This window comes from Macrobrachium nipponense, chromosome 10 (assembly GCF_015104395.2).
Source record: "Macrobrachium nipponense isolate FS-2020 chromosome 10, ASM1510439v2, whole genome shotgun sequence".
Classification (NCBI taxonomy): Eukaryota; Metazoa; Arthropoda; class Malacostraca; order Decapoda; family Palaemonidae; genus Macrobrachium; species Macrobrachium nipponense.
In genome coordinates this window covers 23,792,492-23,864,580 of record NC_087204.1, presented here as the reverse complement: position 1 = coordinate 23,864,580, position 72,089 = coordinate 23,792,492, and the positions used below count along the sequence as shown (strand labels likewise).

The 72,089-nt window shown below is 38.2% G+C and overlaps 2 protein-coding genes across 6 annotated transcripts in view; one reads left to right on the top strand and one right to left on the bottom strand.

Annotated features, from left to right (window-relative positions):
* LOC135223480 (glutathione S-transferase C-terminal domain-containing protein homolog) overlaps positions 1–9,234 on the top strand; it is a 16,093-nt gene extending 6,859 nt beyond the window's left edge. For all 3 annotated transcript variants that reach the window (XM_064261911.1, XM_064261910.1, XM_064261912.1), the window contains exons 2-5: positions 5,641–5,783; positions 5,904–5,997; positions 6,347–6,500; positions 6,919–9,234. In XM_064261911.1, the coding sequence (XP_064117981.1) occupies positions 6,932–8,746 (1,815 nt within the window). In that variant the 5' untranslated portion in view covers positions 5,641–5,783; positions 5,904–5,997; positions 6,347–6,500; positions 6,919–6,931 and the 3' untranslated portion in view covers positions 8,747–9,234. The remainder of the gene's footprint in view (positions 1–5,640; positions 5,784–5,903; positions 5,998–6,346; positions 6,501–6,918) is intronic.
* A 13,615-nt stretch (positions 9,235–22,849) lies between these two features.
* On the bottom strand, positions 22,850–49,210 carry LOC135223479 (organic cation transporter 1-like). 3 transcript variants are annotated; one of them, XM_064261907.1, is made up of 12 exons: positions 49,057–49,210; positions 39,275–39,444; positions 31,529–31,638; positions 30,682–30,779; positions 29,612–29,771; positions 29,233–29,387; positions 28,394–28,562; positions 27,545–27,617; positions 26,995–27,149; positions 25,156–25,370; positions 24,443–24,618; positions 22,850–24,035 (listed from the first exon to the last, which is right to left on the bottom strand). In XM_064261907.1, the coding sequence occupies exons 1-12, from the start codon at positions 49,121–49,123 to the stop codon at positions 23,775–23,777; spliced, it is 1,809 nt and encodes a 602-aa protein (XP_064117977.1). In that variant the 5' UTR covers positions 49,124–49,210; the 3' UTR covers positions 22,850–23,774. The 3 variants fall into 3 exon arrangements, with proteins under 3 accessions (XP_064117977.1, XP_064117978.1, XP_064117979.1); XM_064261908.1 differs by lacking the exon at positions 49,057–49,210 and adding an exon at positions 45,502–45,659; XM_064261909.1 differs by lacking the exon at positions 49,057–49,210 and adding an exon at positions 40,068–40,223.
* Between the last annotated feature and the right edge of the window lie 22,879 nt (positions 49,211–72,089).

Genomic DNA, 72,089 nt, shown 5'->3' with positions numbered 1-72,089 from the left:
CCCTTAAAGTCTACCAGTCGAAGTGGGACGTCTTTCGCCGGTGGTGCAGGAACCAGAAGTTTTCCTCTTCCAGTACCTCTGTGACTCAGATAGCAGATTTCCTAGTTTTCCTCAGAGAAAAATGCGGTTTGGCAGTATCTACTATCAAAGGATACCGAAGCATGCTGGCTGCTGTGTTCAGACATAGGAATTTAGATCTTTCGAATAACAAAGATCTTCATGATCTATTAAGATCTTTTGAAACTTCCAAGAAAACTTCGAACGAAGTTCCAAGTTGGAATCTGGACGTGGTTCTTCGTTTCCTGAGGTCCTCTAGGTTTGAACCACCACATTTAGCCTCCTTCAAAGATCTTACGAGGAAAGCTCTCTTTCTCATGGCTTTAGCATCCGCTAAAAGGGTTAGTGAGATCATGCCCTAGAAGGAAGGGTAGGTTTCAAAGGAGATTCCGTGGTTTGTTCCTTCCTTCCTTCGTTTTTAGCAAAGAATGAGAACCCCTCAAATCCTTGGCCAAGGAACTTTGAGGTTCGTGGTTTATCTGCCCTAGTAGGGGAAGAACCTGAAAGAACTCTTTGCCCTGTTAGGAGTTTAAAATACTACCTTCAGAAGAAGAAAACCCTTAAGGGCATTGAGGACAGACTATTGGTGCTCTGTAAAGGACCCCAGCAGACCATTGTCGAAAAATGCGCTGTCTTTCTTCATTAGAAGTGTTGTGAAAGAAGCACATAGATCTTGTAATGAAGAACATTTCAAGCTCCTAAAAGTCAAGGCTCATGAAGTGAGAGCAATTGCCACTTCCTTGGCCTTTAAGAAGAATATGTCTCTTCAGAATCTGATGAAAACTACATTCTGGAGATGTAATTCAGTATTCGCCAACCACTACCTAAAAGACGTCAGTATTACGTATGACGAGTGCTTCGCGTTAGGCCCGTACGTATCGGCGGATTCGGTGCTGGGGCAGGGAGCTGGAACATATCCTTAGTAGTTTTTTCCCTTGTTTTTGTTAATTGAGTTCTTATGGTTGTATGAAAAATGATGCAGGTAGGCATCTTTTTTCGTTTCGTAATACTAATAACTTTAGTTTGGTTAGGTGATCGGATTTGGTTTGAAGCTCCCTGCGTTGGTAGTGGACAGGTTCTGTCATAGAAGAGGGCGAACCCCCATTGACATGATCCGACTTGGATTCTACTAAGTAAGCGGATATCAAATCCCGTTAGTAGACCCAAAGAGTCTTTTCAGCTGTAGGTCACGCCCTCGCTGTAGCTCTTATGGCTATGCAGACTAATAGACAGTATCTATGAAGTCTTCAGCCTAAACAGGTAAGAACCAAGGTTATTTTTATCCTACAACAGGTGTTGTTTACCTTTTCTTTCGTTATTTTCTGTCTTGTACCCTCCACCACCAAGGGTGTCAATCAGCTAAGTATATGTCTGACAGGAAAGTTCATGTACAAAATGATATTGTTATTTTACAATAAAGTTTTGTACATACTTACCTGGCAGACATATACGATTGATGGCCCGCCCAGCCTCCCCTCAGGAGACTGGTATAAGAGAGAAAAAATCTGGCAAGAAAGGTATGTTGGTTCTTACACCCGCTTCCCAGCGGCGGGTAAGGTAGATCACCTGACCTACCTGTCGCGTTAGCCGCGAGTTTTGAATTCTGTCGTGACGTCAGAGACGTAAGCTAAGTATATGTCTGCCAGGTAAGTATGTACAAAACTTTATTGTAAAATAACAATATCATGTTTTCACCCTCCAAACTGGGTATAAGACTTACACAAAACGTGGAAATTTGTGAAATCAGCATATGTATTGAAAGTATATATACATAAATATTAAAGCAATTTTATCATTGTTGCATTACTATGACAACTAGAATTCATGGAAACAGTTTATAATAATGCATCGGCGTATGTGTGAAGCTCCACTAGTGTGCCAACGATGATTTTGCCATTCTTAGCATGCAAACATTAAAGGTTACATTTATTTCTGGCATACAGTTATTTTAAAAAATCAAAATACTAATATAGACTTAAATCAATGAATAGTGCTAGCAAAAAAAAAAAAAAAACATAATCCACTTATCCGTAGTCTGCTCCGCTATGGTTTTCGGCAGCCAGATGTACGGCAAGGTTAGAAACGTTGGATTGTATCTACTTTAGAAACAACTGTAATTTTTCGGGGTAATTTGGTTGCAAAAAAGGGGTAATAGACAGGAATTAAATAAACATTTTGAAATAACAAAGCAAAGTTGAACTTAATGAGTAAAGTAAACAATTAAGGGAATAAAACTTTGCAGTGTCGTCGTCTGCTTCTGGTAACTGTGTTTGTGGAGTGCGCGCTTAGGAACCAGGAACAGCAACGTGGTTCAAGTGCAATGTGGAGTGAATCAAGACCAAAATGTGTATAATATTCAATCAAATAAGCACACTGTGGAGTTTCAGTTGTGATGGCAGTAAGGATAAAAACCACCGATTACAAGGTAAAAATGAATTCAGTTCAAACCATGACCCCGGGAATAACAAGTTTCATACTTTCACTAATACGTATAAGCAACAAAATGTTGTTTTATTGTGCTGATTATAACTGCAATCTTGAGTAAGATCAAGAAACGCTACATATATATGCTAACATTGTTCTTATGAGTGCTGGGAAGGCTGGGAAAGATGGTGTCCATCTATGAACAGACCCGTCCATCCACACGATAGCCGCCATATTGGATTTCAAAACTGCCTTGAAAACATATTTTACGAAGAGCGTCACTTGCTTATTTTAGTTCGTATGGGGCTTTCATATATCACATTATGTTGACGAAACTTCAATCTTTTGAATGGTATGCTTAGAGTTATAATTGTATTCGTGTTTCACCAATTAAATATCGAGTGAATAAGACCCATCCAGCGTGACGATGGTGGATCGTCCGTGATTTTTTACCCTAGCTATTCCGCGGCGGCCTAGACTATGGCAGTTGCGGATTTCTATGCAGTTTTACCTCCTGAACAAGAATTTTAAGTAATATTTACTCGGACAACTGTAATTAGCCTAACCCCAGGGGGCCAGTACTAAACACAGCGAAATACATTGGACGCTCGTATCCAATGTATTTCGTATGGATGTCGTATCCGCGGTTATGTTCCTTGCAGTCCGTGCGGAACAATTCTGTAGAATTACCTAAATAATTAGGAATCTCTGTAAGATTGGATGATTGTGCTGAATATCAAGCTTTTAAACCAATCCAACAAAAACTAATCCTAGCTACTAGGTATCTACTACCTAGTATAGATACTCGTTGGCTATCTGGATAGCAAGGGTTCTCCCCATTGAAAATGCATAATAACAGGAAATGTTAATTAATAGGTAGTCTAGGACACCTTTGCTTTGTGGTAGCTAAGTAAAAGAAGTCATATCATACCTAGTTAGGATGTTGATCCAAGGGGTAGGCTAGGTAGCTAGTCTGAATCTAGTCTGTATGAATGATTTTTAGGTAAAACTGGAGACTATTATCACACCTCTCAGTTTTTTGGTAACTACGGTACCACTTTACATGCAAAACAGGCATCATGTTTAGTACTACGTAGTCCCATGGGGGTGATTGTAAAAATGCAAGCAAAACATGGTAAGGTAAATACCATAAAGGTAAACATGAACAAAAAAGGTGTTGGTAGATCTAGGGTACTTAACCGCGGCGGCCTAGACTATGGCAGTTGCGGTTTTTCTTTGCAGTTTTACGTACTGAACAAGAATTTTAAGTAATATTTATTCGGACGACTGTAATTAACCCCCCAGGGGCCAGTACTAAACACGGCGAAATACATTGGACGCCCCAATTCCGTGTGGACTGCTTCTGTAGAAATACCAAGGTGTTAAATGTTCTGGCCAGTGACTGGCAAGAGCCAGGCTGTAGTAGTAGTCTTCAGTTTTCTGAGTCTTTCGAAGGTTTTTAATTTATGTGAGGAACCATTGATAAATCAATGGTCTACATACTATGTATGGGTTGCTGTGTAGCCTTGCGAATGCCACCTCAGGCTGCAATCAGAGCAACTGTGACCAATTGAAAAGGGTAGATAGTATTCTGCCCTAGCCTAACCTGACTTAGAATGCAATGCCCTTATCGAGTGGGAGTTGTTATCTACCATTAGAATACCCAGAGTCATGTAACTTGAAGGATGCTGCAAACATAAGCTGCTCCATAATAGCAACTGGCAATTCCCATGTTTCTGTTTGGGTAAGCTATCCAGTTTATTTACCCTGTGCCTTAGCCTACTGGCGCAGAATTTTGTTGCTCATTTAGGAGGTTGGCTTTAAAGTTTTTTTCACTGAGTAGCATAGAACATATGAGTTATTTAACAGCAGTTCCAATCTAGTCTAACAAAACCATGGCTAATCGAACCTGTGTAGTCTAACTTTATTTTGTAATCTAGCCTGCTTTGACGCTTGTCACTTGTATGATAAGTTGCTTGCATAGATTGTAATAAGAGTTTGAACTTAGTTATTTTAGCATACGTTATTCAACAGCAACTAATTTACATTAGGCTAAGACCCGTCAACAAAGGGCTACTAATGCAAGACATAATTGCTTTGATCATTTGGTATAGATGTGAATTCACCTATTGAACAGTAATGCATAATTGGTCAATACATTTAAGGGATTATATCATTAATTATCAGGAATATTAGGTTCATATTATCCTTTAGTTCCTTGCACTTGTAATATTTGTTGACTCATAGACATCCCAGCATGTAAAATATATTTTCTGTAGTTTCTTACAAAAGTAAAGTTTCAAATGTGTCGTGTATTGTTAGCATTCTTTGCTTAGTTTAACAGAACTTCTACCAAGATTGCTTATGAAATCAGTAGCTATATACGCATAATCTGTTGGTGATCTGCTCTCCTACACACCATAAAATCGTAACCTATTCTTAGTTAGCCTTTCATTCATTTAGATCATCTTTTGGTAGTTTCGCACTGTTATTATATTATTAGAAAATGTTTTCTTTGTAATGCTTAAATCAAGCTCTGTTGCAGAATGAAAACAATGGTATTACTTTTTATCTCAATCGATTAAATACTTCTTAAGTTAGAAAATAATAGAAACAGTGGTAATTAGAGAGTTTGAAATTCTAAAAAAGCTCAACGTAGACATGTATGTATTATGGAAGTATTGTAGGCTTACAGCCACTAAGCTGTCTAGTACTGTGCCTTTTTCATATCCTTCTTCTAATGAAGTGCTCTTTCTGTAATGACTGATGTAGATTTTTTACATACATATTTTTAAAATGTAGTTTAGTAGTTGTGTAGAACTAGTTTTTAGCATAGATCAATATCTCAATTACGTAATTGTCACTTAGAGTAAGATTTATCCATTTACTTCCTAGCTTGAGAGAACGTAATTGGGTTAATAACATGTACATTTAATTTGCATGCATTTTTTGTTTCATTATACTACATGCTTCACAGTTGATCATTTACCATGTTCAAAAATATTTGCCAAGTTAAATTCTGTAAGCTCAAAATGATTCATCTGTTACAGTGATGTACTGTATTATTTTGATCTAACAATGTACAGCACTGTATTGGTACAGAATGTAAGCCAATGTTTTCATTGTTGTATTAATCAGCCACATTTTCTTCTCCTTCAGGATCACTCTTCTCCTCTTAATACTTGAGAATTCATTGACTCAGAAGGAAGACATAGAGGATATTCTGTCCCAGATTGACAGTCGTGACCTATGCTGGGTTGATGAAGATTATGAAATTTTGGACGACTGTCAGCTCTGTTCAGGTAAGTTAGAAAAAAAAAATTCATGATTATGCAGATATTTTTGTAAGTGTTATTTTGATTTTGTGCACAGCATACTATACTTAGTGTTTACCATCATTTTAATTTGATTTTTACTTGCAGTTCCTGAGAAAACTTATGTGGCACCAGCTGTATGTCAAATAACTGGATACAGACAGAAGTTGCGGTGTTATTTTACTGGTGAATCATATCAAAGGTAAGACTGCCCTCTAAGCCTAGCTCTCTTTCCTCTTGCTTATTTTCTCTTAGCGTAGCTGTCTTTCCTTTTTGGTAATATCTTTAAGAATTTGGAATTGGTCTTCTTAATAGTGATATTTTATCTCATCTTAAAGATTATTATTATAGGAAAGCAGTTAACCAGACTAATGAGTCAAACTATTTAATGAGAAAGGAAATAGTAATTGTAAAAGATTTTACCAAGAGAATTGATCAAGCATAAACTTCATTCATTCATCGAATGGGACTAGTTTGTATGGTACTGGGAAATTGACATTTATAGTGTAAAATGCTCAATGATTTATGTATATTTTTTCTCTTACCTTTAGCTGTGACTTGTTCGTTTGGCAGGAAGAGTTACATTTTTGGATATTTGAAAGTGTTTTTGCTACATTCGGAGTTATTGCTGGCCTCTCAAGAGCTCTGATTCATCAGAAGCTTCACTTTCAGTCATATAATCAAGAAATTGCACCTTAACTTCAAGTAAGTGGCATAAGAAACTTTTATCAAAGGAATCTGCCATAGGGAACCCCTGAAGCCTCAGGAGTGTATGTATGGATCACTCCTATATTCATCCTTTGGCATGCAAAATTAACTGTAAGATGTATGCATTTGTTTCTATAGTAATAAATAGTATTATTTCATGGAGGATTACAAACCTGGAATATAAAGAATGTATGAAAAAGAATTATTTATGTAGCTCTTGATTCTCTCCGTCTGTCTCTGTCTCAGCTACTCATGTGGTTTGACTAGCATAGGTGGAATAGTAGTATGTTCTTTTACATTAGTATTCGTACTAACATTTGTAATATATATTTGCTAATCAGTCACGCCATAGGTGGTTTTACTGCTAGATATAAGTTTTATGGGTCATATATGTAGGGTTGTTTTCACTTCACAGCTGAAGGCACAAAATGATGGACCAAGATATTCTCTACCTGGTAGGCAGTAAAGAAGATGGCAGTTTACTGGTGCCTGCAGAAACACTTGTTGCCCTCTTCACTTTACAGTACTGTCGCAACCCTGCTGTTAGTGTGGTAATAGTAGATAAGAAAGAGGCACATGTCTCCCAGTCTTCAGATGAGTGTAAAACAGAATCACAAGAAACAGTCAAGGAATTATGGTTCCCTGTTAATGCTGAATGCATTGCTTTTCCAATTAGTTATAAAGAATTAAGTGAATGTCCTACTGTGGTTCGTGATTGTGTTTTGCCTGTCATTCTAATGGCATCTGAGCCTTGGTGTGTTGCAGGTTTGTGTTCTTCTCTTAGAGTTATGTTAATCAAGACTGTTAAGAAATACCCCACACACTACTGCAAAAAGCTTCTTGGTTTTAGGGGTGGTTGTATGCAGGCTTGCGCTGAAGTAAGTGTTTGGACAAAGTTTTGTGAAATTGAAGTTGTAAATACTCTGAAAGAGGTATATAATAATAAAAGCATTGTACAAGGGAAACTATGCATACCAAAGGACATCCTTCGTTATGAGAACCATTTCCAGTTTCCTCCTATTTTACACAATGGTCTTAAAATAAAGCAGCAGTATATCAGGGATACTGTTAAGGACAGAGCAGAGAGGCAAAGGTTGCTCAGTCTGAAGCTCTCAGAATTACCTGAGATGGAGCATGAGTATGCTGAAGGTTTGAACATGACAATGGCAGATGTCATGCTCTTTACATGTTTTCACATAATTATATCAAAGTTGAAAAACCATGTTCACCTTGATGACATGTGTCCCTTGGTTATGAAATGGTATAGACTATTATGTGGGAATGAATACGTTAATCTTTCCCTCTCTTTACTCCAGAAGACAGTTGATATCCATAATACATTTCAAGAACATAACTTGGAAATTGTTGTCCCAGAAGTTCAAAGAGAAAGTCTGTATAATAGTGATCCAGAGAGATACAAGCCTAGGTGGAGGGCTTTCACTCACCAGGATGATATAGATAAAGTATTAGAGATTTTGGGTGTTTCATGTATTGAACCATCATATGACAATCATCCTCTTGGAGACAGCATTAAATTACCTTGGTCTGAATATCCTGGGGCTCTTAGCCCCCAAGAGGGCCAGTTACCACCATCTAGACTTGAAAGAAAATGTCAGCAATTAGATAATATTGTCTCTGCTGTCATGTCCTTGGTTAATGAGGGTGATGTAATTGTTGATTTTTGTGCTGGTGGAGGTCATGTTGGAATTATATTGGCATACCTTTTACCCTCATGCAAAATCCTTTTAGTTGAAAACAAAGACCATTCATTAAGACGGGCCAAACAAAGGGTTGATGCATTGAAGCTGAAGAATGTTGAATATCTTCAGTGTAATCTTGACTATTTCCAGGGAACATTTGACCTTGGGGTATGTCTTCATGCATGTGGAGTTGCAACAGACCTTGTTATGCAGAAGTGTTTTGAACAAAGAGCTAAATTTGTTTGCTGTCCTTGCTGTTATGGTGGGGTTCGACCTAATCACATTCTTGAGTACCCACGTAGCAAAACATACAGAGATATACCCTTGGCATTAGAAGAATATCTGATTCTTGGACATACTTCAGATCAAACTCATGATGAAAATAACCCTAAGACAGAACAAGGCCAGTTGTGTATGAGGTATATTGATAATGATAGACTGCTGTTGGCTCAGTCTCTGGGGTATTCCACAAAATTGGTGCTAATGGAGCCAAAGACTTGTTCACCAAAAAACCATCTACTCATAGGAGTATTAGAAAATTAATTAACTAACTGCTATACCAAATAGGAGTGAGAATTTACTTGCATTAGGTGAGGAATAAAAATTCATGAACATAATTTTAAACAAAAGTTAAATGAAGTAATTTAACTGACCACCAGAGCAGTTTGGAAAGAAATAAGAGATTGATTGATTTTGAAGCATTTATTTGTTTATACCATACATTTTGAAGTGATTATAGGTTTGAAATTCCTATGCTTACATATGCTTTACTGTACTGTATTCAGCACCAAAGATTTCATTTGAAACAATTTCATAATGCTGTAGTTGCCATGCATAATATGCACAGCTGTATTCAAAGTACATTTCCCAATACAATAATACTTTTATGTCTGTTGCCTTTTGTAAGTCTTTATCTCTATGCTGTATTCTGCAATAGAAAATTTTGTACATGAACTTCCCTGCCAGATATATACTTAGCTATAGTCTCCGACGTTCCGACAGAATTTCAAATCTCGCGGCACACGCGACAGGTAGGTCAGGTGGTCTACCTTACCCGCCGCTGGGTGGCGTGCGTATGAACCAATCTATCTCTCCAGCCAGATTTTTTTCTGTCGCTGAAGCGATAACAACTGTTGTCGGTTCATTCCGATATATTCTTCATTTCTCGCTTGCCTGGAGATTGATTTGGACATTTTGGTGACGTATTCGCTCTATGTTGGCTTGGCATACGCTGATTGTGGACCGTTATTGACTTTGCGCTGGATTTTCCTGTAGAATGTCTGATTTTGATTCTGTTTCCAAAACTCCGGTTTTGTTTAGAGTATGTTTGACCGATGGATGTAAGGTGAGGTTACCGAAAGCTGCGGTTGACCCTCACACTTTCTGTGTTAAATGTAGGGGGAATGAATGTTCGTTTAGTAACGCGTGTCAAGAGTGTGAGGTTTTGAACGAAGATGAATATAAGGCTCTTTCTTCTTATATTAGGAAACTTGAAAGGGATAGGGTACGTAAAGCTTCTTCAAGGAGTTTCGAGCAGGTCGAGAATGAGTGAGAATGAAACTAAACATTAATGTAGTTTTAGAACCTTCCTCCCAGGTCTCAGCTCCTTGCTCCCCGCCACCGAAGCCGTAGATTCGTCTTCGGAGGTGGCGGCCTCAAAAGCTTCCTTGTGTTCTAAGGAAGACAAGAATCTTCGTACTGATCAAGGTAAGAGTGTCAGTGATGATAAGTGCAGTGTACCCAGTGATGTGGAGGGTGCGTCTGACCGGCTCCTTAGTGCCTCCAGGCCTAGACCTCTTCCAGACTCCCAGTTCCAGTGGAGGAGGAAAGTCGAAAGCCGCAGGAGGGCTAGGGAGAGCCCCCACCGGTCAGGCGTCCCCTCGGCAGATCCTGAAGTTCGCTCCCAGGCTGCCTTGGATCGTAAGAAGAAGAATATTCTTCGCCAGTGTTTTTCGTCATCCTCTTCTCCTTCGCCGAAGCGTGGTTGGAGCTCTAAGGAGGCGTCACGCCCGTTGAAGAGGGCTGCGGAGGCTCCCTTCAGTACGTTAGCGTCCAGCCCAGAAGACTTTTCTGATGTAGCTTCCTTGCAAGCAAAGAAGCCTAGGAGATCCGGTGATCGCCCTCCTTCTCCCGCGCCTCGCGCTGAGCTTGCTTCGGAAGAAGATCCTGGGGACTCTCCTTCTCGAGTGCTAGCGGGCCTACAAGCTCAGATCACAGCCTTGGCGGACTCCTTGGCATCGAGATCGCGTAGAAGGAAGGATTTGTCTCTCCCGATCAAGAGATCGAGGCGCGTTTCGTCGGAAGAGCGCTCTCCTTGTAATCGGCGTTCTCCTTCTTTTGAGGATTCTTCTACACATCGTAACATTTCACGAGAGGAACACCACTCCCGCTCGGAGGTGTCGAGACGCCATTCGACGGATAGGCGCTCCTTGGACTATGAAGATATTTCCCCAAATCGGATTCCTGCCTCGGGTAGACGCTCAGCCCCTTCTGTTTCTCCTTCTTCTAGAGTTCGTGCAAGAAGAGAGAGTCGCTCAGGTCATAGAAAAAAGACTTAGTTCGTCGTCTCCGTCTCATCTTTCTTCTCCTCGTCTTCTCAGAGAACCTAGGGAATGCCCTTCTGAAAGTAGGCGCACTTCTCCTTCCGACTACTGTAGTCGGGCGTCGGATAACGTGACTGGTAGGCGCTCATCGCATGGAGTTCGCTCCTCCCCTGTAAGACATCAAGAGTCTAGTAGGAGCCCTGCTCCTGGTAAGCGTCATTCTTTTTAGTAGCTGTTCTCCTGGAGAAAGACACCTTGATCCTCGTTTGCTTCGTTTCTCCTAGTAGGCGCTCTTCGTTCTCGAGACTCCCTACTCCTGATCGGTCTCCTCTTGCTAGAAGTCAAGAACGCCTCAAGCGCCCTGATTCTGTTAGGCGCTCGGAGCCTTACAGACGTTCTCCCCTTGGTAAGGACCAAGATCTCGCCGAACGCCCTGTTCCGTTTAAGCGCTCGGAGCGTAGCAGCCGCTCTCCGCTTCGTAGGCATCAAGAGCCTCTCAAGCGCCCTGCTCCTGAAAGGCGCCCTATTTTTAGCAACGTTTCGCCGCTTGGTAGGCGCCAGGATTCCACTAAGCGCCCTGTGACAGATAGGCGCTCGGCGCCTAGTAGCCGCTCTCCTCACGATCGGCGCCAGGATCTTAGCAGGCGCTCTCCCTCTCGTAGTTTCCCTAGGGATAGACGTGGGTCTTTCTAGAGAAAGGAGTCCTTCCTCGTTTGCTGTTAAGAGTTTGTCTGCATTTAGGAAGGAATGCGAGTTTAGACAAGAATTTTCGGATAAGCGTCCTTCTTTTACAACTCGTCGTTCTCCTGTACGCCTCTCTACTTTGGAATCTTCTCCTCATTCAAGACGTTTGTCTCCTTCATCGCACTGTACCCCAGCTAGGAAATCATCTAAGGATTCTCATAAAGATCCTCATCCCCGTTCTCCTCCTCAAGAAGACCAGGAAGCCTCTGAGGAAGAACCTAATACATCGGCATCAGTTTCTTCGTACAAGAAGCTCACAGAGCTTCTCCTTCAGGAGTTCGGAGAGTCTTTGAGCCCTACTGCCTCCTCCTTCTCCACACTCGTTGTTCTCCACAGCGAAAGCAACGAAAGGATCTTCGTGTGTGAGAATGAAACCGACTCTTTCTATGAAGAAAGCGCTCAAGAGTTTCGGTTCATGGATGCGTACTAAAGAAGAAGCGGGGAGGGGAAAACAATGTTTGCCTTCCCTCCGTCGAAGCTTTCAGGACGGACAGGATTTTGGTATGAGACAGGAGAACCCTTGGGACTGGGCCTTCCGTCTTCAGCTGACGCAGATTTTTCGGCACTAGTAGACGCCACTAGAAGATCAGCTTTGAATTCGGCCAAAACTACGTGGGCAATGAATGAAATAGATCACATTCTAAAACGGCATTTTTAGAGTCTTGGAAGTTTTCAACTTTCTCGATTGGTCCCTCGGGAGTCCTAGCCAAGAAAACTCAAGGACCGGACACGTTTTCTCCGGAGGATTTGAATTGTGTCTTATCCTGTATGGATAAATCGGTGAGGGATGGGGCCAGCGAAATAGCTTCACTGTTTGGAGCAGGGGTCTTGAAGAAAAGATCAGTATTTTGCTCATTTTAACAAAGTCGGTCTCACATGCTCAGAGATCGTCTTTGCTTTTTGCCCCTCTCTCTACACAGCTGTTTCCTAAACACCTGGTTCAAGACATTTCGAAGGCTCTCTCTGCCAAAGCTACGCAGGACCTTCTAGCGCAGTCTGCAAGGAAGCCGCGCCCTACCTTCCAGACTAAGACAAAGAAAGCTAAGCCGACCTCTCAGGAAACCCTTTTCGAGGGGCATCTACCTCTAGATCCTCTTCGTTCAGAGGTCGGAAACCAAATAGAAGAGGGAGGACTTTTACGAAGTCAATCAAACCTCCCAAGTAAGACTCAAGTCCTTCAGACAACTGTAGGCGCCAGGCTTTTACAGTTTGCAGAAGTCTGGGCCCAGAAAGACGCAGATGCCTGGACCCTGTCAATTTTGAGGAAGGGCTATCTAATCCCGTTCTCTTCGAGGTGCCTCCCTTGACCGAATACCCCGAGGGAGTTGACGGCCAGATACAGGGACCCCATCATGAATCAAAGCCCTCCGACTAGCGGTAGATCAGATGCTGGAAAAGGAGGCGATCGAACTAGTGGCAGATCATCTTTCGGCAGGCTTTTACAACCGCCTGTTCCTAGTTCCGAAATCCTCAGGGGGATGGAGACCGGTGTTGGATGTAAGCGCCCTGAACTTCTTCGTCGAAAAGAAGAAGTTCACGATGGAGACCACTGCCTCGGTGTTAGCAGCACTCCGTCCAGGGGACTGGATGGTGTCCTTGGACTTACAGGACGCTTACTTCCACGTACCAATCCATCCTTCCTCGAGGAAGTTTCTAAGATTCATGATGGGGGGAAGAATCTTCCAATTCAGGGCCCCCCCTGTGTTTTGGCCTCTCCACGGCCCCCCAAGTCTTTACGGCCATCATGAGGAATGTGGCACAATGGCTTCACCTAGAAGGGGTGAGGATTTCGCTCTATCTCGACGATTGGCTTATAACGGGCCAATTCCAGAGATCGTTGTCTGAAGGGACTTGAAGAAAACCCTGGATTTGACTTATTCCTTAGGACTTCTGGTCAATCTGCAGAAGTCAAGTCTGATTCCCGCTCAAGAGTGCGTTTATCTGGGATCCAGATGAACTCTCTGAGTTTTCGGGCTTTTCCGTCTCAGGAGAGGATAGCCCGGGGACTCTCGAAAAAAGTAACAACCTTCTTAGGGAAAGAAGTATGCACAGTGAGGGAGTGATGAGTCTGCTGGGGACGCTCTCCTCACTGGAGCAATTTGTTTCCCTAGGAAGGTTGCACCTGAGACCGCTCCAATTCTTTCTTCATCGGAATTGGAGTCGTCCTTCTCAGGATTTGAAGTTCTCCCTGTCAATTACTCTTCAAATCAAGAAGGAGTTAGCATGGTGGGCGGATCCCGACAAGTTTCTCGCAGGGACTGCCGCTTCAATCCCAGAACCCCAGCCTGGTGTTGTTCTCCGATGCGTCGGAAACAGGTTGGGGGGCGACTCTGGCGGAACCAAGGAGGTGTCAGGAACCTGGATGGGGGACCAGTCTTCCTGGCACATCAACAGGAAAGAACTAATAGCCGTGTGGCTTGCTCTGAAGGAGTTCGAGTCAGATGTGACAGGAGCAGTTGTGCAAATAAACTCGGACAACACCACGGCTCTGGCATACATCAGGAAACAGGGGGGGACGCATTCCTTCTCTCTGTACGAAACAGCAAGAGATCTTCTTCTGTGGACAGAAGAAAGGGGGATAAAACTTCTCACCAGATTCGTACAGGGAGAAAGGAATGTGAGGGCAGATCTCCTCAGCAGGAAAGATCAGGTCCTTCCCACAGAGTGGGACTCTGCACCAAGATGTTTGCCAGAGCCTTTGGAAGTTGTGGGGCAGGCCTCTCTTAGACCTGTTTGCAACTTCAAAGAACAAAAGACTGGATCTGTATTGCTCGCCCATCTCGGATCCAGGAGCAATAGGGATAGACGCTCTCCTACTCGATTGGAAAGGACTCGATGTATACGCGTTTCCCCCCTTCAGATTCTGGGTTGACTTTAAAAAAAGTTCGCAGAGTCAGATTCCGCGAGGATGACTTTGATAGCTCCCTTTTGGCCAGCACAAGATTGGTTCACAGAGGTGCTGGAATGGCTAGTGGATTTTCCAAGATCGCTTCCTCTAAGGAGCGATCTACTCAGACAGCCCCACTTCGACAGGTACCACAAAAACCTCCCCGCTCTCAGTCTGACTGGCTTCAGACTGTCCAGAAACTGGTCAGAGCGAAAGGCTTTTCGTCAGCAGCTGCTAAGGCAATCGCTAGAGCGAGGAGGTCTTCCACCTTACGAGTGTACCAATCGAAGTGGGATGTCTTCAGAAGATGGTGCAAGAGGAATAACGTTTCCTCTTCCAGTACCTCTGTGAATCAAATTGCAGACTTCTTTTTATTCTTAAGACAAGAATGTGGCTTAGTCGTTTCGACGATTAAAGGCTATCGAGTATGTTGGCGAATGTCTTCAGGCACAGGGGCCTCAACTTATCGGAAGATAAGGACCTACAGGACCTTATTAGGATCTTTTAATACAACGAAAAATGCAGTATCCTAAGACCACCTAGCTGGGAATTTGGATGTAGTCCTTCAATTCCTTGGGTCCTCTGGGTTGAACCCCCTAATTCAGCCTCATTCAGAGACCTTACCAGGAAGACTCTGTTTTTGATGGCTCTAGCTTCCGCCAGAAGAGTGAGTGAGCTTCAGGCGATTGATGGTAATGTGGGTTTTAAGGAGGACTCTCTCATTTGCTCTTTCCTTCCTGGTTTTCTTGCAAAGAATGAGAACCCATCAAGTCCATGGCCAAGAACTTCGAGATTCGTGGGTTATCTTCTTTGGTGGAGGAGAAGAACCCGAGAGAACTCTTTGCCCAGTGAGAATGGTGAATACTACCTTAGAAGAAAGAGCAACTGAAAGCCAACCGAGAGGTCCTGTGGTGTTCAGTAAAAGAGCCTACTCGTCCATTGTCGAAGAACGCATTGTCCTTCTTCTTGAGAAGCCTCATCAAAGAAGCACACGGATCCTGCAGAGAAGAACATCTTAGGCTTCTTAAAGTGAAAGCACACGAAGTAAGAGCCCATAGCAACTTCTCTTGCTTTCAAAACAAGAATATGTCCGTGCGAAATCTGATGGAGACAACATTCTGGAGATGTCAGTCAGTGTTCGCGAACCACTACTTACGTGATGTGAGAATCACTTACGAAAAATGCCTTCGCCTTGGGCCCGTACGTATCTGCGGATTCAGTGCTGGGGCAGGGAGCTGGAACTCATCCTGTTTAGTAGTATAAATTTTTCCCCCTTGTATTTGTTGTTGTTGGTTGCCTTAAGAGGATGCATGAAGGCATCTCTTTAGGTCGTAATACTAATCTTTAGTAGTTTGGTTAGGTGGTCTGATGAGTGTGGCTCCTTGCAAGTAGTAGTTGGTTTAGGACCTGTTAAGATAGGGACGAACTCCCTTTAAACAGGATCCGACTTGGATTCTACCACACAAAGGGATCACATATCCCAGTGGTAGATCCGAGAGTCTTTCAGCATCAGTCAGTCCTAGCTGTAGCTCTCCAGGCAACGCAGACTCAGAGACAATATCAATGAAGTCTTCTGCCTGAACAGGTAAGAACCAAGGTTATTTATATCCTACAACATCAGTTGTTTCTTATCTCTCCTTATTACTTTAGCTGTCTCTTACCCTCCACCAAGGGTGCCAATCAGCTAAGTATATATCTGGCAGGGAAGTTCATGTACAAAAATGATATTGTTAAACTACAATAAAGTTTTGTACATACTTACCTGGCAGATATATACGTCTAATGGCCCACCCAGCCTCCCCTCAGGAGACAGGTGAAAGAGAAAAAAAAAAAAAAAAAAAAAAAAAATCTGGCTGGAGAGATAGATTGGTTTCATACGCCCGCCACCCAGCGGCGGTAAGGAGACCACCTGACCTACCTGTCGCGTGTGCCGCGAGATTTGAAATTCTGTCGGAACGTCGGAGGACTATAGCTAAGTATATATCTGCCAGGTAAGTATGTACAAAACTTTATTGTAGTTTAACAATATCATACTTTCTATAATACTGTATATCTAATTTGTTTTATGAATTATAATAACTTTTATTAATTAAACTTGGGATTATGTAGCAATTTTTGAAAGAAATTTTCTTGACACTTATCCATTTGAGATTCCAATACCACATAGGCTGTCCACATCATTTGCAATAAAGTACAAGATACTGAGGAGTCATATCTGTGACATATACAAATACTGTATAAAGATATTCATTATAAATTGCATCACTCCATCATAACAAAACAAAAACATTTGAGTAACATCACTAGATGCTTGCTATATGCACTGAACATATGACATTACACTTTATGTATAAGTGTACTTTTTTATACAGTACTGTGTACTATGTGTTGCTCTCTTGTATTTTTATAACATTTTCATTTATTAGTTTTACTGAATTTAATTTATTTACAGAATTTTATAAATTATGTATATCAAGAGGGTAATTTTATACAATCAAGTCAGTTTATGGTTTTGCATTTGTTTCCTGGGAACTATAGACATTTTAGCTATTGACTAATGGCAACTTGCCATTTGGATTTATTTTTTTGTAACCCTCTTATTGAACAAAAAGCAATATAGTAATGTCAAACTATTCAGTTTTGAAATGACTAAACCGGTTTATTTTCATGGAAAATATTATTACACTGACCAGGTAAAGAAAATGATCTCAAAGTCCTTTTCAGGCCCCAGATTCCAACTTCAAGTCAAGAATTCCCCAGTATTTTTTTCTTTTTGCATTTTCTTCAATACACCATAAGTAGCAAAAAATAGTTTATTGCAATTTTGCATGGCGCAGAAAATTTGTATGCATTATGTCTTTAATTTTGCTAAATATGAGTTTATTTCAGACTAGTTTTGGTTATCAATCAGTGTTTTTAAACTCTTCATTTGAACTTTTTATTTGTGGTTTTCCCTTTTTGAGCATTCTGTTATTAAGTTTGGCAAATAGATTATGATAAAGTAGAACTATTCCAATTCAAGTTACTAATAAAATCAGGTTCTTATTATGGAAAGTAAATTCAGTAATCAACCTGAAAGCAAGTGAATCTGAAACGGAAAAAATTTGACAGTGGAATGAAATCTCATGGGGTTAATTGTATTTCATATACTAAGCAGTATATCCTTATTACTAATGATACAACTAACAGTTTCAGTGTTAATCCAGTATTGAAGTTTTATCTTCTTAGAAGAGGTATAAAGTTTCGTAGTGGACTTAGTACTGTACTGTATTTAGAGGGTCACTTCAGTGTGTTAGTAGTATATATTTCTGTTTGCACATAAATGTCCACACAGGGCCGGTTTTAAGCTATTTGACCAACTTGATTTAAGCTATTTGACCAATTTGATCAAATTGAGCCCCGTGCCAGAAATACAGTGTCAATCTTTTTTTTTTTTTTAGTTTCAAGTTTGTATTCTAAGACAAATAAACCACTACCAAAAGTATGAAGCATGAGGAAGTATTATTCCTCACATTATTGTGAATACTATATTAACATAAGATTATCACTTGGAAAATAATTTTTATATTAGACATAATAAAAACATACATCTATTTTCATTTTTATAATTGGACCCCGCAGTTCCAAGCACCGGCCCTGGGTCCATGTAGAATCACAAGATATTGCATTATGATGTCTTGGAAATCTAAAGGCATTAGGTTTTGTAGAGTGTGTGCAAAGTGTAATGCTTTAGGTGTATAGTACAACGAACACATTGCAGTTATTTCTAGCAGACAAATGGGTAATTTTTTTTAATGCCAGTTTATTTAAGCCTGAATGATCACTTTCATCATTGTCCTTTACTGCTGTTGGTTATATAGTTTAGAATTTTCATTATTTTCATAAGTTCATGTATCATGCTTCTTTGTCATATTTTGTTATATTTTTTAATTGCAACTTAAACTATACTAAGGCAATACTATGTAGGTCAGCGGTAGTATGTACACTTGTGTTCCATAAATGTATGTCAGGTTACTGTAATACAGGAAATAAGTACTAAATGTTCTCAGTGATTTTGAGTGTTTAAAATTCTATCTTTTGAATGTATTATTTCTGTGTTCATTACCTTATACAAGGAATTTATAATTAAAGTTTTGTTAATCTTTAGAAAATTAATTACTTCTTTGAACTCTCTGAGGTAACTTAAAGAAGTGCAACCATGAGGAAATGGAAAAAATATTTTATTGGAGATTTAACAGGTATTCTGCCACCGCCAATGGTTATAAATTATCCCTGTCATCTGCTTCATTGCCAATCAGCATAATTTAGTGAAGACTCATACATGTTTGTAGTGATTTTTGTAAACAATTTTAGGAAGTGGAGTCACTGAATATATTATTTTGTAGTCATGATTTTACTGGAAATTTATTTTTTGCCTAAAGACTACTCTGAAATATTTTATTTAGAACTGAAGGTATAGTTGATCTTACATAGGAAATGTCAGCCTAGATGCGTAGTTGGTTCTACCAACTGAAGTGCAGACTGATCAAAGGATAGGTTTCAATAAAGTAAATTCCACATTCTTAGCTAAGAACACTTGAATTAAACATAGTGACATTTTAGCCTCTGATGAGTAAGGTTTAGCATAAGGGTGCTTCTTTTTATAGTTCTATGTCAGTGATTTTTTTGTCATTGCTTTTACACCAGTTTTTTGTTTTCATGGCTGATTTTGTTGTGAATATTTTTTTTACCTCTGTTTTTATTAACTGAGCTGTGCTAAACATTAATGTTTTAGAGTAGAGCTTGAAAAATTTGAATTTATACGGGAAAGTCTTTATCCAGTGAACCTTTATTATTGTGCTGCAACTGTGTTTAAAATTAACATAGGGTAGAAAACCCTTCACATAGGTAAAACATCCATTCTTAAGAAAATGTTGTTCTGAATGTATATTCTGCTGAACTGACTTGCATCTAAAAGGTACAATTAGTTATATAGTTGGATCAATCTTACATTTGCAATGGATGATTTCATGTTCATGTACAGGTAAAATACCTTTTTATATGTGTATAGGTGATATGCACTTGGATAGATTTCTTGCCATTTCAATACATCAAAGAGTTTACGCACTCAGATATGTTTTTGAGTTGCAGAATGTAAAATTTATTCCATTTTTTAAATCATTTATTTTGGAATAAAGTTTTCACAAATATTCAGGTCGTATATTTAACCTCACGATGTTATAATAATTTTTTGAAATCATTCATTAGTAATTTCTTTTTCATTATAAATCTTGCATTAGTAATATTTTTTAGATTTTATGTACTGAATTATGTAGAAGCTCAGGGCAGACTAAATGCTGCTGTTAATTTCCAGTTTATATAGACATTTCTTAAAGTTTTTACAGCAAGTAAAGTTATGGTAATCAGTTCCTCTCAAGGAAAAATTATAATGTGTCCGTCTGTAATTTTTACCCACTGTCAAGTTAATTATTACAATAATATAAAATCCAACCCTCCAAGCCTAAGTTCATTGATTCTCTCTCTCTCTCTGTAAAATCATATCCAGCATCTTGGACTGCATGCCTATAAATAAACCGCAGTACATACTACGTACTTTATAAGAGACAAGGAAACACGATTGATGATTTCACACTAAATATGAATTTGCAAAATATCCATGTTCAAAGTACAGAGTATACAAAACAAAACTGGAGGTAAACAATGAAAGGTAAGGTAATTTTCCATCCACTACTTATAAATTATCTGAAAATATATTTGCTATAAGGTAAATTCCTTTACGTACTTAGCACTTACAATGACTATATATAACGATTTCCTTGAAAAGACTGTATCTGAGAAGGACCAGGTTTCTTATATATGATTTCTGCAAATTGATTGGTCTAGTATGAGGACCTGAGTTACTGGCTCTTGGAATAACTCTTGTGCCCCATTAGATGTTGACCAAGTAACCAGCACTTTCAAACGTTGTAAAACTTGTTATGTGCCCTAGAGTCTTTTAACTCTTGATGAATTACAGTTATGCAATGCATCATTAGTATAATGTGCTGTATACTTTTAGTAGTGGGTGAATATCGATATCAAGAAAGGAATAAAATAAATGTGACTTAGCTCACACCTTGGATAGTGATTTCTATTTAATATAAGTTTGCCAGAATTGTAGAGCTATTAGTGCACCTTATATGGTGGACTATAGGCACTACTAAGGGTTGTTTGCAGCGAACCTTTAACCCATAGTTGCACCCACTTGTAGATTCCTACCCTACTTCCATTCTGCTTTCTTTGTTCAATCTTGCTGCTGAACCACTCCAACTTCCTCTTTTCACTTTCTAGAGCACTGAATGGCTGAAAGTCTCCCAGTAGTACTTGGCTTTAAAGCTGAATTTTAATAAATCAATAAGTTCGGAATTAGACTTTACACAGGTCATGGTCTTCTCAGATAGTGCTTGTAAATAATCAGATCTAATTTACTTAATTTTTCTTTTAACCAAAGCTTGAAATTAGCCATTTGTGTAAAACTTGGTTATTTAGCTGTGCCTATTAGATTATGATTAGTAGATATTTCTCTGGCAAAAGCTGTTCATCAATCAACTGTTTTTAGGTTGGGTGTTAAAGATGTGATAGCAGGTCCAGGACACTTCATTACTGTGGGTGCACTTATCAGGATATCACTTCTGTGATCTTCCCAATGCCTGTCAGGTCATCTAGGATGGTGATTCTGGTGTTAATGTTTACAATTCCTCACATTGTGAAGGTAAGGTATCGTAATTGTATTTGCAGTACCAACAGAATGCATTCAAGTATCCTCAGTAGGAATTTATATAATTCATATCTTCTATGGGAGATAATTATACATAAAGAGCACAGCTCTTTTCAGTCATCTAATTATATTTTTTCATTTTAATATAAGTAAAATGTAGGAGTTTTTTTTTTTAATATTTTAACAATATTTTTTGCAAACATTGACAAAACCTGTACTGACATTACATCACAAACATTTCACAATTGCCTAGTGCTTGAACGTTAAATTTTCACTTTAGACAAATTAGACTTGTCTGCTATAGTGTGTAAAACATTTTTTGAAAGAAAAATGGTGATGGTCTGAAATTCGTGTGACAATTATTGCATGTCAATAAAAACCATGCTAAAAAGAACATTTTTTTCCCCAGTGCATCGTTAAAGCTATTATACTGCACTACTACTGTTACAACTGTAACAGTAATGATGTCATTACCTAACTTCATCACATAAGTAAAGACTATTAGAGCTTGAGTTTTAAATCTTACACTCAGTCAATGACGATTGACTTTGGTGATAGAACTTTAGCCCTATTTGATTACTGCAATATGTTCATGAAACAAGAACTTACTTAGTCTTATAGATCACATTCTGAAATTCATAAATATTTGACAAACAGAGAATGGTGTTTATTATTGTCATTGTTTTTCGATATTTTATTAGAATAAATTGCCGAATTCCAGGCATGGCTTTCACAGGACTCATTCAAAGTTTCTGTATCAATAAGGTAGTACTATAATGTAAATATAACGGATAACAGAGCTATCAGGGCTGACACAGAGATTGAAAATTAGGTCATTGAATTGCAGAGATCTGAGATTGGTATTTAGGCTAAAGGTTCATTGGTATGATAAGAATTCTTTATGCTATTGTTGCAAAAGTCAATATGGAACTTGAGTGCTGTATGTATTCAAAGTATATCCATTTATAATGGTAATGTATGATTGCATGTATTACACAAGGTAAAAATATTAATTGCTCATGACTGGTTATCATGTATATTTTGAAAAAATTGTAGGCATGGTAAACTTATACATGCTCCAATTCTTAAACTAGTAGTATTTTACTTCAGAGCTCAGTTTGTAGAATAAAGACTGATGGATTATTTCACTCGTGGCTGTAGGCATTCATTTTCAACTAACTCACTTCTTATTATTCTTTTGATTCTGTTTGGAAGACAAATTATATCCATGTATTAGCAATTTTCATCTTTACAGGTCACGTTAAGCAGAAGGAAAACCGAGTAATAAAATGTTTGTGGATTTGGTTTCAAATACGTATCCCTGCATATTTAAGCAAAGTAATTGGTTACTGGCTCTCAAATGTGACTGTGCTGATATTATAACTGGAATGCTACAACTTCCAGTCTATTTACAGGGTCCCTTCTCCCTAAAAAGAGGCCTTGTTCTGAAACAAAAATGTGTACACTGGCAATACCCAGCTTTCATTTGCAGCTGGACAGTGAATAGGAATGGAGGCTTTAGTGGCAGCATTAAAATCCATGGATGGAAAAAAAAAAAAAAAAATGTGTGTGCAGCTCCCTGTCTTCCTACAATGGCACCCTCAATAAAATACTTTGTAAAATGTACACAAAGTCATGGGTCCAGTTCCACTTTGGCGCTGAAAAGAAATGGAGGTTTTAGTGTCAGTAATACTCATTATGGATAAAAAAAGACATTTAACATACAGAAGTTTTCACTTTATTTAAAAAAGGTTAAATCATGATATCATTCTTTTTTGTCAGTAGAATGTTGAAGGACTATACAGAGTTGTTTATGGATTGAGATGTTTACATTAGTATATTATATACACACATACTGTTTGAATTGTAATGATCTCATGACTAAGTAGTTATCATACATTTCAAAGGATTTCCAAAGTCAGAAAAATAATTTTCCTTTTTCAAATATAGTAATAGATGCAAAATTTTTCATTTAAAGTGTCAATTTAATATATATACAAAAAATTCAAATTGACTGTGGTTTGCAAAACTGTTGCTCAAGAATTGAGTGAAAAAGATCTACTTATATGAAAAGTAAATTACTAAACATGATTTGGCTTGAAACTGTTGGAATAATGTAAAATGTAGAAGGGAAATGGGGCATAAAAGAGGGTGGCAGAGTTGGGCATAGGATAATGTGTCATTTTCTGAGAGTGTATGATATGTTGATTGTGAAATTTTAATTCTTGGAAGCAAAATTATTTGGTATTTAAAAACGGGCTATAGTACTGAACTTATCTTTGTGGAAATTTAAGAGATATAAAATGACAACTTTAAAACATGTCCTCTTTTCTTGAATCAGAACATTTTTTTTTTTACATGCACCCTTTATACTGTATTATGCATTATTTTATCAGCATCATTAGCCTCTTATGTATTTCAGTCAAACATCAGAAGACTACAACAAAAACTTACTTGATTAGCTTAGGTAGATTAGTGTTTCATAAACAATGGATACCAGCGCTATACATTAAAGGATATCACAAAACCCCACAGGGTCTCCTAGGCAAACACCAAAAATATTTCGGATAAATACATTTGTACACTATAATGTGGTCGCATTTCCCTATTCAGGTTCAGGACCTGATTAAGAGTCGGCAGTTAACTGACAGCTGTAAGTTTGTTTATTTCTTCAGAACTGACTGCCAGATCAACTTTGGAGTGCTTCCTTCCAGGATACTTATGCTGATTCCAGTGATGGACCCAGGTGGTGAGTGGACGTCCCTTGCCAATATTTTCAGCTTCCTGGAATGTTTGAGGCAGAGGAAGCCCCAGAGTTTCTGGCAATGCGAGTGATGTCAAGAGACTTACACCCAAGAGACCCAGCATAACCCAGTACTGGAAAGTAGGGCCTAAGCCAGCCTAGAAATTAAAAGGATTCATCCATTAGTGCACCAGGTACTGACCCAGGATATACATATTGGAAAGTACGACCTAACATTGCTAAGAAATCAAAGGTGTAAATCCATAAGTTGAGAAATTCACAAACTTAGAAAACAGAACCAAATTCAGACTTGAAAATCATTGGCTGTGAAAACCCATGTTTGTCATAAATAATTGCTGTAAGGATTACCAATACTAGCCTTTTATATTAAGCTTTTTTCATCATTAACATTAATACATAAATGGAAGAAAATGTATGTTAGGTAACTGTATGATCATATACTGTTCCAGTATCATTCAGCTTTAAATATTAGAACCTCAGTTTTCTAACCATAAGAATTTAAAATATAAAACTACAAAAAGAAGATAGTAATCAAATATCCTACATTTAACACAGATGGGGCCATTGCCATTGCTACCAGTCCTGTCAGACCCATGATTCCTAGCCCAGATGACCTGACAGGTGTTGGGAAGATCTCAGCAGTTATGACATACATAACAAGAAGAGCAGTTGTTATGAAGAATTTTATTAAAGCCAAGGTTACCACCATCAACCACTGATCTGGAAATAACATTGAGATAAGTATCTTACAAGTTTTGCAAAATTTGTTCATTGCTTTACAGGTACTACTAGGCTCACAAAGGATATTCATCATCACATAACAGTTATTGACTTTTTCAGGAAAAAGAAATTACTTTTACTGCTTAAATATAAATACCATAATCAAATAACTTATTTACACTATGAAGACAATTTTTTTTCTATTAACTCTATCTGGCTGGTTGGTGACAGCATTAATTACAAAAACTCAGCTAGTTTTATACTGTACTGTAGAGACAAATGGTGAAAAATGCTCTAACATATGGAGTATTTAGACCTTCAGAAGAATACTTAACATTCAAGAAAGAGGATACAATATTATGTTCTTCCTATGAAAAACAATGCTATTATTATGGTATGTATTACAAAGTATGAAGGTGCACTGTAATTTGATTACTTTGACAATGAAAGGAATCTGAATGTGCCTTGTTGCAGGATTACTTAGCCAAGGGAATTTTGACGTTCAAAATGAGACAGAAGCTATAGGTGTAGACTTACTGTGTGTGCAAAAGAGGGCCGCCACGCACCAAATGGCAGTTGTGATGAATGTGATGTAGCAGGTCATCCTTCGACCAGTGTAATGGAGAAGCACCAAGCCCAAGCCATTACTTGGGAGTTCAGATGCTGAGAGGATGAAGTGGCTCAGAAATTGGTTGTCGGGTAAGACGTTGATTCCAAACATTGTGATCCCATATACCAAGTAGAGACAGGGACTGGAAAGGAGAATGTCTTATGTATATATATTGCTATTTATTTAAATACATTTTAACTGCTACTCAGTACATAGTTATTACTGTTTTCACTATCATTTGAAGTAAATTTTAACATATTTTTGGCACCGATGAAGGACTAAAACTTTTAAAAATGATTTATTATTTGGAACTACATATTCTAAAGTAATTTTGGTGCAAAGATACAGTAATTATATTTTCTCCAAGAAGCAAATATGTATGTACTAAGTAATTTCATATCATTGTGATAAATGGTTAAAAAATCCAGTTTGCTGTATCAGTATAATACTAATAACTACAAAATACTGATGTTCTGTATATGAAATAGACATTATATTTCATCCTATTGACAAAATATGTTAAAAAATGCCTGTGAAGCATTCACAGGAAGTATCTGAGTTATTACATACTTATAATACAATAAAGATAGTCTATCAATCAGTACAACATGTTGAAGACAGAAAAGGGTACATGAAGCATTACTGTATAATTACAATGCAATAAACAAGAGGATGAAATTATTTTTATACAGTGCTTACATACTAGCACTTACAACATAATGAATTGTAGCAAGAAAGTATGCAGATTATTAATTACTATACCATGAAAATCAGAAAGTACAATAGGTAAAATGCTACATCATGAAGAAGACAGAAAATAGCTAAAACTTTCATTACCTCCATGAGGATCAGAGAAGTCCATAAAACATTACTTTCAACATATTGAAAACTGGGAAGAAAGCACTGTATATAAATACATAACTGCAATGTTGTACAGTTACAAAAGAGCATATTTAAATTCATATCTTACAGTATCATAAAGATCACAAAGTGGTACTTGTGACAAAATGTAGACCATTAGGAAAGTCAATAAAGCATTAGAGCATGAAAACCAAGAAGAAAATATTTTAAGTTTTAAACATGAGACAATGATGAAGAGGAATATATCTAATGATATAATGAAGACATGGAAGCAAGTATTAAAAGCATTGATAATGATGTAATGACTATCAAAACATGACTTATTTGGATGAAAATCAGGAATAAAGATGATGAACCACTGCTTACAACATTATGAAGATGGCACTTAAAGGATTAAATATGGTACAATAGAGACCAGGTATACAATATTTAATGAGTCAAGTATGATGTAATAAACCCTGTAGGGAGGTAGCACTGTCTGTGCACTTCCCATGGTGTACTGCAGGCATCACTTAGGTTCTCTGCAATGCCCCTTCAGCCCCTAGCTGCAACCCCTTTCATTCATTTTTAATGTACCTCCATTCATATTCTCTTCCATCCTCTCCTAACAATTGCTTCATAGTGCACCTGCGAGGCTTTCCTCCTGTTATACCTTTCAAACCTTTTGCTCTTATTTTCTCAGTTAGCAATGAATGACCTCATGGGCGCCAGTGCTTGGCCTTTGGGCAAAATTTCATATTCCATTTTTTCCATTCCATGATGTAATGAAGGGAGAACAACATATTTAAGGGTTTACATATGAAGTGATGAAGACCAGAGAAAACTGTGTAGTGTTTTTTGAGGTTACAGATGATGCCAAGAAAAGTATAAAATGAATATGAGAAGGTATTGAAAGTATCTCTTACGACAAAATGAAGATCATGCTGCTTCTCAGCCTCAGTTTTGAGTAGTTGAACACCTTCATGAAGGACACTTCTTTCTCATTCTGGTCATTCAGGTCAAGGATAAGTTTCTCAAGATCCCCTCTGGATATGTCTTTCTGCCCATTGATTTCACTTATCTGCACAAAGATGTGAATAAACAAATGAATGATAAGGTAATAAACTTATGTCAAAAAATCAAAATAAATAAATGATGACTTTGTAAGTTAACAATTCAGATCTAAGAATAAGAAAATAAAAAAAATTCTATGACATTCATAAGAAATATGTAAAGAATGAGAAAACCTCCAAAAGAGAAAGTGAACAAGTGAAAAAATTACACATGACAAATAAATTAATCAGTAGAACAGAGGCCTGAGCTTTTCAGTGTAACAAAAGATTAAAATCTTGAATGGAAAGTCAGTTGAAGGAGTAATGAAATAATAATTCTCTCTCTCTCTCTCTCTCTCTCTCTCTCTCCTCTCTCTCTCTCTCTCTCTCTCTCTCTCTCTCTCTCTCGTGTTCAGTTCCTTACCTTCCTCATCATTTCTGTGCATTCATCAAGTCTCCCTTTGGAAAGAAGCCATCTTGGAGATTCCGGAAGGTGGCTAGCAATAAAAAGACAGGCAGTTGCATGTACAGGTAATACTATATATATACATCCTAATGATATCCTTATACTTTCCTAAAGTTAGTTTATATTTTGTTTATTTTTTGGAAGAGAGGATTAGGTATTAAGAAAACAAATCTAGGTGACAAGCCAGCATCTTCTCTGTGTGTCACTGTCTATTGTACTGAACATAGAGGTGGGTCCAGCTCTTAAGATAGTACTGTTCTGATGGCAAAAGTGCAATCATCTTGTAATTTTAAACTTAATTTGTAAATTTTTAGTATTGTTTTATATTTCGTTATTTACCAAGTGGTTTTCTTGGGTAATTTGAATGTTATTAAGCCGCAAGAGTCATATTTATTGCTTTAGACATTGACAATGACATCATTTCATTCAATATTGTCATTACATTTATTGCTACTAGGTCTGGTAAACCTGAAGTTCTGTTTCTGGGTAAAATATTTACCATGGTGTGAGTTATTGTGAGCTACAGTACTGCCAAGCAAGTTGACATGCTCTATCTGAACAGAAATAAGTGTTGGTGGGAATATCAAAGATGGCAAAAATAGTAAAATAGTATAAGGCAGTTAGTTTTATTGATATCAGTCATATTTTGACCTTTCCTCAATAACAAGAGCTAAACAAGGTAAATTATACAGTATTTATATTTAGTTTGCTCACTCTTTTGGCACAAAAATGCACATGTAAAAGAAATCAGCGTTTTAATATCATAATGTTTATAGGTTTCCAGAATGATATCTCTAAGAGACTTACTTCCAGTACAGGAAACCAAAGGCTGGAGCGACGAGAGAGGACATTGCCAAGTATTGCCAGTGTGGGATGATCCAAGCAATCAAAGAAGTCACACACATTCCTATTATCCAAAAGACCCAGCCAATGGTAGTGGCTTTGGCTCGGTCCTCCGGATCCAGGACTTCCATCACTAAGATACAAAATTATACAACATTGAAAGCAAGAAGGAGGAGGAGGATATCTAGAATTTTGGTTCTTGCCAATAGACCTTTTCATTTACTTAGGAGGATGGAAAAACTAATTTATAAAATGAGTCGAAGTTACAGTATTCTTGAGAGATTGAAGACAAGAATGTCAGGGATTAAAGATTTTATTTCTGAAGAGGATCTATGGGAAGTTCAATAGAGAGGAAATTCTCCATAATAATAAAGTTTTGGAGTAAAATAGAACAAAAAAGAGACAGAAATATGGACATGGCATTTGAATTTGCAAAAAAGTTTTAAGTGAAGGAAAATCTTCGATTTTGGAAAATGAAAGCCAATTATAAAGAAGATCAGTCTCAAATGTAGACTGTGTTTTGTGGGGACTGACAGTTAATATCCTAATCAATATCATTACTACCAATTGTGAGGGTCAAATACCATGAGCAGGCTATCATGATTACCTTGAGTGATATCTGCTTTGGATATCCACTGTCAGGGAAAAAGAAATAAAACAGGCTGTCGACCTAATTGCTTTCTCAGTTTCAGCCATCTTGTTTACAGTTTGAAGTTTAGTAGCCATATTTATTTCATCAAAATGTAGAGTTGTTAGGTATTTTAAAAATTTTACGAACAATCAAATTAATATACATTTATTACCTGTAATATGAGGTATGAGGTAAATGGTCAGTTCGATAAACCCTCGTAGAAATCTGAAGATCATGTGCAAACTGTATATAGGCATCCATATGTAAGCAAGTGTAAATACTAGGTGGTTGGTTAGCAATGCATAAAATATGGGCCGTCGACCTACCCTGCAAAGTAAGTGAAAGAAAAAAATTACTGCCAGTGTTACTTTAGAGATTACAAAGCAGAACAATAGAATGTTTCAAAAAGTAAATGAAATTTAGTTTCACTATGTTACAAATGAAAAGTACAATGTTAAAGTTATTTTTCATTCAATTAGCATTTAAATGGCACTGAATAAATGCACTGAATTGTTTATTTAATAATTTCTTAAGCCACTTGTATTTGTTACCTGTCAGCCAACATTGGAAAAATGAAAGTGCCGACTGCATTTCCCGCTATATTTATCGTCAAGATGTTGTGTGCACTTCCTTGTTCGCAGACCCACCCGTTAGTTGAAGCCACCGTTGCCCAAAACTGGCCCTGGTCGAAGTCCCATCCATCGCCACACCCTAGCGATCAGTTCATTAAGAGAATAAGTCAACTGACTTTCCTTGAACAGGTAATAATGCGGAAAGTGTTTTTGCATTTCAATTTTTTTTTCTTTGTACTTCTGCTATTATGTATCATCGAATTTCCCCTTCTTCTTTTACAACATACTATACAGTATTACTGCTACATAATTTCTTCAGACAGTGATTACATCTTACAAAGGTTCAAGCTAATCTGCTAAGGAAACCAACTTGAAGGAAGCTGAACTTTTCAAATAACAGTTTTCTTCATCTAGGTCAAAACTGCCATCAACGATACGTGATTAGAATTTTGTTATTGATTTCAGCTACTTTTAAGACTTCCTCTCATTCGAGAAACATCTCCCATGCGTGCATATCTATCATTTTTATTCTCCAAGTCTTTCGCATGGAAAACTTAATCACACTCTTATTTGTTACACATTTTCACTTATGTTGATTATTTAATCAAACTTATAAAGATGTCTAGCAATAGAAGATCAACAGCAGAATCTGCACATGTTATTGGTTATACATTATTCATTTAACATGCAGTATTTGTCCATCTTACAAATAACATTCATTTATTCATTCATTCTCAAGCAGGCTACAGTACGTACTTTGAAAATAATTCAATTTACCCTTGACACGTTTTGTGTTTTTTCTATTTCATATATCCAGAAAAGCTGCTGCTTCCTCTCATAATGTAAATTCATATTTACATTAGCAAACTGAAAATTGCATAGATATATAGATTATCTGTATGTTTCTTTCTCGTAAGAGCCTGTGAATGATGGTTGATCAGTCACAGCCATTTTCTGTGTGTGTGCGTGTGTGTGTGTGTGTGTGTAATGCGACACACACACAAACCAGAATTCATAAACTTTGCAGAAAATTAACATAATATACTTGCTTTCTGTTTCGCCGCTGATTTCAAATGTTGAATTCGCCTCTTCAGTCCATTTCAGTGAGTAACGACTGCATTGTGAGTATTGAGTGGTATTGCTGATTCTGCAGTAAAGGAAAAGGATTGAATGCATACTGGGAAGGTTGAGGTGTAGGGCGAATGTCATTGGTTATTGAGGCAGGGGTGTTCAGCATCTGTGCTGTGAATGGCGGTGGGGTTAACCCTTGACTTAGTGAGGGTACTCATGTTACGTTAGGTTACACTTTGCTGTGTTAGGGTAGGATAGGCAAAATTAGTATCTGGCATTGCCCAAAATATGTTCGTTGAGAAAAATTTAGAAATTGGGCATTGCAAGAGGTTTCAATCATAAGAACATAGTTAAAGGAAATCAATGGGGAGGTGTTGAAAATTCTAGAAACTTCAAGCCATGTAACTTATTACTGTATTTAAGCAATATGGATATAAATAAAAATCTTAACTATGTATTCACATGTATAATCCACTGCATTAGAAAAACAGAAATTGAAACATTTTATGAGAATAATGTATACTAATTGAAAGTTGTTTGGGTGCACTTGAAGGTTTTCCAAAACTCTGTACATTAGCTTTTCCTATTCCAATGGAGGCCTATCATGAACCACAGCCATTGCTATAGCCAGCCAAGCAACAACTGTATGGCTTTGGAACACTTGGTTCCAGAACTCAACATCTGTTTGTATTTAGTATTTTTAAACAGCAGGGGGTGAAACTTTCCTAGCTCTTCTTCATCAGTTGGTAGCATCATTTTATCCTAAGAGAGACTTGACATCTTAAACCTGACCCCTGTTGTTTCTGTTTTTAAAACTAAACTGACCTGGGTATAGTTAAGTCCATCCATTCCTTCTCTGAAAGGGTTGTGTTTTCTCTCCCTGGTACATGGCACCAGTGATCCGGAACAGCTACTTGGAATAAAAGCTGGCAAGTCTGGAAAATAGGATATACGTGTACTATTTGATTATAATTACATTCAAGACATGACTTTTATAACACATCATCACAGGTGAAAAAAAAAAAAAAATGAGACTGGCTGGAAGTCCCAACTGGTTTCGACTTTGTTTCTAAGCCATTAACGAAGGACTGAATAAATGGTGGTAGAAGTCACAATATATACTATGTATGATTTCTACCTCCATGTATATCAAGGACAGCACGGACAAACATACAAAACCCTTGGTCACGGGCACTTACAGCATATTTTCCATGGGAGGGGCAAATCTTAATACGCACATACATGGATAATTTCTGTATCAAACACAAATAGTTTTGACCCCTTGAACTAGTAGCAGGTTAATTCGAAAAAAACCATCAACATCTGCTTTTCTTTAATCGGTAAAGCAATTATACATACATGCATAGTATGTATATATATATATATATATATATATATATATATATATATATATATATATATATATATATATTATATTGTCAAATAAAAAAATGCCATTTGCACAGCAACCTAAAATACTCCTTTATAAGAGATAAGAGTCATCTATTAACCTTTGTTTCCATTTATAATACGTTATGTTATGATCGATATTGCTTTGTTATTTAAATTTAAACATCTAGTAGCAGTCTTAGTGGGCCCCCTTGCAGGTGCCCATGCCCCTGGAGGCTACAAATCCACAACTGAAACCAGTCAGGGCCTACACCCCGTCTAATTTTTTCACCTGCAGTGATGTGTGATAAATTAATCTGTCAACAGGATTACATTTTATATATATATATATATATATATATATATATATATATATCTTAGATATTATATATATATATGTATCTATATATATATATATATATATATATATATATCTATATATATATATATATATAGTATATATATATATATATCTATATATATATTATATATACTATATAGATATAGATATATACTCTTATATAAATCTATATTTAATATATATCATATATGATATATATAGGATATATAGTTCTCTACTAATATATATATTATATTATATATATATAATATATATATATATATAATAAATATCTCTATATATATATACTATCTACTATATATCTCTCTCTTATATATATATCTATATATCTATATATAATATAGCTATTCTATATATATTATATATCTATATCTATATTATATATGTCTAATATATATATAATATTCTATATTCTATCTCTATATCTATACATATATCTCATATCTTCCTATATCCTAAGATAATATTATTTATTTTTAAGATATATTATTATATTTAATAAGATTATTGGTCTATTTATATTTTATATATTATCTATATAATAATAAATTATCTATTTAAAATTATTTTAATACTTTAAAAGGTACAACTCTACAAATATATATTTTATAAATAAATTAATTTTGCCATATGCCTTTTCCCTTGGAAGGAAGTAACATCAGAGGGTATTAGCATTTTTGTTGTTGTCAAGTCTTTTGGGATGAGACTGCCAGCCCTACATCCTTATCGATCCTGGGTAATCCAACCACAGTTGACTAACTAACAGGTACTACAGTTTCTTTATAGGACGACAAAGTTCCAGTCGTTTTTAATATACAGAATATACAGTGCTTGCAAGTATGAATGGACATACATGTATGTATGCAAGCAGGACATACAATAGCTGAGCAATTGTTGCAATTATGATGCAGTGCCTCTTTTAGTGATGTGTCGCGAACTTCAACATAAACTTTTGTTTCATTGTTGTTGCTAATGTTGATATTAGTTGAAGCCTATTCCTCACCCATGTACGTGAAGGCAGGGAAGAGAACACACAAGTAGAAACAGACACAAACACACACATCGTTTCTTTCAATGATCGACATAAGTATATTATAATGTTTGTAATTTATCTCGATGAGAACCAACACAACAGGTGCCCCTCTCTCTGCCACTTGTACAGTTGCCTTTGACATAGGAGAGAGATTTGGCCTTGGCAGTAACCCTGGTTTTAGACGTCTATCCATCTGTCTCCTCTAATTTATAATTTTATTTGTGAGTGGACGCTGACGGGAAACGAGAGCTAACGAGAGAAAAACAAATTGGAATAAAAGACAGAAGTATAGGGCTTGAGCATACTGAGATTTTTTTAAACACCATGAAGGAAAAATAGTGGAAATGACTCAAAATTTCCAGTCACGTAAAAAAAGGAATCTGTCTCTTGCATAAGACATAACTCGTGCGACTCGAATCGGCTTCATTCAAAGCAATCATGGCTACCAGACCTTTTTAGCATGAGGGAATCATACGCTAGTTTATCATCACATATGCCAACGCGTAATCAGAGGAATTTATTTCTGGTGATAGAAATGCATTTCTCGATATAGTGTGGTTCGGATCCCACAATAAACTGTAGGTCCCGTTGCTAGGTAACCAATTGGTTCCTAGCCACGGAAAAATATCTAATCTTTCGGGCCAGCCCTAGGAGAGCTGTTAATCAGCTCAGTGGCCTGGTTAAACTATGATATACTTAACTTTTATCATCACATAAACGAGAGAGAATGGAAAATGTTTAGTTTATTATTAAGAACGTTTACACGTAATTTATTTTAAAGAGAGAGAGAGAGAGAGAGTTTTGTGCAAGGTTCTAATATTGTGTATTTGTCGTAGGTTTTGAGAAGATCTGCGGTATTTTCTCTTCTGAAGTTCTGATTTTACTGTATGTCCTAGTTGTATCATATCCTTCCATTCCTTAATTTGATAGAACTTCTGTTTATCATCTTGTTACATCTTGCACTCGTTTGAATGAACTTGCCACTTGCTCTAACTTAAGCCATCTTAGTAATATACCTGTCCATGAGAATGTCAGTTTACTTATAATGGATTCAAGGCAAAGGTTCAAGAAACTTTTTCAATTCCTATTTAACTTAATACGTAATGAAAATACAATTGATGTCGACAATTAAGGATTAAAGAAAAAGAAACCAAAGGTAAATATCGTAGTCCAAAACCGAGGACAGTAGGTACATGCTACCCATCACCTTGGAAAGCAAGCACTTCGAAGTGTCAGTGAAATGACAACATTATATAACGGTTATGATTTTAGTACCACCTCCGATGTCCATTCGGCTCTCTGTGCAAGACGTGCTTGTTATGTAAGACCTATCTCTTTGACATCTGCCTGCATGGTGCCCTCAGGAGTGCCTTAAGATCTACTTCTCTCTTTAGACTTTGGGAGTGTCCGTAGATTGAAGGCAGCTGCGCTCTAGTTCAGAGATTCATAGGCATGTTCCTTCGACGTAATCAAGGTTGAGATTTTCGTTCTTGTGGCCTTTTGAGCGCTAGTGGTGTTACATAATCATCGTTGCGAGGGACGCTTATGTTAATTTTGTATGCATATGCGATTTCAAGTTCGGTCAAGCTTAAAATTTACGGTGATAACGTAATGAACCGAAAATTTCCCCGATTATATCAAAATTCTTCCAGGCATTTTCCGCACGGACTGCAAGGAACGTAACCGCGGATACGACACCTCACTAGGGATTGGGACGTCCAATGTATTTCGCCGTGTTTAGTACTGTCCCCTGGGGAATTAATTACAGTCGTCCGAATAAATATTACTTAAAATTCTTGTTCAGTAGGTAAAACTGCATAGAAAAACCGCAACTGCCATAGTCCAGGCCGCCGCGGATAAGTACCCTAGGTCTACCGAAAATTCAACTATTATTGTTGTTGTTGTTAACCAGACCATTAGAACCTGTTCTAGGATTCGTTTTGAAACGACAGACGGCAATTAAACCAAGCTCGAGGCGTCGATATTGAAGTAAAGGCAACAAACCATAACTGGCGTCTACTCAACAGTGAGTATTGTCGAATAAAAACAAAAATGCCATTTGCACAACGACCTACAACAATGCTTTTAAAGAGGAAAGTCTTCCATTAACCCCCGTTTCCATTCATAATACACTCTGTTCGACATTGCTTTGTTATTTAAATTTTTCAGAACTTCTAGTAAAGATCTATTCATTGTCATGGATTTTTGTAATTTTTGACGATGACGAAACCTTGTCCCGGCCGTTATTTGAAGAGCGTAACTATCACCCGGTACAGTCCAACGATCGTCATTAACAAGCTACTTTACTTCAAGACCACACACACGCAAGCCAATTATAATGCAGAAATAGAATAGTAACAGGTAGTACTACAGTTTCCTTACTAAGCAATGTTCTGCCGATGATAAACTCATGAATGGAAGGGTGGCCGGAACTAGTCACAGAAAAAAGTCAGTTGTGGCTAGGAAATAAAGTCACATGAATTTTTTGGTGGCTGGGAGTAAAGTCACAGTATTTCTTGTTGAGTAATTTACAGTCTTTTGTTGATGTTTTTACGGTTATCCCCAACGAGCTTGTACTAAACAATAAAAAAAAAATAATAACTCCCAACGGGGTACGCCGCAAAAGTGTATACATGTATGCATACCCAGTTAAAACCCTTGGGGTCCACTAACTTGGAAATAATGACTTTTTTTTTTTTCCTGCGATTTTTTTTTAACCTGGATTCAAATGTAAGTGATTTAGCACTCAAGATACTATTGGTGTACCTACTCCTTCGCTTACACGGTAGACACAGTTATACCAGGTCAAGTTAGTACTACAGTAGTGGAAAGGTGTACCTAAAGTTGTAGTGCAGTGGGTCATGGTGGAAGAGAATAAGTATCAAGGTAGTCTTCAAACGATTTTTGTGGAAAGTGCGTCTGCTGGTACCAGATGAGTGTCCGATGGAATTTACTACTGACAAGGTAGGATTTTGGTGTCTTTGTGACTTTGTCTGATGAGTCGTTCGGTAAAATTGGCGTCTTTTGGAAGAACAGGCGGTTCAGGCAAGCGATAAGACATTAATCTCTGGTCCATCCACAAGATAAGCTCAAAAATAGTCAGAACACCCATCTCCAATGTGTCCGGGGGTTTCGTTACTAGACCATGTTAACCTAGTACTAGTCAGTTGTTTTGTTAGATCCCTTAATATATTATTGTTGTGAAATAAGCAAATCTGAGGCCGTGAGTGTCGCATGTCCTAGCACTCTTTAGGAGTCCTTATAGATATCACGAGGAATGCGAGAGATAGGTAGCCCAGAAAGTTGAAACTTAACGAATGCTTTAGTTTCACTTGGCGACAGCGCGAACTAGAATTTTGGTAATCGACTACGTATATTTCCGAGTTTGTCCTTCATCGGAAGGATATAGCAACCACCTCGAGATTACGGAATCAGGTGCTGTAAAAACTTAAATATCATTCCAAAATTTGCGAAGGAATTTAGGACAGGGAGTTCAATAAATTTTACTTGCGAATTTCAGATGGTTGTTCAGTAAGTCTCTCATTTGACTTGACAAATTCTACTAATTATTATACAGAGAAAAAATTTTTTTTTTCTGAGATATGGGTACTACGTTACGCAGCTTTTATTAACAGCAGTCACAGTTTGACAGGCAAGAATTCCACAACAATTTATCTCTTTTGGAACCGACGGAAAACAATAGCTGTGAAATCAACATCTCAGGATTAGCGTCAGATGAGGGTCATAGACGTTCATTTAATTCTGTCCAGCTCTTTGGATGAAGGTCACAGTTGACTTCATGCCTGCAAGAACGATGAACCTCGCATTAATTCTGCAATGACTTGCAATGTAACTCTTGAAATCTGAAATCCGGTATTAATTCGTCTTTATTATTCTGCAGCATCCATGGCCTCGTGTTCTTACTAATGAGAACATTTGCACATTGACGGTAACCATAATTCTCTCTCACGCTCCAAAGTTACGTATTTCATATATAGCAAGTATTTACGAGAAAATATATATCTTTTACCATCAAAACTCAAAAGGTCAGGAAGAAATTTTAAATAAAACTAATTCGAATATGGTAGATACCACTTAAGTAGTATGAAATGTTTTAATTCTTCATTCTGAGCGCAGCAGTGAAAACTAACATATGATGCACTCGTTTTCAAATTAGACGAATAATCATACGCAGCGCAGTATTTTGGCATATTGTGAATAATCATAATGATATGGAAGTACAAATGTGTCCTGCCAATCACCAGCCTCCTCATGCGGTGGACTGTAGGCGTTACTGAAGGTTTTTTGCAGCATGCCTTCAGCCGCTAGCTACAACCTCTTTCATTCCTTTTACTGTACCTCCTTTCATATCCTCTTCAATCGTACTTTCCACCCTCTGCGAATAATTGATTCATAGTGCAACTGCGAGGTTTTCCTGCCGTTACTCCTCCCCCTGACTTGGGACAAGCAAGTTGCAACGTCTGGTGGCTCCGCTCTGACGTCATAATCCGGGACGCGCAGATAGCGACTGATTTTGTACCTACGAGCCAAAGTATCTATATACTTTGCTACGAGCGACGTACTAAACAAAGTATACGTCGCTCTTGGTACGACATAATTTGTGTTTCATGATCTCTAAAAAGCTACCGTTTGTCGGTTTGTCGTTTTAAGTAACTGGGCAATGATTTTCTTGTGTTGTAGCCGAGACAATCAGCTTACGAGCCTTAAAGAAGAGCAAAATTCCTATCAGGAAAACGTGAAGAAATCGTGCAGTTGCCATTACTGCACAAACCTTGCAAACGATTTCCCTTTGTTTATATTAGTGTTAAGTAGAATTTGATTCTAATGAACAACTGAAATCACGGTATCTCAAAACAATCAGTGTTACACGATTTCGCCTCGATATCCCTCGGTCCGTTCGTCTTTTGTCTTTAGCAAATCGAATCAGCAGATGAGAAACATTACTCAGTCATTGAAACAAGAACGTTAAAAATAACATGATAACAAGATATAATGACGCCTTGACCACGAAGAAAGAAAGATAATAAAAGAGAGATGGTGTTATACTCTAATAATACGACAACTAAATGCTGACCGTTGAGATGAGGGTCTGTGATGAAGGCAAAGGAAATGACTCACCACTTTTAGTTGGAAAAGGGAAAATGACAGGAATCGTGAATAGGAAAGGAAATGGGAAAATGCTCGGGTTTTGATAGCTGCGTATAGCCGCTGGTGCAATTGAATTCTCAAAAAGTTATGGGAAATGAGAAAGTAATCATCAAATACTTATGTAGTCTAAGAAACTACGTTAACACTCACCGCAAGGAAATTTTCGCATGTGGGAATTGATAAACAATAATTAATGATGCAACCCAGGAAAATAATAATTCGTGCGTGGAAGAAACAATACTCACGCTCAAGAGATAAGAAACACTGTTGTCAATGAAACAAAAGGAATTCCCGTAGGAAGGTATTGTCGCCAGTGCGCCTCATGCGGTGCAATGTAGGCATTACTTAAGTTTTTTTTTTTTTTTTTTTTTTTGCAGCATCCCTTCGGCCCCTAGCTGCAACCCTTACATTCCTTTTACTGTACCTCATGTCACATTCGATTTCTTCCATCTTATTTTCCACCCTCTCCTAACGTTAATTGATTCATAGTGTATCTGCACTGAATGGCCTCATAGGTTCCAGATGGATATAATAGGCCGGATGGTAACAGACAATAGCTAAACGTGAACTCTGGCAATTATGGTCTGGGAGATGAGAAAATGTATACGTAGGTACTTACGCTGTAGCCCAAGAAAAAGCAGATCGGAGACAGAACGTAATAGACGAGTTTGTGTTGGTATCTGCCCCTGGAGCCGACGATCTCTAAGAGGCTGTCGAACCCATCTCCCGCCCTCGAATTTTTGCCATCGACTCCATCGTCCATCTTCGGCTTGGTAGTACTATCCGTTCCTGAATAAAGAAAATTGCATAAACACTTGTGGTTTTATATATAAGGATCTGTGTAATGGGTTTTGATAATGATAAACAGCGTGAATTACACTATTTGCTTAATTCTTGGTAGATAACTTCGTAAATGGCCGTTTTTTTTAATGCATTTATACGTATAGCTAAATTTATATCGTAAATCGCTGAATGGCGTGAACTTCACATCTCAGAAATCCCTCAGATATAGTGAATTGCAAAAATCGCTGAAATGCCGTCGAAAAGATAATTCCAGTTTCTTGAAGTTTGTGTGCAAATTGCCAAGATGCTTGGTAATTTTATATAGATTTGACTTGTACGGATTTACTTTATTCAAGAATCATTCCTCGTTTTTGGAGACAGAATTATGCAAGGAAATGCGGACGTGAAAAAAGAATCTTAAGTATAGCCTACAGTTCCCAACTACTCACTAAGCATAGCACACAAAAGATACTGCGCTGAAAATAGATCATGTCAGCGGGAATAAGTTGGAATCAGTCCATCAGAAAATATGAAGCCGGTAATATGTATTTGAGAAATGCACAGCAAATAAAAAAATATCTAGAATGGAAAGTCCAATCACATACAAAGCATAAATACAACAGACTTACGAAACAAAGTATCCTAGTAGACCGAGCCGACAGTGTCAGTGATGCTTCCTTACCCCTGGAATCGAAGCAAGTGAGAACCTACCGCTGGTAGCTGGGCTCTTTATGTTTGCGGTGTGATGAAGTATATTTTCTCTTTTACGCCGAAGCCCCCTCCCTCCGTCAGCAAATAAATGTCTAGACACACACTTCACTTCCAGAAGATCGTATATGTCATGTGCGTAGCGTTTTAAGTTCTGTTTTGTTTCTTTTTTACGTAACGCAAGTTAGGAAACGGTGTTGCATGCTAACGGATATCTGGTAATACATGGTGGCTGTTAGTCTTGCATAAGTTTTCGGTAATCAAGGACTCTTCGAGTGACCTTTGAAATACCATTCATCTCAGTAGGTTAGCATTTGGAAGAACATTGCTGACTCTTGGTGGATGTAATTAAGGCAGCTCTACATGTGTCTACAAAATAAACTATTTAAAAAAATAAATTCTTTGATGTCCTGCTACTTTCATGAATGGCGTTCGTTTACATCTACTTGCAATTTTGACAAACGATGCCAATTTCATTCATAACTGTATACTTGAAATGTGAATGACTTAGATGAAAGTAGACAGATGAGCGTAGATTCATGTTCATATTTGTTGTAATCTCAGAATCATCTCTTAAGCTTCCCGTCCCTTTGTGAGGCCTAAACACGTGCTCTTGCCTCCTTCTAAACACTAGAAGTGTAAGTGTTCATGGAGATAATTTCATGTTATAACGTAAATGTTGCGCGAATGCCCTCAGTATTGTCACTTTTTTTTTTTTTTTTTTTTAATCTCAGGATCATCTCTTTACTTTATTTCCATCCTTTCCCAACACCAGAACCATATCTAGACCGTGGCTACAAGTAAGGCATGTTCATGGAGAGTTACAATGCCTATGATGAATGCAGAGCGGCGTCAGAGAACACAGGTTTAAATCTAAGCGGGCTTTGATTAGGTAACCAAGCTGTCATGTCATTAATCTCAGGCACTCACAGTAACAGAGATTCCTCCATTGTGTCACGCTGTACTGAAGTTCAGCGGTGCTGAGAGAGAGAGAGAGAAGTGTTGTCTGGAGAGAGAGAGAGAGAGAGAAGTGTTGTCAGGAGAGAGAGCCAAGTTTTGTCTGGAGAGAGAGAGAGCTAAATGTTGTCAGGAGAGAGAGAGAGTTGTCAGGAGGGGGAGAGAGAGAGAGCCAAGTGTTGTCAGGAGAGAGAGAGAGAGAGCCAAAAGTTGTCAGGTTACAGAACACTATGAAGACGTTCTAGGACACAGCATAGAATTGGTATGTAGGTAACCTTCGAAGAAAACACCTACCAACAATGATTATTTTTCTTCTCTCTCTCTCTAATCAACGCAGCTGATTCAAAATAAAGATGGCGACTTTAGTCTGAAGTATAACACGGACGCTAAAATAGCAGGGCAGTAATGAGTGCGTTGTGATATATGTGACAAATTTACTTTAGAAAAATCCACTTTGTAATAGGGCTATCTAACGAGTTCCTTTAGCCCTGGTACTGGGGAAAAAGGGGGTAGGTAGGGAGTTCAGAGGCTTTGGTACTAGGAGTGGAAAAAAAAATTGAAAAAAAGCTAATAAAGAATGAAGAGAAGAAACAGAAACACCGGTGAAATAAAAAAAAAAAAAAACAGCTGAAATGGCAAAACGTATACTAAATGTTGTATGAAGAATAATAAAGCAATAAAAAATCCAGTAATCTCGTCCTAAATAACAGCGGGAAATGGTCTCCCCCTCAAGGAAAGTACCCCTCAAAGAAAAGCGAAGCGACCGCATGTCTGATAGAGATTAAGGGCTTCTCTTTTTCTGGTTAACTCGAACGTGTAAGGTTCCATTTCGTAAAGAAGCAAAATCCCCTATAAGGAAGGAAGCTAGGCTGTAGTACATGTAGATTTAAACACCTTGTATTACGTCATGTAGATCTGGCATTAGTCTAAAAACCCGTTCTATTAAAATCATCGCTTTCACTTGGATGAGCAAAATCCATTTGCGCGAAGTAGGTATATGAACCAAATACTTTTATTTAAATGGAGATGACTTACGAGAAGAAAGTGCTTTTTTTAGCTTGACTATTGTGTACGTATGTGCATCTGAACACCGGTTGCTTCTTGTTATCGCTTTGTAATTTGTCGGAATGTATATTTTATATTTTACATTAAGTAGGCCTATCAAGTTACATTTTACTTGAGTTCTCATTCCACTTTTCAATATAGACCAAATGCTATCTTGGTGACAGAACTTGGGTTATCATAATTTTCTTTAAGTGACCATGTCCAGCAAATGCAATTGATATCTGATAGGACTAACCAATAACTAGGATGAAACTCTTATTGCATGCCATAATTTTTCAAAGCAACATCAGATTGGCCTAGAGATAGTAAGCTGACAAAAAATAGTGTTTCCCATAAAAAAAAAAGATTTTTGAAAGTATATTCAGTAGTCATTTCAATATTTCATGTAATGGCCAGTTTCGATAGTTACGACCCGAGACCTCTAGGGGAGACTAAAGTAAGATAATTGAAGAGTTCCACATCCATCCACTCAACTGGCGTTACAAGGACAGTTGAAAAGGATTGCTTACAAAAGGGAAGTGCGCTCATCATCACAATACTTGTGTTTTCCTTTTCGAGAATCAGGTATTACATCACTATATATATGCATATGGGCTTGTTTAAGTCTCTCTCTCTCTCTCTCTCTCTCTCTCTCGTGTCTTTTCCCAGAGTTGATTTTACGGTTTGTTAATCAAGATGAAGACATTTTTACTTGCCAAACAAAGAACGAACAGGACAGAGGTCGTCACACCAACGACGGATTTCGTTCATCTCAATTAAAGGCTTCCGTTGGTACCGTTGGTCTGTCTATTTCTTACATGGAATGAAGAACTATTTATCACCCATTGAAATTCTCCTCAGGAGAGCGAGGCTATGGTATTAAATTTGAATTTGTGAATGATCTGAGGTTTGAGAAATGGACTAGTACTAGGCGTTGGTTGTTCAAGGAAGCAGCTGGGATGATATATAGATAGATAGATAATTAGACAAAGAATCAACTTACACTGGAGATACAGTGTGTCCAAGACCCTAAGGCATGAAATATCCCAGAAGACATTTTCAATAAGATATTGTAGTGTGTAGTGGTAGTACTAATAATATGTTTCTTGAAGTGCAAATGTCTTTCGAACTTAAAAGTGAAGTGCCACCGTAAAATCTACGTGTTCATTTTAGGATAAACGTGGATCAGCAAAATGTTAAAAAAAAATTTTTTGTTTTCCTTCTTCCTTCCTCGTGGTGTTATAATAGCTGTCTTTTAGATACTTCGAGTTGAGTCTTACTAAATTATTACCACTTATAACACTTAAAGGGCTGTGAAAATATTTACCTAATCGGTTTGAGACATTTTTTTTTTACAACGGGGTTGCGATTTGCCTGGAGTTTGTTGCAGTCAGAATTAAATACTGTGGTCTGGGTGAACGATACGCTTTTAGTATGTGTGAAATAGAATAGTTCAGTTGTTATATGGTGAACGAAAAGCGGAGGCTGATTGTTAGAGAGAGAGAGAGAGAGAGAGAGAGAGAGAGAGAGAGAGAGAGAGAGAGAGAGAGAGAGAGAGAGAGCTGGTTTGAAGTGAAACACACGAGACTCAACATCGGTCCAAAACCACACTCTTCAAGATTAGATCTGTTATAATAGGCGGATGTGCGAGCCTATGCGGGCCATAGTCTTACTGTTATGAAAAAAAAAAAAATTAACACCGTATACAATAATGTTACGGTGTGAAACGGATTAAGAAGAACCTCCTGATTCTTCCAAACAAAACAAAGGCATAACGCGCATGCGTAACACAAGGCTCATAATTATGTGAAAACGCGAAATAAGAATGGAAATTGACAAGCAGATAATCATATAGACAGAAAATGGCAGGTGAAAATGTCAGCACTGATGGCAATTCTGTGCATGGTAGTTTAAAGGTAACATAACAACTGTACTTTATATTGTTATCCACCAAGCTTTTTAGTGTTGTTGACTAAGCCGGCCATATGCCGGAACGGCCTCTTGCTCCTAAAGATGTTTGAATGAGATATTCCTGTTCTTGATCTAGACCTAATGGCTTTGATAACTGTATATATATATATATATATATATCTATATATATATATCTATTATATATATGTATATATATATATATATATCTTTTACTCCAAATCTATATGTTCCACTGTGGTAAATCCCACCTATCATATTCTACCAGCAAGGATCCTCTGCACATCAGCATCAACTGAAAGTAACATTTTCAGTTGCGAATTTATACATGTTCGTCAATTTTATGAAATATTTTCTGTTGAGTATCTTAGTGTAGATGTAATTCTCATTAAAGAGAGGTGTGCGTTTTTTTTTATTGTTAGGAAGGTTTATACACACATATATACATATATGTGTGTATACATAATTGAAAGTCCTATGGTCTCACATACAAGTCTTGGAATAGACCCACAGAAAAAAAAGGAAGGGAAAAGTAAACAAAGTGTGTCTCGACCATCACGACAATCGTATGGATTACATAATGGGCGCTGGCAGATTGGTATCACAAGTGGCCACAAACGGGAAGCATTCTGTCAAGCTGAAAAGGAATGACTAGACGCAATCCGGAGGGTGCATATGATCGAGTGATCTCCGTAATTGAGTTAGTCATAGGACGTGCTTGGAATACGGGAGTGCTGTTCCCCATCGAAAGGTTCCCATGTTTATGGGGAGTTCTTCATGAGTGAGAGATGACAGTTGGATTAAATGCTCTTCTTAGTCTCTGCGTTTTACATTCATGTACGCACGCGCGCACTCATTATGTGTGTGTGTTTAATATATATATATATATATATATATATATATATATATATATATATATATATATGTGTGTGTGTGTGTGTGTGTGTGTGTGTGTATGTATATCCAATTCAAGTGCTTATGTGCTTAGCTGTTATGTGATTAGTAATTTCCATTGAAGCGATCCCTTGAATTCTTGTTGAAAATATAAACGAAAAATAATTGACTGAAATATCTTTAAGCTTTCTAAAATATTCTATTACCATACTAGTACCAAGGCTCGAAAGAAAAGTTCATTCGAAGAGTGAGTATCCATTAATAATTATCTTTGTTTTTCTCGTAGAAGTCCTAGTGAAGTTTTTGACCGAACAGGCCAGTTGATACAGAGAAATACTACAGGTCATGACACTTGGAAGCGTGATCCTTAATTTCTGTAGCGAACAACTCGGTTGGTTGGGAAAAATCTGGAAGTTCACATTAGGCGGCCAACTACACTCCCCACTTCTAGACGAACCAATAACCTTTTAAAGCGGATTTGTTGATGCATCGTCACACATTACCGATGTCTTCATCAACCTGTAAACTTACCTTTGTGATCCATTCTTGATATCACGTTTGAAAGCAGGCGATCCTCCTACAGCGGTCTAAGACCTACTGACCGTTTCGTAATCGTATCTGGGATGTTGTGAGCTTGTGGCACAGAGAGGGTCCATTGAGGATGGATGTGGGTGGAGGCTGGGGTGGCGTTTATAAGGGAAGGATAGGATTGGACTGCCCAAGCGCTAGACCTGGGAACTAATGGACCGTAATTTTCATTACCTTTTGAATTTCTTTCGCAATTCGGATCTTAACTCCTTTTGCCAGATACATCTTAGATGGGACAACTTCAGCTCCGCATTTTCCCAAACACACAAACAACAAAACTCGATAGACAAGTAAATAAAAAAAAAAAAAAAAAAAAAAAAAAAAATTAAAAATGTTCAGCTTTACGGAAATGATAGGTTAGATCTTAGTTGCTTTTAAAAACCTTCGTTTACCGAAGAGAAAACGGATGGGAACCTTGCCAAACCGGTAGGAGTAATCTTCAAGAAAACAAAGACCTCAGTGACCTGGAAGAAAGATCGTGCCACGCATTCGCTTTGTTATGAGCTTCCAAACCTTATTGTAACCAGGATTGTAATACACTGCCACCGCTTAGAATAAATCTCCTCTAAGCATTGATTTTTGGCTTGTTCGTTAGGAGTATAAATGTTACAATAATTCACCTGCGTTGGTGATGTAGTAAGTTTCCCATTTAGAAAACATGATTGACCTACTTTTTTCATTAAAAAACGGCGTTTCTTTAATGACCATTCAGAAAGTTTCGGGTCTTCATTGCGGCCTTAGAAAATAATAATGCTAATATTTTTCTCATTCAAGTTTTAGGAAAATTGAAAAGGAAATACATGGCGATAAGTATTTTTGCGAACACAAGAACTTGGATGTAACTTGGCGTTATGTTTTTTCCATCGGATTTTCTTCGTCATTTACCTCGTGACTGTCAATTCACATCAACATTTCGATCCAGTTAGATGATAGTAATAACGAGTTTTGAACGAAGTTATTGCAACATTGATAAAAAAACAGTCGACTGATGACCTTCGGGACCTTCGCGATGATTTATGCTTTCTCTGATCTCTCCTGCGTGATGTTTTGGAAAACAAGGAACTCCACTTTTTCTGTCTTTTAACTTCCATCAAACCCGATGTGTGCTCAGATTACCGATTATCTTATAACAAATACCAGCGCAATACTTTGTCATTTTTAACCGTTAATTTTATTCAGATAAGTCAAGCATGATTCTTACTTACAAGTCTCGCCAGTCTGAGTTCATCTCTTGTATACAGGGGTGGTTTGAGGACCATCTGATAGAGGTTGGGGTGGGGGCGGTCGTTATAGACAATTTTGACCAGTTCTTTGTAATTTTGACCTGGACTAGATACATATATTCTATGAGTAATGTAATATATGTAAACGAAATTTTTATTTATTATATTTTTTTATTTTTTATTTTTTACACAACAGTAATTTTCCCCCAGAGTATTTTATAATACAAAGAAAATAAAGATTACAGTTTATTTATTTGAAAAGAAAAAAAAACAAGAAAAAATGGTCCATTTTTTACCAACTCAAAATCACAATGAGACAATGAGGTTGGGTAAATTGTTTAATCTCTTAAGAACTAGAACCTCTTTGAATTTTAGTTCAGTTTATACAAAATATGTGACCCGAGTATTTAAGAGGCCTCTTACAGCAATACGCAACTGAGATCGCAGTTTCTATATGCATCACATGAAAGCTAGTTCGTCTAGAGAACCATAAACTACAATGGAAATGAAAAGACCTGTCTATAGTGGAGAGTGAGACGATTAAATACTATCCAAAACATAAATGACCTTCATGATTATGAAGTGGATGAATTTTGAGTATGTTTGATGGTCAGTCAGCCATGACAAGAAGAAAATAAATGAAACTATGAGTAACTTGTGCTTTATAAGAGAGAATTTGTCTCTGCTCAATTATTTCAACTTCTCGTACTCGAAGCACATCGAGTTATACGAGAAGTTAATTTTTTCTCCCTTCCTATTGACAGAATTGCTCTCGTACTGCAAAGTGCAATTAACAGCCGAGAGGGTTGAAGTGCTCGTTTTTGCCTGTAGCTTCTGAAAAGCTAAACCTATTATTGTCTAGAATCTTAAATCCTAGAAGAAAAATGGCCCTGTGCCCTGGAACGTATAATCGTCCTCCCATAACCTATAGCCTACATAATCACCAAAATTCAGGAACTGAATTGCAGTATATTACAAATTTACTTTAAAAAGTAATTTTCAGTAACAAAATCACACACATTTACAATAATAATGAAATATTCGCAGTTACAATGCTCAATAAAGAGAAATTTTTGTAAAGCTATAAAAATGGTATAGTTATCCTTGAAGGTCTAGTTTTCTTTAAATAGGATAATTCAGAATTAGAGAAAACTACTTGTATTTCATACAACGTAAACTCGCAACAACATTGGATTTTGAATTTAATACCAGTAGTTATCATGGGCTCCGGCACGTACAGTATGGCCAAGGAGGGGCGGTGGCCCCCACCAATGAAAGTCCTGGAAAAAAAGTCAAGCATAAATTTCTGTATTTTCTCTTTCATCGCATCTTGCTTCACTAAAATTACTGGCATCGCAATTTCACTGCAATATAGCCACGCAAAAACATACAACAGATGTATGTATATGTATGTATATATATAAATTATATATATATATATATATATATATATATATATATATATATATATATATATATATATATATATATATATATAAACTAAGTTCAAATGAAAACACGAAAACACCTTCACAGGAGAAAAGGTATAGTGTAAAGACTGAATGCATTTTCGGGTACTCGTAATGTTAAATTTACGTAGCGTACGTTAACTACTGAAATGACCAAGGTATATTCTATATACCTTGGAAATGACAAACAGTATAGGCAGTGTTTACCGAAGTTATTTTCACTGTCATTATGTTACCAAAACGTATGTATGAAAATCTTGAAATTTCGCCATAATTTTGCGAGAAATGGTGAAAAAATCGAGATATTCAGAATTTATATAAGAGTTTGATATATGTCTAACCACCCTTTTATTAAAAGTACACAAATTGGAAACCCTTACCTGTTGTCAATGGTGCCATCTGTTTGCAAACATGTCATTAGGCTATTAAGATCACGTAAGTATAAAAATATACTATTTATTACCCAAAGCAGATGAATATAGAATAGAACAAAATGATTAACAAGTCATAGTGACAAAAACCCAAATCTGCCCATAAAGAAAACTAGTAAGTTATCACTCTACCCTCCTGACTAAGAATTCACTCCCAGACCCAGAATGTCAATAAGTTCATTGTATTAGTCAGGTTAGAGAATCCCGTCTCTAATACCAGGGAATAGAACCCATCTGTAATAAAGATAATAATGGATAAAAGATACACTTCACACATCACTCTTTTCAAAGTAATTAAGTAAAAGAATGTATTTCACACTTCTCTCTCTTTTCAAAGGTAACGGTTTTCTAAGTCTTACAAAATATGTGCCATACCTTTACGATGGGGGTTTTCTCTCCCAACACCTGGCGTGTACCAAACTGACCTCTTTCTTCTCACCATAAGGAATGTGACTTTCGCAAATGCCCTGGTCGATTAGACCTGTATCCTCCGTACAAACGAATGTACATGCTTGACGACAAGACGAGCGGTCTCTCGGTTAAAATGCTTATGTACCAAATTCCTTCACTCAAGAAAGCTGCCCCTAAAGCTCAGCCTGTCTCCAACCAAGACTTGATATGTGATTCACTAACATTACACACTTGTAAGATATGAATATATAGATTTCAAGTAATAATATTTTATAAAGCATGCTTTAAAAGTACTGACAATAGCTCTTTCATATTGTGCACTTGACTTAATGGAGTTGCATATTTATGTTAAATATTTTAATATTTAGATAGATGCAGTAACTATAGTTTACTACTCCTAAAGCTCAATTGAATCCATTTATATCTTATATTAATATCATATATTCAAATGAGGAATTATCAAATAGTTTTTTTCTGTATTGGAGATAATTTTTCTCATGGAAAATATAGCTACCAGTTATTATTTTTAAGTTTCATTATAGTATTTACTATAACTGTCACTAGATGGCCACAGGGTGTCAGAATTCAGGGAAAATCTCTTTGAAATATGGCGATTACTCATATCTCATATGAGGCAGAATGTTGTCCATTTTTTTTTTGTAACCATGAAATACCGATTCGACATAGACACATGTATGAAACGAACTGAGCAGTTCTGGTGAGAATTTTAACAAGTAAAAATGTCTTACGGATTGAAATATCTCCGTTTCTCGAATTAAGGGAACTTGTGGATTGTAGATATCCTTTCCTTCTGTAGACTTTGACTTGTTATAATCCTCTTTGGTACTATTTCCTGGTTTTGTTTCTCTAGTAAACAACCGAGTTTAGAGTTAATTTCTTTTAAAAACGTTATAATCATAAATGAAGATACGTGATCATAAGTTAAATGAAATTTAAATATTAGCTATCACTAGGCAACTCTCTCCCTCATTTAAATGTCAATATTCATAATCTTGGACTGCGTTTTTTTTCACATCACTTTCAATAATTATATGGCTCCTTTGTCTTCTTTAATCAGTTAAGTTTCTTATATGGATTTTTCTTACATTTTACGTATAGTCAAGGTTGTTTAACGATTGCACAAACGTAATTTGAAGAATAATCTCTCTCTCTCTCTCTCTTGCAGATTTCTTTTATTTAAAAAATGTAAGTATAGTATTTATTAATTTTCATTATTTTAAGCTATAGTTTTGCTATGCTATATTGTTATTTGAAGTTACATTGATCTAACTAGGAATTAAATGACTTATCAATTTATAATCCACTGACCATTTTATACCAGGGTATAATATAATTTTTATTGTACAGGGTATTATACGTAATCCACTGTTCTTCATAGCCACATAATATTTGTCGGTATTATCTCATTTGCAGAAATGATATTTGTAGAAAATTTTATTGTTGCAATTTCTAGAGCGCAAGATAAAAAGTCTACCACCTTTAGGTACCAGTCTGTGTATTAATCCTGTTGCCTTTGCAAACTGTTTCTACCCAGCATTATTTAGAGCGTAATTCTGCTTTACCCATGTATCATCACGGTAGGCAATTGAACAGGGTTCTGTGTTCATCACGTCTTGCACCTGTAAGAATTGAGTTCGTGCTCTTATCACATCACTTCTATCCCAAGGACTTCCTTCCATTTACTATTACAGATTTGAATCCTATTTTGTGCATAATTTCTTTTTAATAACTCCTTACATCCACTTAAATTTGTATTCTCTGTCATTTATAATGTAATTTTTTTCCCACCGTTGGAACTTCCCTCCTTTCGTAAATTCAAGATAGTTTTGTGTAAAAGCTCTTTTGTCAAAAGTAGTAACAGATTTTGGTCTTTATCTTTTTTATTTATTTTTTTTTAAATCTGACTTCTGTGTATCCCATTTCTTTCTTTTGATTCCTTGACAATTCTGTAAATTCTTGTCTCACTCAAACCTGTTGCTTCTGCTGTATGTCTTCTGGCACTTGCATATAGTGAGCTACAGTTGGGTTATTTCCTTGTAGAAATATTTACAGACATTATATAACGTATCATTTGTTTGAGGGCTGATGCATCCTTTTGGGGAGATATCCGTTGTTCCTTGTGTTGACACAGACGTCCTTTAATGGAACGGATTAATCCAAGGCTACTGACCCAAAATTATAATTGTCTCCACCTCACCATGACCTTAGGGTAAACTCAGATATGTGTCACATGTGAGGAAAGCTCTGCCACATTGTCTTAATCAATTTTCATATTCTATTTATAAAAACATAAAACTGCCATCAATTATAACGAGATGTGTTTCTTAAATAAAGCCTGTTTGGGAAAATCGAAAAGGAATTCTTCAATAGCCTTATTTACACAATGAGGAAAGTATTACATTTTGGCATCGCTTTTTCATAGATCCCGAGATCCTCCTTTGACCAAGTAGTACGCTGGGTGGAGTAGCTTTGATTTGTCGGGTAACAGGACAAAATTTAATGGAAGGCAAATATCAGGTTATTTGTACACGAGATAAAATGTTTGTTTTGAATAACAAAAATGTTCAATTCTCTGTTATCTAAATTGTAAAATTTTTAAATAGAAAAACCATTCTGAAAATTACTACTACAGTACCACATATGTAAAAAGGTAATTCTAATAGTAGGGGCTATTTTCACTCAGAATTATGTCGCAGCATTATCTCATTTAACGACTGCAAATTATATATATGTATATACACACACACACACATTATATATATATATATATATATATTTATATATATATATATATATATAATATATATATATATATATATATATATCTTAACCCCCTTTTTATTAAAACTACACAAATTGGAAACCCTTACCTGTTGTCAATGGTGCCCTCTGTCTGCAACCATGTCGTTAGGCTATTAAGATCTCGTGAGTATAAAAATATACTATTTATTACCCAAAGCAGTTGAATATAGAATAGAACAAAATGATTAGCAAGTCATAATGACAAAAACCCAAATCTGCCCATAAAGAAAACTAGTAAGTTAACATTCTACCCTCCTGACTAAGAATTCACTCCCAGACCCAAAATGTCAATAAGTTCATTATATTAGTCAGGTTAGAGATTCACGTCTCTAGTACCATGAAATAGAACCCATCTTTACGATGGGGGTTTTCTCTCCCGACACCCGGCGTGTACCAACTGACCTCTTTGTTCTCACCAAAAGGAATGTGACTTTCGCAAGTGCCCTGGTCTATTAGACCTGTAATATCCGTACAAACGAATGTACATGCTTGACGACAAGACGAGCGGTCTCTCGGTTAAAAAGCCTATGTACCCAAATTCCTTCACTCAAGTAAGCTGCCCTTACAGTTCAGCCTGTCTCCAAGCAGGACATGATATGTGATTCACTAACATTACACACTTGTAAGATGGCTCGGCCACCTATGTCCTCTGTGCACTCCTGTCGCACACCACATCAGCAACTAATGCACAGTGTATCAATTTACCACATGACTTAGGGCTACCTCCGTTGCTGGAGCCCTTGTGCTTCGTCGAATGCACAAAAGTTTAAGAACTCCTAGCGCACAAATTGTGATCAACATAGTACCTAACATGATCATTAATATTGGTATTATGTAACGGTAACTAATGAAAGGCTCATCCTCGCCATTAAGATAAGCAGAACTCGACGAATAGTTGTAGATGCAGGTCGAGTGCGTAAACCAACTCGGAACAACTCAGCACGTGCCATTATTCAGCGTCTGCGACCCTCGTGAGTGTATCTAACACCCTCTCGTCGCAAAACTGTAGATTCAACGTTTTCTACTGAAGGAAACGTGGTCACCAACCCCATTGCCAAGGAAATATCCCGTGACTTTATGCAAGTGCTACTCGCACCCGCCTCATCGAAGGCTGTAGACTCCTGATTTATCCCAGAACATATCCTGAGATGGTATATCGAAGACATCTCATCCTTTGCAAAGGCAGTCCACAGAAACGCCATTCGTTTGTAGACTTGACTCGACCTCTGGTACTGTAGAACGAAGTCGTTTCCATCGCCATCATCACGTAGAGTTGGGAATTCTCTTAAGTCATTGTGTGTCCGTACTTAAAAGGTCTACATGGTCATAAAATAACTAAAGTCTTGCTTTACCCCACAAATCCGTCATTTATTAATATACTCAATCTACTAGTCAAATATTAAAAATTCCTCACTAAACAAAATATAGTCTTTACCCACTGAATCCTCACAAATAATCCCATATCTGACAAACACGCTTTCAAAAGAGAACCCGTAATGTCTAACAGCAAAAACCCCTTTATGGTTTATTAACTAACCTCCTTAAAATATAATGCCGAACACCCCTTCTATCTAACTCACATACCCTGATAAATTATATCTCCTATTTAAAATAGAAATGCTATTTAGAGCTTAACCCCCATTACAACATCTCTTGTAAGAAAAGAAAAAAAAAAGAAAAAAGGAAAAAAAATAAGATAATAACAACAATAATAAGTGAACTTTCCCCCATTTCACAGCGCACATAAGAGAAAAAGAAACATATATAATTCAATATCTTTCCCAAAACAGAATGTGTACCGTCACGGAATTTGCTACCGCAGCAATTCCATCAACCAGAAACGACTGGAAAAGAATCCCCTTACATGATATATTCCTGTGGAATGCCATAATCAACATCTACGAGAATAGTGCAAATCCCCGAGTAAACAATTCCAAAGGGAAAAATCCGCAACCGGATTCATTACAGTATCATTAGCAAAAAATCCACCTGTGAACACCTCAGGTGCTTCGAACTGCAGCATAGTCAGACTCGCAACGCCAGAAACTCATGATTCTCAAAAAAATTTTCTATACTGCAACACCACATCAGCACATTTCACCACACTATCTCCAGGGCATGACCAAGCTGCTCAAAGATTGTCTCAAAGACATAACTTTCCCAAACGATACTGCCCAATTATATAAAAAATTATCACCTATTCGGGATAAAAAAACTAGGATAAACTCCAAATTCCATAATTATATACCGCCAAAAAAAGAAAGTCACCCCCAAGGATTAATGCCATCTCCTTATATATAAATCACCATCTTAATAATAACACCACTCCAGTGATAAAAATATTTCCTCCATTTAATTAATAACCCCACACAAAACAAAAAAATCATCCCTCCCGAAGAAACTTGTCCTTAAATCATAAATCCCCACGACATTACCCGAATTATATAAACCCCAATGTCATCTATTCGACTCGTGAAACCCCAAAAATTCAGCCCCAAATATCATACACATAGGAATAATCACATGTTTATCATCACGTTTCTCAGCTAAAACAAACATTTGCCGTATTACAACACCTTCCCACGTAAAATATTAACCCCGAAATCTTACGCCAAAATGCCACAGATTTGCGCATAATAAGAAAAAAAAAGTAGAAGGAAATAAAAGAAAAAAAAAAAACGTGAAAGCATTCCGCCACCAAATTGCAAAAAACAGACAAGAAAAAAATGCAATTGCGTGACAATATATTAATCACCACAACCAATTCTTTTCAATTTCAAGATATGTGTTAACCTCGACCGACTTGTTTTTTCCTCTAAGACTACAAATCTGTTTCCAATTTTCTCTTCAATGACTCTAAAAGGACCTTCAAACTTCGGGCCTAATTTGTAATTTGGTTCATTTCTCACGTTAAGTTTTAGAAATACCTTGTCTCCGACATTGATCTTGGGATCAGATGTTTTACTATTACTCTTCTGTACCATATCTCTGGTTGTGGATTCGAGATTACGGCTGAGACAAGCATGTCTCTCTCTTGCTGTGGATACCAACGCCTCGATCGTATCCTCCCCATGATGAGGCATAGTTAACAAATCAAATGTGCCTCGTGCTGGATAACCAAACAGCTTCAAATGGGGGACATTTTAATGGAATCACTAACCATAGTGTTAATACTATGTCTAACAACATTAACATACCTGTCCCAATTCTTATCATTACCACCTACAGTTTTCCTGAGAGCCTTAAGCACTTTCCTGTTTGCTCGTTCGCACAACCCATTAGCCTCGGGTCTGTATGGAATAATTGTTACTTTCTGTATCCCCATGACTTCAGCTAAACATTCCAAGGTTTTGTTCACAAATTCCCTCCCATTGTCAATTAATAGAACTTCGGGTGAGCCATATCTGCAAATAATACCATTGAAAAACGCTATGGCTACTTCTTTGGCTGTTTTATGCTTAAGTGGGAAAATTTCTACTATCCTTGTAAGTTCATCTATTATCACTAACAAGTACTTGTTCGCATATCTAGACACACAAAAATTCCCCAGGATATCCATATGTATTCTCTGAAAAGGTCTACTCAGTATAGGATACGATCCTAATTTGCATGAAGTTGTCCTTACAGGCTTACATGCGTTGCACACCGTACAATTCCTTACAAAATTTTCCACATCTTTCCCCATGTTTTTCCAAATGTATTTAGCACGAACCTCATCATACGTTTTTTCTATTCCCAAGTGTGGACTACCGAACCTGCAATGAACTATATCCAAAACCACTGGAATTAGGACCTTCGGAATTACGATCTGTGTCGTATCTCCTTTACTTTCACTGGTTCTCAACTTATATTTAACTTTCCTAACCAATAGATTACCTTCTAACTCCAAACCCGAAAAAGGCAACTTATAACGTTTCCTGACTAATTCCCCTCTTAGAAACGCTTTTGCATCTGTTAAAATCTCGTCTTCACCTTGCCTTTGCTCTATGAGAGGTATATCCCATTGTATGGCCTCGCTAGTGACTTGCGCGACTTGGAAACCTTCCGTGTCGTGAAAACTCCTGCAACCACGTTAAATTTGCCCTCTATATATTTGAGCTTTGCATCAAAATCTCTGATAGTTAAAAACCATCGAGCTCTTTTAGGCAACAAATCAGGTTTATTAAAAAGATCTAGTAATGGCTTGTGGTTTGTAAGAACTTCTACTTTATTCCCCATCAGTAACATTTTAAAATGAACTAAGCTCGACACTATTGCAAAGGCTTCTTAATCTAAGGTGGCCATGGACTTCTCGTTGCTGCCCTTTGTCCTGATCTTCCTGCTATAAAAAGCTATAGGATGAAATTTCCCATCGAACTTTTGCATAAGGCAAGCACCTATACCTTCCTGGCTTGCATCAGTCACTAATGTAAAAGGTTCGCTAAAGTCTGGAAACTTCAAAACAGGGGGATTCATTAGCGTTTCCTTGAGCTTTTGAAAACTCTCCGCCTGGGGTTCCTTCCATTGAAATTGAACGTCTTCCCGCAATACATCAGTTAGGGGAGCTGCTATATTAGAAAACCCTTTCACAAACCTCCTTAAGAAACCGGCAATACCCAGGAATGACTTAATCTCTTTCTTTGATCTGGGGTGCGAAAATTCGCTATTGCTTTGACTTTATCGTCATTTACTCTAACCCCTTCCTTAGATATGATGTGGCCTAGATATGTGATCTGCTTTTTCAAGAACAAGCACTTGGCTAGCTTAATTTTCAACCCCGCTAATCAAAGCCTCCTAAGTACTTCTGTAAGCACTTCCAGGTGTTGCGCGATCGTGTCCGGTGTGACCAGGATGTCATCCATATACACAAAAACATTTTTGCCCAATAACCCGCGCAAAACTGTGTTCACCAACCTGGTAAAGGTCATCAGACTGCTCGATAAACCGGAAGGCATTCGCGTAAATTCATAGTGTCCCTTAGGCACTGAAAAAGCGGTATATTCCTTGCTACTCTCACTAAGAGGGACCTGTAAGACACCCTGTGCCAATCAATTGAGCTATAAATATTATGTCCCCCAATTTCAACAAAAAGATCTGGTATGCACACGACTTGGTAATGGTCAGGGATCGTCTTCTCATTTAAACGTCTAAAATCGACACATACACGGACAGAACCGTCTTTCTTAGGCACCGCTTACAAGGGAAACTTGTAAGGAGACACGCTAGGTCTAATGATTCCTTCTTCTTCCCATCTATTAACCTCTTTCTCTACCTGTTCTCTGATTTTGAAAGGTATGCAATATGCAGGAATATAAATAGGTTTTGTGCCACTCTCCAAATTTACCTTATGCTCTAACACATTAGTTAACCCCAATTTATCACCTTGTAAGGCTACTGCATCCCCAAATTCTGCCAAGAGCCAGCTTATCGCTTCAACGTGTTCGCTATAATCCGCATTAGCTAAATGTTCTCTAAATATTCGTTTCCTTGATTGCATTTCTGCCTCTGAAAACTCAGGTTTCCCTTCTACGATAGCCACTGAACCACTATCACAACTCCAATCTTGGAAATCCAATATATATGTATTCTTCTGGTATCTCCTAACTGTATCATTACAGTTTAGCAACTCTAACCACGTAAACCCATCCTTGGATACACTGTTCACAGATGCCGTGCTAACAATCCCTCTAAGCTTTTTGCTATTTTCAATAACACACACATCTGTGGGTTTTCTCATTTCCTTCAATTTAACTTTTACCATAGTCTTCGAACCAGGTAGTAACATAATATCTTCGGATAAAACACCTCTATATTTGTGGTTAGTACCTCCCCTTTCCACCGCCCCACACACATTACCACCCTCAGTATCATCCCCAGCATTGTTAGTATCAGAAATAACATCAATATTAGTATCAACATCACCATCAAAAGTATCATCACCACCATTGTTATCACTGTGAACTCTGATAGAACCCCCGTAATCATTTCCCATATCAGCAACGTGGGTTTTAATATTACCTTTCTCCATAACACTTGTATCACCGCCATTAAAATCACCGAGCACATCTCCTCTTTCAATAACCTCCATGTCCTCCATTCTATTCACATCTTCATAAGGCAGAACAACACCGGGTATCCCGACTGTTATCCCATTAACACCCGCATGGATCGAAATCTTGTGTCTTCTACAAGCAGGATGACCCAGCAAGTCTGTTGCCCAACGCAATTCCTTTCATTACCAATGGTTCTGTTAGCACTCTGTCACCGACAGTAAATTGTATTTGAACACAACCCAGGGTATTTAATCTATGGGCTTGCACATCACACACCGTCTCCATTGAGGGTTGCAAAGGGTAATTGGAAAATATGGATTGATACAAATTATAGTCCATTAGATTTATTGATGCCCCCGAGTCTATAAATGTCGGGATATCCACATCCTCTATAGGCCTGGGCTCTGGGGCGTCCCCCACAAGACCACAATGGCATGTACCAATCACCTGTACCCTTTTTGTTGATCGGGCTTCCAAAAATTTCGCCGATCCCTTTGCCCTCTGGTTTGACCTGCCTAGGAAGTTCTCACATTATAATTACCAGAACCTTGAGGTGTAGGCCTCGCATCTCTCGTATCTGAGACGGACAAGACTGCCAATAATGATCGGTACTCTTACACATTCCACAATATTTAACCCTACACAATTTCTTTGGATGCCCGAGTTTATTGCAGTTGAAACAGCGCAACTGCTGTTGCTTTTGATCGATCGATCTTTTGTTATATTCAACTTTTGCGCACAGACGGGGTGGAGAAAATTCTTTGTCTCTTTGCACTCTATCCCTCGGGTCTGTCCCATTAAAAATTGTGCTATCTACAGTGGGACATTTAGACATATGTTTCTCAATTTGGGCATAAAGTAATTCTTCGTCTGAAGTAGGTTCAATCTTTTCATCAAAGCTATTCACTATCGCATCCGGTACATCATGCAAGAGCAGGGAAAAATAGATCGTTTATGAATGTTATCAAGAGAGACATTACTCCTTGTAACCCATTTAGATGTTTTCAATTTTCCTACCCAATCCGCCACTGCGTAAAAAAGTTTTGAACTATGTTCTACAAGGCTATTAGTGCCCTTCCGTAGTATATAAAGACCCCGAAGGTCCCTCACCATATCTCCGTGTTCCTTTGAGCCATAAGCTGTTTTCAAAAATGCTTGCAAATCTGTCCAGGTACGACATTTTGTAAATTGGAAACTCCTGCAATGGTGGGAGAGGTCTCCCCTATTGAAATCTAGCAAAGCTTTCGCCTCTCTAAATGCCTCTATATCCTCCGATATATTCTTTCCCGCTAAATAATCATTCACCCCTTCAATAAAAATCTGGACAGGTTGTGATAGAACGCCATCTACCATCCCTCTGAATGGACTCACGCCAGCACTCACGTTCGTTACGTGATGTAGTAGCGTTGTGGAACTCTTATTATCCGCCATCTTTCTCTGTTTCCGAAAGCTATTTTGTTCTATAAGATTCCTCGATCTCAATAACATCAATGTATTTATATACACAAAACCCAGTCCAGAAAAATTAACACAAATTTTCCCCCAATAATGGATAACAAAAGCCAAACGCGCCCCACGCCCAGTATATCATCCCACGAAAGCAAAAAAAAAAAAAAAAAAAAAAAAAAAAAAAATAGGGAGGGGATAGAAAAAGAGAAAAAAATGCTAAACGCTTACTAAGCGATCCACCCCGGCGACACCAAGCTTTGAAGCTCACACACACCAACTCTCGCCTCTCTCTCTCTCTCTCTCTCTCTCTCTCTAGAGAGTGACTCGCAACAAAAAACTCCGCTCGAGTAAATTCGCCACAAACAAACAAAAGGAACATAACAAAAAAAACAACAAAAAAAGGTAAAAAAAATAAAAGATAAAAAGGGGAAAATAAGAAAGAAAGCTTGAAAAATACACTCACATCTTCATATTCATATCATTCAAGGTCTGTTTCCCTTTCAGGATATCGTCTGTTGTGCAGATTTGGCCGAAGTGATTTTAGTAATATATGAATGTTTAATTTCTTTAGTGAGGGCAGTTATTTATGCTAATTAATTATGAGTGCCGATTTATTTTGTAAATAAAGACAAAACCGTTTATGTATATATCATCAGCTGCACAAAAGCAGACAGAAAATGATTATCTACAAAGCACTGGGGCAGCAAAGGCCATTCAGCGCAAAATTATGATACAACTTTTTAAACAAAAGGTAGATCTAGGGTACTTATCCGCGGCGGCCTAGACTATGGCAGTTGCGGTTGTTCTATGCATTTTTACCTACTGAACAAGAATTTTAAGTAATATTTATTTGGACGACTATAATTAACCCCCCAGGAGCCAGTACTAAACACGGCGAAATACATTGGATGCCCCAATCCCTAGTGAATTTCGTATCCGCAGTTACGTTCCTTGCCGTCCGTGCGGACTGTTTCTGTAGAAATACCAGAATCCGAGATACCTAACTAACTAGTATAACCATAATAATGAATATGTAATGGGAAAAATATTCCTTTAATTATTAGTGATTTATTTAGGAATTGATTCATCATCCTCCTCTAATATCTTTACTGTTGTAAGAGTGATTGGAACTATGAAATGTTTTCGTTTTTGTTGTGGACATGAGTGTTTGGCAGTGTAGCCAGTCCCTTGTTTTGTTTTTCTTTCGCTTTGAGTATGGTAGCATTGTCCTGTACCAGGAATTTTCTTCAATACCCCTAAAATGGAAATCAGCACTTCAATTGCCTCCCAGTGGGAAGACATCACCTGGCCTCATAAGTAATAAGACCCATACACACAAGGAATATCATGTAATAGCAGGTAGGACAGGACTACCCTAATTCCCAGGCAGCATAAACATGAGTCTTCATACCCACCGTGTCAACTATGACACAGTACCATTCTCCGACCCCTGTCTCCAGGCAAGAAGACTGACAACAGTGTATATGGATAATAATAGTATGTATTATTAAACTCGTATCTTAATGTCATGGTGAGGGAAAAATCTGCCCGTGACAAATAGTTTGGGAATCTTACCTTAAAGGGGTGGAGGGTACAAATCCGCCGCTGCCTTGATGAACGCATGGAACCTCGTCTTCGGGTTTTGAAAATGTAACTTGAAATACGCTACAGACAAGTACCTGACGAAGTTGTACCGTCTACGTCCACACCTGGCCGTGGTCTCCCGAAGTTTGCTCCACCTCCTCGCGATAGCATTTGTATGGGCACCGATTACTGGGTCCACAAAGTTGATGGAGTGACTGACAGTTAAATGAATGTATCCTTCGTCTCCCAGGCAATCATAAGCTCTCCAGCAATCGGAGACAACAGTGGGTTCCCGGAACAATGTATTCCATGATAACTGCCAGCAATGTGTCGCTAGTCATATCGGGAACAGGTACCATGAAAAACTGTCCCGTCTGCCTGCAGAAACCACAAAACATCCACTGTCCTTCACTAACCGACATTATACTTTCTCATCCCAAATTTTGCCTCATCAATCTCGACAGTTGTACTGGGACCACCAATTTGTTTCTTGTGCCGGATGCACCAATGAACTATGACCTGAAATAAAAAGGACTGTTAGGGAAGAAAATAAAGTAGGGTAAACTATATATAGAAAAAATAATAATGGTTGGGGTACACAAAAAAAAATCCACTTACTTCCCGGGCGAAGCTGGACCAATCATTTATAGCCATATCACTTGGTGCAAACTCTGTTCTCGCAACCCTGTGGGAGAAAAAGTCACCAACATACAGGTATACGAAGAAGAGGGCAGTCTCAACATCCAGGCGGGTCCTAGAAAACCATGTGCCCTTAAATATGTTAAGGTAGTAGTCACCTTTTCTTGGCCTTCTTTCTGTACGGGGCATATGACCTGTCGCATCTGAAAGAAAATGGAGAAAGGAAAATACCCGTTACAACCTTCAAGACACGAAAATATAGCGGAGGAACAAAACTAATGGTATAGATGAATAAAGAATGTTTAATCTACTTTAGGACCAAAACACACATTATGGTTTCGTGTAAAACCAACAACTAAAGTGTAACAGTTACCTGAACCCCTTCTTTAGCAGGTCAGGTCTGCACTCTTTACCACAATGGGGGCAAAAAGCCTACTTCTTTAAAAGGCTGTGATCTTGGCAGAGCTGTATTAAGCGGTCATAATGTCCCGAATAATAGCACGAGAAATCCTTGTAGCTTAAGTAACAATTGTTACAGGTCCGTGGTAAAGTCTCATTAGTAAGGGGCTCGGAGGAGCTAGAGGTTGCCAGGGTGCAATTAGCCATCATGCTCGGTCGATCAGTGGACATGGAGTGACTGTAAGGTTAAGGAGTCTAAGGACGTATCGGCGGGAGGAAATGATGGGATAGCGCATGCGCAATACAATCGGCATAATAACGATAGTAGTACGAGGTGGATTTTGCCTATGTAACGGCTCCATTATCGGTTTATTTATCGCTTATTTCAGCTTGTATCTTGTGTTTCAAATGTCATAAATAAGAGGAAATAACACAATAACACGGCAAAAGCTTCCCCCAAATGATTTACTCAACCCAAAAACCCGCATTACCACCGGGTCCCCCTTCCCGTAGGATAGAGTTTAAAGGTAAATGACAGGTTATTTACAGCCAGGCAAAAAAAAAAAAAAAAATTTAAATTCTAGTTCATGAGGTACAACTGTACAGAAAAACGTCAACTGGCATGGTCTGGCTCGCCACGGAAGAGTTAAAAATATCCACCCTGAAAAATTTGACTGCTTCAGGTGAAATTTTCATTACCTTGGGTACAGCGAGCCCCACATGGAACTGAGTGAAGAATGTCGAGAACATGTCAAACGACTATTAAAATGGAACAGCCAACCCACGGACATAGAACCGTGTTTACAAAATTATACGAATCACAAATCAAACTAACTAGCATGCAGCAATCAAGGTTCGAAAGCCTAACGTACGAAATAGGTAAGAATTCCTGCTGTGCTAGCCGTTCCCTCTACCGGCATGGAATCCGCCTAGGCCGGGTAAAACAAAATAGAAACATCATACGTTGAGAAGGCTTCAATTAGGCTTCAAACTTACGAGACATTAAATTACCAATAAAATACGTTTGCTGACAATCTTATCGGAGTTTCGTTTAATAACTTAAATGGAAATGCATTTAATGCAGCAGACAGACAGTCAGACTCCGGCACAATTGTTTAAGAGAGACGTCGTACTGCAAATAGGAAAATATAGACAAGGTTCTCGTATAGAATATTTAGTCTTAATATAAAGGGGGTAGATCTATATTACTATTCCGCGGCGGCCTAGACTATGGCAGTTGCGGTTTTTCTATGCAGTTTTACCTCCTGAACAAGAATTTTAAGTAATATTTATTACGGACGACTGTAATTAACCCCCAGGGGCTCGTACTAAACACGGCGAAATGCGGTCATGCGGAATGCTTATATAGAAATACCTAAAAGGGTAACCATGACACTAAAATTCAATTTAAGGTATGACAAATTAGAAGTCAATAATTTACTTTTTAATCACAAACTTACGTCCACCAGTTGCCTTGTGAAAGTCCTGCTGCAGCATTAAAGAAAACGGGTTATATAAGAAAACTGGTAAGGGTAGACTTCGATATAATTAACCCAATATTTATCTCTCAAGTATTTAACTAATCCATCAAATTGCATTGGTCGAATATACCTAAATTTTACCACGAGCCTGTAATATTTAAATCAACCTTTCAATGAAAAATCTTGTGGTTTTCGAGATTTGGCTAAATCTTAGACTAACCTGTTCTATAGGTAAGCCAGTTTACATCATAATGAACTTTATATTCATAAACAACGATTTTTTTCTGACAATATAGTTAATTTTAAATATAGATAATTACCAAATAAAGGCTCAGGCACTTTCATACAAGATGTAAGGGCACAAAATATTATCGCTTTAATTTAATAGAAAATAGCGAATTCTTACCAACACAAGCTGTGCCCCAAGTAAGATGTATTGTTAATAGCCAGTGTTTGCAACAATATAATTTTTAAACTTTTAAATGCAACGCTTATACGTAGCCGGTGAACAAGAACTTATGTGGCACAAGGTAAATATAATCTAGAAAAAAATTCGTACGGATATGTAGAAATGTTTGTACCTTTAAAAGTATATTTCCTTCATAAACAAGAACATTTTAGAGCCAAATTTACCCTCCAAATGACATTACTGGGACCTTTTTGAAATGACTACGATTGTTTAAAACTTTTAAGATATATAGGTATTCTGAGAAGGAAAAGTGACAAATGAACTCACAAAAAAGCGATCAAAGTCTAGTAAACAAAGTATACTCGGTTTTTTCCATCTGTCCACCCACCTGTTGTGTTTGCGTATGGTAACACCGCGCACCGGGCTTTAGATAGTTACATTCAACAATAACAACAATACCCTATTTCGAATATTAACGGTGTAATTCGCATACAGTAAATTATTAAAACACTTTTCAGTTGTAAATGTACACCCAGATATCCTTTTATTTACCTAAAACTTACACATAGCGCAACTATCTAAAGCCTAGGACGCAGTGTTACCATACGCATGCACCACAGGCGGGTGGACAGATGGAAAAAACAGAGTATACATGTCTAACATGCTCTCCCCAAAGGCAGAAGTGAATATCTCAACTAACTTCACAATTTTTGTTTTGTGGATAAAAACTTCTTGTAGTCAGTGAACCTTGATTTGCTATACTTATTAAAAATTGCATTTGAATTGCTCTTTTGTCTGAGTTCTGGATGAACAGCTATATAGCTTTTGAGAAATTTACAACAATCAAGAGAGTATGAGAAATATTGCATCAGTCACAGAGGGTTTCATTTAGTGGTGTCTCGTTCAGAGTTGAGACGCTCTCAACCTTTGAGAGCAAATAGCCTAATTAAAGGAAGCTATGAGCATAACAAACGTTCAGAAAACCACTCTAATATATGGGACCGTGAAAACTTAAAGTAAGCTTACCAAAATCATTGACTTTCTAGAAGCATGAATCAGAATTTAGCCTATGATAACATAGTACGTACATGCTCAACTGAGAGTTTCATTTTTTCCAACTATTAGTATAAAATGCTTAGTTATTTCTTAGTTCAGATAATAACAGCCATAGAATAGACTGAGCACTATACTGAAGAATCAACTGAAAAGAGATAGACTGGATTCGATGGCATCAAGAAAACTTGAAATGAATTAATGTCCATCTTTTTACAAATGATCTAGTGTCAACAGAGTGAGTGATGAATATGGGGAAGGAAACAGAATAGAGGGTTAAAAGTCAGCGAGACAATTGCTTGTGGTAACTGGAAAGGGAGGATCGGAAAAAGTACATTCAGAAAATGGACCACGTGCATACTGCTGGAATGGTATTGTTACTTAAGTGTAACACTTGGTGTCACAAGAGATACTCACAATCACAAAATATAGTTGGAGTGAAAGATTTTTAAGGCTCAAAATGTATAAGGGAAAATGAGGACATAATGTATCATGTATTAGTAGAAGGAGAGGATTTATGAGAAAAATTATTTCTGTTACCTCCTTAGGGACGTACGTGAAACAGGGAAATGAAGGCAGTATGAAAATGATTATAGCTTCTGCCTGGGTGAAATGGGAAGAGATTGTTAAACTACTGACAAAGAAAAGTATCTTGATGGTAAACAGACCATAACACAAACCAATGACGCACGCCGAAGGACTATGATACTCTGTGGAAAGATATACATGGTCGAATTTTCTGAGAAAATTATGTTAGAATTGGGTAAGTTGCAAAGGGACGCGATTCCAGCAGATGGAAGAAAAGTTTGAGATGGTTTAGACAGGCGATAAGAAGGAATGTGGAAAAGTTAGTCAGAAAAGCAGTAGATATGGTAGTAACGGGAAGGATACCTTCAGATGGCCCCGGGAAATCGATTAAGAGAGCGTTGATAAAGATAGTGGACCACTCACGTGAATTCCGGCAGGAAGTATACAAGGCAGAGAAGAGTACACAACGCTCATTTAATGCCTAGATACGTGAAGGGAAAAGCTGATGTGAAACTATATATCTATGCCACAGATACTGCATTTCCCAAGCTGGTGTCAATTTTAGATGTAAATAAAACAGTATTTGGACTGATTGCAATATTAGCTGAACAGTGCATGGCATTTTGAGAGGCCGCACATTCATCATCATTAGTATACTACACAACAAAAGGCACTATTTACCACCACTCATCCTGAGGAATTCATTTTAGGAAGCTCTGAAAGTTCGTGTCTTACTTTCCAACAGGCAATCATAAGGTAACAGAGATTTAAAACAATGTCTTCATGTTCGTCGGTCAACTTTAGTATCCCTGGACTAGTAGTAACAATAAAACAATGCTTACCTCTTGTTTATGGTTGTTCTTATCCTTCTTTGTGATCGGCTTAAACTTGATACCAGTAGCCTAATTCACGTTATATTACTGTTTACTACTTATATTCATGAGTCTCGACCCTTTCTGCAAAAAAAAAAAAAAAAAAAAAAAAAAAAAAAGACGCTTTTCAGTCACATTTCAAAAGGCAATTCATTCGAGTTCGCTGGCGTAGCAGTAATTTAACATGGGTATTTTTAACATCTGTTTTAAACGATGTCGAGATGCTCATTTTCCAAATACTTTGAATTATCGCTCCGAAATGTTTGACTAAACTGAACGCCTAAAAATACCTTAGACGCGGAAACCCAAACATTCAGTCCTATTTCCCTTTAATTTCCTTTTTTACCTAATGGCTTCATCTTTCGATTCATCTACCTTTACAGAAAAATCATTAATTAATTATATACCCCGGAGTCAGCCCAAATTCATCTTACAGTCCCCCACTCATATGTCAATTTTTTAAAATTATTATTTTACTTTCCAATCATCAACACACATCGCAGATCCACTTTACTTTTAGTAAGTGTTCCAAAGATTCAGGCACTGTGGACAAAACACAGACCCCCCCTGTGGCGCGAATAGCAAATCAGTCGTGTGATGGAACATTCAATCACATTAGAGCCTTAACCATCAACAAGCCACCGTATAGTTTTCAAACAATCACAAAGTTGATTTTTACGCGCTAGTTGCAAAAAAGTAAATATATTCACATGTTTGCGCATTTCTCTATATTCTCATGATGTTTCACACATTTTTTTAGGTCACACTCGCTATATCTGTTAACCAGAGCCAGTATTCCTTAATGAATACTTTGGCGATACTGACCATAAAAATGACGAACTATAGCGACGTTATGCAGTGTCCGTCTCAACCTTTTTGTTTACCAAAGCATTTGTTAGTTGAGGAAATCTCAGTGAGCTCCAAGAGAGGAAAATGACCTGGAGTTATTTTGGATGTAAACAAAACATTACGTTATTTGCAATTCGATCAAATTTATTGGTATTCGATTATGTCTGGTGTTATTACAAGTAAATAATGCATTTCATTGTTTTTCAGACCTATAGGATATGTGACTAAATGCATCCTATTAAATGTATTCCCAAAATATGAGCTGGTGGTGATCTTACATACCTGAAGCACATGCTAAGCTGTTGACGAGGTTACTTACTTGGTGCTCATGATGACTAGGCCTAGGTTAGGCCTAAATATACTTAAGGATCCGCGTCATTCTGCCCTTCAGCTTATTTAAAGAAGTATTGCAATTCCTGCTTGCGATTTTAGCACTGATTTAATTCATGCTTTGTCCCCCAAATTGTGAACCTAGTCCAGAAGTATGTGGGAAAAGTTGGTAGGAAGGATTTAAAAGGTATACAGAAAGTCTTTATATTGTAAGGAAGACCACAAGAGATAATTTTCATTTCTAAATCGCTAAAAATTTCAAACCAAACAGCTTAGCTAAGGTCACTAAGACTTTGGGCTTCACACATATGTACCATGAGTAACCTAAACTGTCTAATTTGTCTTCTCAGCCTAATTATATTGAGGTGGTTGATTTGAATAAGTCACCTCCAGCTGTTTCTATCCTCAACAGCTCAACATAACTGGTCTTGGCAGATGTTTTATGGACGTATACCCTTCCTGACGCCAGCCCTTCCTAATTGTCCAGGCTAGGGACCAGCGCTGAATTGGGCTGGCTTGACATTCGCATTGGCTAAGAAAATCTCAACTATGACATGACCTGAATTACCTTCTTTAGACTTCCTGATCTACTGACAAGCTGATTTAATTTGTAGGGTTATGTTACCTTGGCTGTTTGGCTCTTTCTCCCTTATGAGTGCAGGGCTGAGTTTGCAAGACAGCAAGGCTACTAGGCTATTCTGTTAGTAAGAGTAACACAGACGCTAAGGAATACAACAAAAGGTAAGCCATTTCTAATCAAGCTGAGACTTCATTTTGTATATTACAAAAGTGTTGGATTTACAATGAGACGACGTCTTGGTGACAGGACTTTATTGTACGCAAAGAGCCGACTGACTCTCAAACACGATGCGGGTTATTGCCCAGCAGTGCATTACAAAGATATATCGTACATCCCCCCCTCAAGATTATACTTATACATAAAAATTAAAGGGGACAATGTCACTATGAACATGGAAATGAGCTACAAAGAGTAAAATGTTTTTAACTAACTTTTCCATACAAAAACATGCAGTTACATACACTGAGTGTGTTGCTTAGTGGTACTCAAATGCACGTAATACACATACACAGAAAAAAAAAAATTCTTGATACAATTGTACAATTGCATATCATATGAGCAAACAACAAATAATATCAGCATTATATGAAGTCTTGGAGCCACTTGGGTCTACCGGCAGCCCTTTTGGGCCTACCAACGACACCGGGGTCCTGCATGGAATGTGTTACTGGTTCTATGGGCGTAGGGCTCGCAGAGGTGTCGTGCTGAGATGCAGGGGCGGTGGGGGACGGACAATGACTCTCAAGTGTCGTCTGTTCCTTTTTGAGAGTCTGCCGCTCCCATTGAGCTTGACTGTGTACTGTAATGACGATGGGGCTTAGTTTCCGATACCACGCCCGTTCTGTCCCACTGCTTAGTAGCCTGGCTTTGTATGCGTACATGGGTACCTAGTTTGATAGGCGGCAGTCTTCTGGTGGTGTCAAGGGTGCGCATAGCTTCCTGTGATTTTGCCACTTGAAGTTCCCTTCGACGTATTGTCCGTCTCCAATACCTGTCTACTAACAGGTGTCTTCTAGCCGTCGGTACCCGGTCACGGCTGGCGACCTGTTACAAGCTGAGATGGCGACTTGTTGATCTACCTCAGAGGCGTGTTGAGATACTGGAGTATCGCCAGGGCCGTCTTGTCTGACTCAAGGGCTCCCCCTTTTGACGTGTTTTCTCGGAGTAGCCTCTTTGCCAATTTGACAGCTGCTTCTGCCCTGCCGTTGGACTGGGGATACTGGGCTGACGACAGATGGACCTTGACTCCCCATCTCCTGAAGAAGGCAACCATCTCCTCACTGGCCAAGAGTTCGTACCTCCGTCAGTCGATGTTTGCTCTGGGGCTCCCCAACGTGAAAAATAGAATCGAAGGTGATTGCTTATTTTGTTGGATGTGGCACCACAGGGGAAGTGAGCTACTTCTAACCAACCGGTTAGTCTGTCTGAATATACCATGTATACATTGCCCTCTATTTGGAACATATCTGCGACGACTTGCTGGAAGGGGTATTCTGCTGGCAGCATGTATCATTTCTTCAGGAGGCAGTGAAGGGGCGTGTTCATCACATGAGGTGCATTGGGCAAGGCGATGCTGAAGGTCTCCTTTTATTCCCAGCCAGTAGACTGACTGCCTGACCCTCCTAAGCATAGAGTCGAGGCCTTGGTGTCCTGTGTGTAGGTTAGCAGCTACCTGACGGCGTAAATCTTCAGGGATAACCAAACGTATGCATCCTTGGTCCACCGGGTATTTCACCAGATCCTGGTTGATGGCTAGCCTATCCCGAACGCCGAAGAAGGGATGAAGGCAGGAGATTTCTTGTGACTTCTGTTGGGGCCAATCGCCCGCTGCGACCCTAGCAAGCAAGAGCTGATACACTGGGTCATTAGATGCGGCGCTCCTGACGTAGTCTTCATCCAACACGATGATGTCCAGTTCCAAGGCAGCAACAGTTGCACATGCCACTGCCACTTGAATGTCGTCCTCCAAATCCACGTCAGAAGCTTCATGGAGTGCTCGCATGGTCGGGTACCTTGAGAGAAAGTCCACGGCAGTGTTCCTTTTTTTGGGCAGGTATTTGATATGAAACTTGAACTGGAGTGTCTTCTCCTTCAGGTTGAACAATCTTGGGTTGATGACGTCCTTAAGAGCCCTATCACCCAGCAGCTTGACAAGTGGACAGTGATCTGTGATGATGGTGAGATTTGGGCACACAAGTAGGAACAACCTGGCCTTCCACAAGCACCAGGTGACTGCAAGGGCTTCACCTTCTACGGGGACATACCCTGGTTCAGAAGGGGTGAGGTGTCGACTGCCACATAGGGCAAGACGCCAGCTGCCCTTGCAACAAAAGGGACTGTCAGCTGACTGACAAGCGCAATATTGCTGGAGGACAACGAAACCAGTGCCTTCCTTGCTCCAATCCGTCATGATTATCGTAGGGCGCATCTAGTCGTAATATGCCAAGTCGTCCTTGGCTAATTGACAGATGATCTCCCGTGCCTGCTGGAGTTTGCTACGTAGCTGGCTATCCCAGTAGACGTTTTTCCCCGTTGGTTTTCTGAGGCTCCATGATGGGCGCTGTTGCAAGGAAGGGGGCTAACTGATTCACGAATCCGAACCATGACCTAATATCAGTGATGGAGGGCTTCTCTGGCATCTGGAAGTTACAAATGGCATCTAGTCGTTTGTCTGCAGGCTTATATGACTCCCATCCCAAGTAGTACCCGACGAAGGTAACCTCTCTCTTGCAGAATTTGAACTTCTCAGGCTTGAGTGTAATACCTGCAGAGGCATACGTTGAAAGGAATTCATATACGTGCCAAAACGCCTCTTCGATGCTGTGATCGTATAGCAAGGTGTTGTCGATGCATTTATACTTTCTGGTGATGTCTTGCAGGGCGCCATCAAATCTTTTCGTGTAGGTGTCGGAAGCCGAACAGTGACCCATGGGTGTCCTACGATAACAATACTGCCCCCATGGGGTGATGAAGGTCGTGAGTGGGCGGCTATCCTCGTCCAGTTCCACTTGGTGGAAACCCCAACGGGCGTCTGCTGTAGTCTTGTACGTGTGAACGGGGATGCTCGAAATCATGTCGAAGGGTGCCGGTTTATGATGAGTCTCACGGAGACAGTGGGCATTGAGGCACTGGAAGTCTACTGTGCGGCGAGGTTGTCCCGTTTTCTTGGCTACCACGACCACCCTTGCACACCACTAACGTTGCATCCCCTGCCGGGACTGGTTCTATCACACCCTTCCGAACGTCTTCGTCAAGCTGGGCCTTGACCTCCTTTTCCCAATGCTTAGGGATTGCTGCCGGCGTGTGACAGGCATAAGGCACGGCATCAGGCAATAAATGTATGTGGTGCCGCTTGCCCGTCATCACGGGTAAGGGTTCCCTGGTTGTGTTGAAGGTCGTGGATGAGAAGTGACATAATAACCATTCCTCCAGTCTTGGTATGTTCTCCTCCATGGGTGGAATAGGTATGGTGCCTGGCTTCGCTGTCTGAGGGGGGTTAGGCTGAGAGACTGCCTCACTACTAACGTCAGCTGATACAATGAGAGGGGAAGGGTGAGGGAAATCAGGCAGTACTATTCCCAGCTCCTTACAAGCATTCAGAGATAAATAGAAGTTCTTGGCCGTTGGCATGAAGTAGACCTCCTGCTTCATGTGTCGCCCACCTATTTCAATGGTACATGCCGTTGATCCGAGGCATCTCACTCGGAGATTAGCAACGTCCCTCAGACCTGTTCAAGGTTGCAACTCCAGAGGTTTTATGTGGAGGCTTGAGAGAATCATGGGCCCGACAACGCAGATCTGTACTCCTGTGTCTGCTACAGCGAGTGTGGACACCGACCTTCCGCTTCCATGGGAAGCACAAGCCTTGATTGTGGGGTGGGGGGAGAGGTGTGTGTCGGCAACAATCACCAAACTCGAGGCGAGCGGCGCTTTCTTTGTACTTCTGCAGCATTTCTGGAAGTGCCCTAC

Excerpts from the sequence above, each read along its gene's own strand:
- LOC135223479 (XM_064261907.1), bottom strand. The coding sequence starts at position 49,123 with ATGGTGAGAAGAAAGAGGTCAGTTTGGTACACGCCAGGTGTTGGGAGA. Across the intron at positions 31,639-39,274 it reads GCTTTTTCTTGGGCTACAGC|ACTTGCCAGCTTTTATTCCA; the intron begins GTAAGTACCTAC and ends CCTATTTTCCAG. Across the intron at positions 29,772-30,681 it reads AATCAGCGGCGAAACAGAAA|GGTGTGGCGATGGATGGGAC; the intron begins GCAAGTATATTA and ends ACTGATCGCTAG.